Here is a 72,089-nt window from a genome sequence, read left to right on the forward strand (position 1 = left end):
TTAAAACATAATACATTGGTTTCACGGTCTCTCCCAAGATTTTTATAGGGGAGTCGCCAACTGAGCCTGTAACACCTTTTACCGTTTCTTAGAACTTTCGCTATTTTATTCCTTACTTTATTACTCGGAAAATATTGTTAAATTATAAAACAGTAGCTCTCAACCGAAGTTTGTCCAAAGTTAAAATGTAAACTAAAGTTAAACTTCAAATTTTAAACTCTAAAGTTCGGTAAATGTTTATTGTTTTTCGATTTCCATTCCAATTGAAAGCAATTTTCTCTTGAAAAAAAAAATCTGTTCAAAAGTACCCAAGTCATATGCGAGAGGTGTTCAACCTCAAGCATAATAACTTCGCTTTTGTGCTGTACCACCAGCAAGCAGTGCAGCCAAAAATAACAAACAACATTATAGGACATAACGTTGCAGGTTGCCATCACCAAAAAAATACAGTCAAGATAATGGGAACACATTTATTAGAAAAAATAACAATAAACTTGCAATGACCAGGTCTACAGCCTGCGGCAGAAAATACGAACCAAACGGGAACGGACAGTATCCCGGTTCTGAAGTGGTCAGCGGCGACCGGGCAACACCTGGCCCATCCGGCCCATGGCCTACCGGCGCCGGAATGCCCAGACAGCAGCCCGCTCTCCCCTACTGTCCAAATGGTGCCAACATGGTGCACCCGGCGCCGCAGTTGGCCATGATCCAGTACCACCATCACCACCACCACCACCCGGCGTCATGGTTCCACGCGGACGCCTACTCACGGCGCCAGGCAGGCCTGCACTTCGACAACCTCGTGTCCAACCTGGGCGATCCCGTGCCGGATACGAAACATCTCGCGACCAGCCTGGTCCCTGTCGTTCCGGAAAAATCAGAATTGAAAAAGTCCACTCGGCGTGAGTTGACAGTTTGTATTAGCATTGTAATGTGTAATAAGAAAAATACCTTTGGTATTGAATTGCAAAGCCAAAAAGGTCGAGTAGATCGACATCATCGTGGTTAACGACTGAATATGTGCATAGTGAAACCTCTACAATACCCTTTTGGCTTTGCAATTCAAAACCAAAGTTTCACTATTCGCACTTTTAATCGTTAATCAACATGATGTCGATCTATTCGACCTTTTCGGCTTTGCAGTTGAATACCAATGTAAAATTATTTTGATATATAACTCCCCTGTTGTGCTAGTTTGATTTGGAATGGTATATGCATCGATTTCTGGCGTTTCTAGTTGCACCTCACCCCTAAAATAAATTCTGTAATAAACAGGATAAATAAAAACCTATAGCGGGCCACTTTGTAAAACCTTTTCTTCTACTGTTAAACAACTAGGTTTTTAATAACATTTCGACGAGGTTATGTGCATCGTAACCAGTGTTCCCTCTAAGGTTGGCAACTGCGCAATTGCGCAGTCACACCAGACAAACTGCGCAGTAAAATTTGCTTTTGCGCACTTACATCATCCTCAAATTAAAAATCAAATATCTTCAGTTTTGCCAAAACTGTTTGAGCTTTTCGCATTGCCCTTTTTAAGTTGATGTTTGTAGCTAAAAGCAAGTAAACAAATCAAATCCGTATTGACGATTGTGACGTAATAAATTACTTTGTCTAAATCGGTTTTCATCATTAAATGTTTACTCAGGAAAACCAAGCTTACAGAAAAAATGAGTTTAGAAAAGTGCAGAACGCAGCAGTGGAGTGTTTCACCATAATTCGGAATCATAAATCCGAAATGCATTTTTTAGGACAAATTTTTTTAACACAATTGCAGTTTTTACACTATTTCCATACAGATACAGCTGTGGGGTCAATAATGGCCCTCACAAATTGACAAAATCATCTTATTAAATGCAAATGAGCGAATAGTTGGAGATTCTTGATTGTGCGCTAAAGGCATCACGCATCCGATTTTTGAAAATTAGACATTTTGTCAATTGAACCCAAATATTCGTATATTTTTTCACGCAACTGCTTTGTTACCATATTCTTGAACATATTTAACTTGATTGTAGTTGCACATACAAGATTATTGTGAATATTTGTTTCATGACATCACGCTTTGTGGCGTCAACTTTAAAATTTTCACGCCTCGCCCTAATACAAAAAAACGTTTATCTAGCGCGGGCCCTGCCAGCGCAGCCTTAAAATATTTTTGCGCAGTACAAAAAATATTTGCGCAGTAGAAAATTTTCTTACAGGGAACACTGATCGTAACAGCCCAAGTGGTCAAACTTCCCTATTTATAGAAACCGTCCAGTTTACAAGGCAGGATCTTTTTTTAACACAACGGTTAAAAAAGAACACGACTCGATTTGGGAGTCGGTTAGTTTTAAGAAGCCATGTAGACTGTCCAATGTTCATTGTAAAAAAAGGCATAAACGCACAAGAATCGAAGCCTGAGCTGTGACTGTAAAATCTCTGCATTTACTCTGCGTCAAATACAATTGGTTCAACTAGCAGTTTCTTACGTGGAAAAGTTCAACCAGTTCTGTGTATTATACATCACCCATATAGGCGTCGCAAACAAACAAATCTAAAAGCCAAGCGCCAGCACTGTTCGCCTTGCTCATTTTACCGCCTTTTTATGACAGGAAATGGAAGCAGCAGTAGCAGCTCCTGCCGTAAACGCTACTCTGAGAGAAAGGGCCAAGACGAAAAGAAGTTCAAGTGCACCTACGGCAACCAGGATTCGGTCTGCAACAAACGCTTCGCCAAAGAACAGGAGCTGCAGGTTCACATCAACAAGCAGCATCTCAGTAAGGACGCTTTGTCTTTTCAAATTCCTTAACCAAAGTAGGTGACTGGAAAAGTAGGCCACTGGATCTTACAAAAGTGTCAAAAGTCTACCTGAAAAGGTAGTATGTAGACCAGAGGTGGGCAGCCTATATGGCCCGCGGGCCTGAACCAGCTAATTAATTATCCTGCCCGACCTGTCTTACAAACTGGGCACAAGGCCATTTCTCATATATTTTGATTATTTCACCAGGTTAAAGCATTTTTCAAACTTGGCGCATGTAGTTAGATCCCTTTTTAATTGCAAAATACCCCTAGTTTTACCCTGATTAACAGTCGTCGCGGTTGGTATAATTAGATGCGTAAAGTCTACAAGATTTACCGGCCCGCAAAGACCTTTCTGAGTTTGATTTTGTTGCTTTTAATACATAACCGCTCGCCACTGCACAAAATGCCTTTCTGCCTTAAAATATAATTGGTTTAAAAGTAAGTAGGCTATAAGTAAAAATTAAAGGCACGGCATAATGTTCTGGAATGTTTATCGTGTAGTGTCACAAGTACTGAATTACTTCCAGAAAATCACAAAAAAAATACCAGAAAATAGCAAAAATAACTATTTCAGAGAATGAAGCCCAATTCCAGTTTCGGATGTAGACTATATTATGACGTGAAAATTATTGTTAAAAAATATCAAGTAACCATCAAAATTAGTAGAGGAGGCCGCCACTAAACTCGCTTTGGTTAGCTGATTCAAAATTGCATTTCAGCGTTGTACAATCGAAAATTACGTCATACTTAAAAGTCATACAGTCGGAATTTTACATCGTGAATGAGTAGTGGGCCTGTTTTATCTATAAAGCTGTTTGATGTTCATAACTTACTGACTGAGCACATTGCTGGAGTATAAGCATTTCGGGAGTGTCAAAGTCAAGCACTGTAACCGTCTAGTTTATTCTAACACGATAAATAACGAATAATCTTCCCCTCCTAACTGGAATATATAGCATTGATGAAACACTTCGTTTTTATTTTTGTTCATCTTAGAGAAACTCACACCCAGACCCTTAACCAGTTACATAAAACTATATGGGATATATAGTATACGGAAATTCATCCGATCATAGCTTTTACGTTGTGTACAAGAGCTAGTTATAGGAGATCTATAGCAACTTTTCCATTCAAATTAACATGATCCGTGCGACCCTCTACTTGCGCAAATCTCAAACACCTTTGAAAACTAATCGATTCGATCCGATACTGAAGTCAAATGCCTTCATCGCATTTATGGCATATAGCTGCCGGGTCAGCGTCAAAACCTATATATCGCCTACGTTGTCGATTCTTCGCCAGAAATCGTGAAGCCCTACTTCTGCGACGCCGAGTCCTGTGGCAAAAGCTTCAAGCGGCCCGATCAGCTGAAACGTCACCAGAAGATCCACACCGGCGAGAAACCGCACAAGTGCGACTTGTGCGGGCGGCGTTTCGCCAGGACCGACCACTGCAAGACACACAAGAGCAAGCACAGCGGTGAGTAAAGAACGGTTAACATCGGCACTTGCCTACCTAGTTTTTTTGTCGGGGAGCTGCTCAGTGAATCTATATAGAACCTTTTACTATTTCTAAAAAAATTGCCGATTTTCGTCCTTATTTCTTGTTGTTAAGGAAACACTGTCTTTTGCAGACCTGAGAAAAGTACGGCCCATCTGGACCACGATTTATTTTTCTTAAAACACCTTTTTCGGTATTTTATGCGCTAATTTGACAACATATCTGCAAGTGTAAAAACAAGCGCATATTTTTATATGTTTGGTTGTAACATGTATACACCATGCTTTCTAGGGTCAGTAATGGCCCCGCCAGACCGTATTTTATTCCTTATTTAAATACCAAAAGAGAAATCGCCCGAATCTCAAAAAATATATTCCGTCTTCAGTGCATTTTAGCGAACCTTTAAGGTATTTTTGTGCAACCTTACAGCTGTTGGGTCAACGGCACCTAAAACTCCAGTTTGTTTTCCGATGCATGGCCGCTTAAAACTCGTTTAAACCAAACCACTAAAACTGCCAGAATTGGTGAGTGATAGCGACCCCAAAAAGGTTTAAGCGACCCGACATTGGTTGTAGACCACTGACCTGTAGCATACTCTTCTCATAACCGCAACACAACATTAATATAAACCCAATGCGTTTGTTCGATCCTGAGTTGTGTAACCCAGTGCTCTTCAACCTTTTTGGTTTGGTGAACGCTGTGGCGAACTCATCCACCCTGTTTACTTGAAAGATAAAATGGGTAAAAAGTGATATGAAAAATCATTATGCCTATCAATATAATCATGTCAATTAAACCGAGCTGAGCTACCAAAGGTACACACTGTCGGTGAGAGTTCGACTATGGATTGCGAGTAGGCCTACTATTACATGTCTTAAAACAGCATTCAAACAAACTTGAGAAAATAGCAAAGAGACTATTTAATGACTGTTTTGAAATTAAAAATGTCAAATATTAAAAGTTTGTGATGCACCCTTGTATACCTTTCCGTACTTGTGATCCCCATTCATATTTCGGTGCACCCTAGGGGAGCTGCACCGTGCACACCGGTTGAAAACCACTGGTCTAATCAAGAACTCGTGTTTTCCATCAGGTGAAAAGCCGTTCGTGTGTCGGCAAGTTGGCTGCAACCGAAAGTTCGCTAGGAACGACGAACTGCGTCGGCACGAGGCCAGCAAGCACATGCAGCATCATCACCAACAACAGCAGCAACAACAACAACAACAGCATCTAAGCAACAGCGATCTCATTGAGGCCGAGCAGAGGCGAGAAATGTACAAAGGATTTTTCTACATTTGGATATTAACATACTGATATTACTTCTGTTTTTTTTTTCCTGAACCTTAACCGAACCTGAACATTTTTTTGTGAGATTCAAAACCGGAGTATATTTTGAAAGAACCTAAACCTTGACGTCACAACCCATATTTTACAGGGTCAAGTTACGTCATGTTAAAAATATTATGAAAAAAAAAAATATTTATTAAATAAAACAGATATTTTCATAATAAGCTGCTTTGCATTTTGATACGACACGAAGCCTAGATTTAATACCAGTTACAATTATAACTAATATTCTCTACATTTATCGAATCACTTTTTTGAATTTAACGTAACTCTTAACCGAACCGGAACTTTTTCAATTGGTTTCGAATTGCTCCGAATCGAAACCGGAACTGAACCGTATTTCGAAAAAATCCTTGAACCCGAACCGAACCTGAACCGTAAAAGTCAAACGGTTCCACACCCTGCTTTTAAGTCATAGTTTGTAAATGACGTGTCTTGTCAATAAGTCTTTGGGACAAAATACATTGGTTTCACTTAGGCATATGTGGAAAAGTTTGAGTTAGATTTCAGTAATCTATATAAACTGAATTACTCGTACTTGAGTGTTTTTGCTTAACACATGCTTAATAAATTATTTAGTTTATTAATGTACACGTGCAAGAGTTTAATTGCTTTTTCGAGTGATTGTAAAATGCGAACTATTTCTCATCGAAAAGGTGCATCTATTTTAATGGTTTAAAGTTTAAACCTATATATATATATTTATGTCGAGAACTTAATATTTTTAAAGTAACGAAAAACGTAGGAGTAATGGGAGTAATAAAGTATGAGTAAATAAACTGAGAGTAAAATAATCACGTTTACTTCATTTATTCGACACACATCTTTATTTATTCGAGATACACTTACCATTCTTTTTTTAACAGCTTTCATCAAAGTTTTGGCAACCTAGGATTGCAGACACCGCACACTATGCCTATGCCAGGTAATATTTCAGCAAGTACAACGAAAAAAATTTAGTCCTGTCCTACTCGTATTTATGTATGTATATGTTTTGTAATTATCATTATCTATCTTAAAAACAAGCCTTTAGTTGTATGTAAATGATTTGCTTTTTTAATCATTTTTTGGCCAGTTCATAATACGTGGGAATTCACCGAAGCAAGTCGTCTTCCTGGACAATAAAGCAAACAAATTAAGACAAGAAAAAACAGGTAGGTTTGCTTTTTCATCAAAGTTTTTGCAATTGAGCAATGAAATGTTCAGGCATCCACCTATTGTCTCCAACAAACACATTTTTGCCGCCATCAATAATCCCGTACACTTTTCCACTTTTGTAGTTGAATAAAAATGTAGTTGATAACCCGGTATCAATCACAACATTTTCTGCATAAACAAGCAAACATTTCTATTTTGTATTGTGTATAGGCTACATATACAATCATTATTATTACCCAAATTCGTCTATTTAGTTTAAGAATTCTATTAAATTAGCTTGTCTTGTTTCAACTCGGGTCTTGGCGGGGTTTGTTGGCCATTCAGCCTCTCTCTAGTAAAGTATCAAGTTTCATGGAATCGGTGTTTGGCCAGTTTGGGGAAACAATGTAACCATGGTACTGGCTGAAGGCTTATGTAGACACTTAGGCGATGAAAATATTAGGGAAGAAAGCAACGAGCGTTTAGCCCATGTAGTATTCTAAACAATCGTATAAGTTAAGTACAGTGAAAGGCATGAATGCAAAAAGTTAAAGTATAAGGCTAAAATTCTTGAAATTTTGAATAGACCATCAGGCTGTAAATGTTGTACATTAGCCTAAGTCGAATATAAATTTTATCGTGAAATTGAACATAACTTAACGTGTTAAAAATCGGGTATTTAAGGCAAAGTACGAATAAAACAAAGTGTCAAGTATTAATCTTTAGTGATTACCAAGACCCGATTAACATACACATGACGATTGTCCGGATTACAGTTATAGTCAAAATAGTTGACTCCACAGATATTAATTTTTCATCTTCAGGTTTAATGATATTTATCTCCTCCTTCAGTTTTAATTTTATAATTGGTTTAGTAAAAAAAGTTTAGACATGTCTCACAATTTGTTCAGTTTGGTTGTCGTAATACTTTTCAGCCCCAAATATAGCAATTTCTGTATTTTAGAGTAAACCAAATTGAACAAAAAATCTAAAGCAATGTAGTTTTCTGTACTGACAAAATTTTTGCCTGTCTTTAGATCACCGACGACAAAGACGCTCCTTGCAAATAAAATCACAAATTAAGAAACAGAATGCCGAACCTGAACTTCGACTACACCCAGTTCCTGAAGAAGCAAAACGCTCTCTACCTGCTCAAGTACAGAGACGACCCGGTCGAGGTGGAGCGCAACCCTCAGCCAATCAACGGCTACCATGGTCACGTGCCGGCCTACAGGGGCAGCATCCACGAGCAGCGAATGGTCAGGTCACTTGTCAGATGCCTGACCAGTCCAATGAAGCCGACCACCGCCACTGGGTTTAAGAACGCAGTCGATAACTTACCGAAAAGCAGGCCAAAAACAGGGGTACAGACCGAGGCTAAGGCTAAAGCGGGCGAGGAGGCTAGTCGACGGGTGCAGTCGGCGCCACCGGGCACCGTTGGACCCAGGGGCGAATCAAGGAACGGTCGCACACCGTCGGAGATGGCATCACGCCCAAGCCTCTCACGCCTTTCTATGATGTCGGCCGGAAGCGCTGATTTTGTAAGGCAGAAGGTTGCTGAAAAGCTGGCAGCCAGCAACAGAGCTGCCTCGGCACAAAGCAACACCAGTCGCCAGTCAAAAGCCGCTTCTTCAGTACTTTACCGGCCCTTGCCGCGCTCAGCGACCCCAAATCACCCTTCGGGCCCCGCGCAAACCCTGTACGGAGCCAGCTTCTGGTACACTTGGCCTGGTGACAACTCGTTGGCCGGCACCAAGCAGCGTCCCGCCTCCTACGACAAGGACCAGCGCCTGAACCGGCAGCACCAGGTGATCTACCACAAGCACGAGGGTGTCGTACCCAAGTACATGGGCTACGTACCCGGCTACAAGTTCAAGCATGGCTCCACCTACGGAGCGCTAACCGTCAACGCCACTAGTGACGGGACCGTGCACCGACGACTGGTCGCTTAGCGGCGCTGTTACTTTTTCCCCACGCTTTTTTTCATTTAGACACTTTTAGGTCTGAACAACGGTAAGGCATCGCACGAAAGGCTAATCTACTGCGGAAAATCGAACGATATCAGAACGCCTAATTTGGTGTTCTGCTTGGTGACTTTTCTTGTATTGTTCACTTACCTTTTAAAATAAAGTCTTAATATTTATTCACGTTTAAGCGCGACATCTTAGTGTAGCGGACACGAAGCTTAGCAAGGGCTTATTTTTTAGCGGCTTAAATCAGTTTATAATTAGCCATACCATTTCCCTGTTTTGTTTCGCAATGATGACGTTTACAGATCCATAAAGATGCTTTACTTTGTGTGTTGAACTAGTCGAAACTTGGAAACGTCTTCATATTTGCCATAACATAAGATGGTTTGATTAAATTATAATATTTTTAAATATAAGACATTGTGTGTACATTGTGAAAAATAATTTTAAAAAATTCCCTTTTAATTGTGTACATTTTTGTCTTGCAGTGTGATATGTTCCATTTGATTTTATGCCTTTTCGTAAGCTAAGGCAACGTTTCATTAGTCTAATTATGTATCATGTTTGTAAAACTACGACCAACTTTTCGTCGTATTGCGATTTCTCACAATATTTCTTCATTTGTTCCTTGTGTTAGTTGTTAAATACAGCTTTCTGTTTTTGAATAAGGATCGATAGTCTATTATTTTATTATTAGGTATAGGGTGGTTATCGGCATTATTCTTGTATAAGATGACTATGAACATCAATAAAGATAATAGCTCCTAACAAGTATTAACGGAAGACGAAACATTGCCTTCCCGATAAATTGAGTAGAAATAAAATTCCATAACTGGTCAAATAAAGATTTTATTGTGAAAAGAGTTGACTGAAGAATACTTAGCATCAGCATGATTTGGAAGCAGCAATGTAAGGCTCATGGGCAAAATAGAAAAAAAAAGTTTTGCTTTGTCAAATAATGTATTTTTGTCTAATAGTCAACAACAACATGTCGAACAAAGTTTAGCGCAGCGGTTCCAAACTTTTCTAAAAAAATTGCCTGGTTGACCCTTTGCAATAATTTTAATATTTTGTTGCCCTATGAAAATTCAAGGGTCAGTTGATCCATGTTTCTTGTAGAACACTAGTGCTGTCACTATTCGTTCTAACTTAACAACTTTCTAACAAATGCGAAAAATTCGCTGATAGCCGGTAGTAAAGCATAATAGATACTTTATGATGTCACAACAGACACCATAAAAACACGCTTTATTATCGAATAATAAAGCATAACTAAAGACTAAATGGTGACAGATATTGTTTAAAAACATTCGCTAATAATGTTTAACGTAAAGACTAATTCTCATTGCGGACCTTCTGAAACTGCTGCACGGACCCCAGTTGGTCTGCGCACCCCAGTTTGGAAACCGCTGGTTTAGCGCCTTGGGCAGAAATTCAGTATTTACACATCGGTATTTGTTATCACCAGGGCCGGATTTACCAATAGGCTAGGCAGGCTGAAGCCTAGGGCCTCAACGTCCAGGGGCCTCGAAATTCGGTTTCGAGTTGACAAAACTTGACAAGTTTAAGCCCTGCCTAAAGTATATATATAGGTCTATTCAAGAGGAGAAAATTCTATACACAACTGGTTTCAACCACGTTGTAAATCAGGGGTCGGCAACCTACGGCCCACGGGCCGCCGATGTAATTCATTTCGCCGCCACTTTGACAAACTTAGACAAGTCCATTTCACATACTTTTTTACTATTTTTACTTCTTAATTGCGAAAATTTTCATTCTACGTCCGTTTTGTATAATTTTGATGCTGCGTTTTCAACTAGATCACCGCTTTGCGCCGTGGAAGGCTGCCAAGTGCGACGCAAAAAATCGGAAAAATATTAGACATAGTTTTATTACACTTTTCATTAGTAGTATGGATGACGACGTGTGAACTCGAATTTTAAACTAAACAAACGCTTTCTTACGCGCTTTGAGCAACACTTTACTGCCTCTGTAAATGTAATTACACACGTCTTTAAGTGCAAAAAATATCCAAGGCCCGCCTGATTCACAGTTGTTCTAACATTTCAAAAACACAATTCTTAGTTAACATTTTGTGCGGCCAACAGAGACCTTTCTGAGTTTGGTTTTGGTCCGCGACTATAGAAAAAGGTTGCCGACCCCTGTTGTAAAAAGTCATTATTACGTCGTTTGCATCTTAATAAGGGGGGCGCAGTGCTAGGTCGTTTTCATAGGGTTAGAAAAGTTCTTCAGAAATCTGAATCGTTATTACTTGTGCCGAATTGTACAGTTCACTTGTAGGGCTTTCTAAGCGAAATTAGAGATGGGTTTGACGAGTTTGATCAGGAAGCAAAAGCAACCTTGCCGAATATTAACTACAGAGCTGTCACTAGGAGACAAAGAAATGAGCCTGACGCTTTAAGTGAACTTTCTGCAAAGGAAATGTTTAAAATAAATTCCTTTGTCCCTATGCTCGACGCACTTGAAGGCAATTTAAGAAGAAGAGCTAATGTGTACAGTGACATTGCACAAATGTTCCTCTTTCTTGCTAATCTGAAAGCAACTATGGTAGAAATTGTACGAGGCGTAGAACTTATAAAGGAAGCGTATCCGGAAGATGTTGACCCGAAACTTACTAATGAGCTTGTACAATTTCATTTGTACGTGAGACAAACACAAAACCAAGGGCTTACTGGTACAGAAGAGCAATCTATTTGTTTGTCTCATGGCGACAAGGAAAAAAATAAACACTGACTTTTCTAATGTGGAAGCAATATTAAGACTGTTTCTAAGATTAATGGTCATTAACTGCTCAGGAGAGAGATTTTTTTCAAGGCTAAAAAGCATCAAAGATAAACTGAGATCGAAAATGTCTCAAGAAAGGTTGTCTGCACTGAGGATTCTGTGCATTGAAAGTGACAAACTTAAACAGATAAATGTTGATGAACTTTTGCATATGATTTTGCTTTGACGAAAGCTAGAAAAAAATGGTAGCCTAGTCTTACTCTATTTGATGGCTATAAGCCTGTAACTATTTCTCATTGATCCTCATAAATAAACTTTACAAATATTGCAACGGTTGTTTGATCAAAGAAATTAAAATTAAAAGCAAAACTGCCTTAATTAACTAATTTTTTTATTATTTTATTTAAAAATTTGCACCCATGAATGTGGAAAATTAAAAGAACAAAGAGTTTAATCAGGTCATGTTTTTGACATTAAGCAATGACATGTGATGTTGTTTAGAGAGAAATTCTGAGCTCAAAAATAGGGAGCGGCCTCACAAATGGAATAGCCTAGGGCCTCTCATGGTCTTAATCCGGCCCTGGTTATCACGTGTCTTTTTCGTTATAGGATCTGAATATAAAGGCACCGGTATTGTTTACTTTGATAACATTTAAAAATACTCTGCTTTTAAAATTATATGCAACCCATAAGCGACAAATTTATGTTAGTTTACTTAAAAACGCCGACCTGTTTTTACCGAAGTCTTCCAAAAATTACTTTGTTCAAAATGTGTCCGGAAACCTAATTGCATATCAGTATTCTTTTGAAACATAAGTTTAAAATTTATTACTACATATGATCGTTCATAATAGTGCTTTTCAACCTTTACAATTTCCATCCGCACTTTTTTATTTCGCAAAATTTCCATCCGCTCGAAACAAGCACAGTAAGTTTGCAACCTTTAGTTTTATTTGTGAAATAACAATGAAAGGGTTTGTGTATTAAAACCGTGTGCCTGAGCCGATATAAAACAGATGACTAGCTTAAGCTGCAATGAACCTCTGTACGAGACTATATTACTGTACCTATAACCAGTGGTGGGATTCAGCCGGTTCGCACCGGTTCTATAGAACCGTCTCACGAAATGTTATGAGATCAGCGAACCGGTTGGCATTACTGGTTACTGTCAATGGATTTTTGCCTTTTATCTAATAGGTCTCCACCGATTACGCACGTAACAGTCATACATTGTGTTAATTTTTATAACTGTAATACAGTGGTTCCCAAACTGTGGTACGCGTACCACCGGTGGTACGCGAGAGTCTTTCAGGTGGTACGCGACTAACTTCAGCATACGTATCAATTTCGAAAACGTTCAACTTTTAAAACTTTCAGATTGGGTAATTTGCCGTGCTGCGTTTTAGTTACCTTTAACTTGAGGTTTCGAACGTTTATGACGTAACACTTATCTTGTTCAAGATAATAAAACGCTAATTGTTAGCTGGTTTAATATATATGTAGTAATAAACCAATAATGAGAGGTGTAGTATTGTCGTATGTATTGACCAGCTGGTGAAAAAAAAAAAACTATCGCATTGAACCTTGGGTTTTGTTTAATTTATGGCTTCTTTGTCTTCCTGGTATGGCGTTTGGTAAAGTTTAATTCTGCTTACATGCTCATTTTCTTTTGTATAATATGCTAAAATAGTTAAAGTTTGAGATATTCTAGTAAGGTGTAACTTAGGTGGTACATCAACACTGTACAAAAGCTCAAAATGGTACGCGAGAAAAAAAAGTTTGGGAATCACTGCTGTAATAGTTTTCCTTTTGTGATTATTTGTCTGAAAATTGCATTTTTTGCGTCATAAGTGAAAGTCATAAGACGACTGCTGCTTTTTAGTGTGGCTGTAAGCAGTGATAGGATTCAGCCGGTTCGCAACATTTTTAACATGTTGTACAGGCTAATTTTAATGGTGAAAACCAGATAGTTCAATAATTTAGTTTTATTTTACTTAACTTTTTTATATTTGTTATTTCTATCTTTCCCTTGTATGACACAGTGTTAATGTATGCTTGCTTCTCAGTTTATTTGCCAAAATCATTTCTTTTTGTAACAGAACCGGCTGACAAAAAATTTGAATCCCACCACTGCCTATAACGCATAAGTGGGCGCACCAGCTTATTTGATTACTGTATTACACATAATAAAAAGTAATAACATGCACCATTTTCATCCGCACGACGTTAGTCATCTACATTACATTTTTTTTCATCCGCGCAAGTGCGTAGGCCTACCACGGGTTAAAAAGCACTGGTTCATAGTAACAGTTTCTACATCTAAGGGGCCGGCAACCTACAGCCCACGGGCCGGATCCGGTCTGCCAATGTAATTCATCCGGCCCGCCGCCTCTTTGTCAAACTAGGCACGAGTCAATTTCAAATAGTTTTTGAGTATTTTAACTACGTAAGTTTTTTATTTTTTATTTTCGGCAATAAAAAAACGTGCAAGAAATTTAAGAAAAATGCCGGTATCCCCCCAAAAAAAATCGAGCTTGCTTCGCTCGTGTAGCAGCTTGCGCTTCTCCGTATTGTTACCGAGTGGAAACCCGGCTATTCAGATGAAGCAGGCTGGCCGGTTTGATGTCAACCAACGCCTGCCTGTGCGTGTTATACAAACTGCCAGCAGATTGCTGGAAGCGTTTGGTCAATTGTCCAAAATTTCCTGTTTTTCATTATTCGTGTTAAAGCATGTTGTCACAATAAATATTATTTCATTGTGCTTAAAACCCACAAATTGGAGACCCCGACGTGATATTGAACACGCAAAATTCCTTCTGACAAACTATAAATAATTATATTAACCTATTGTGTTGATTTAAATCTATTTTTGACCTACACTTTTGCACCTATTTTTAGTCTTATTTACCGTGTGCTATTCTTAAAATCGTTATGTCGAAGAATAACTTTTCTGTTTTGTTTTCAAAGGTTTCAAGCAAATTTAAAGCTTGCAACGACAAAACTTCAACGCGTATAGCTGCCATGCTATGTAATATAAGGGAAGGTAATGTTTTTCCGAAACCTAAGGGAATTAAATCGAACTTTTCCATTTCTAAGCTACGTCATACGAAAATAGGCTCTCTTTCTAAACCTATTTCTCCTTTCTCTAAAAAGAAATTTACAGAAAATGATGTTCTAATGCCATCGGTTCAAGTTGTTCCACCGATTGCACTGCCATTCTCGTCTACTGATTCAGTTTTGCAACCTGCAGCTGCTTCTTCAGCTGAGCCGCAGATGAACAACGACTTACCGCATTCAACTTTCGAAGCCGCTCCATCGTCGTTTTGCAACACGGCAAAACCTTTAAATGTTCCGGTAAAATCTTTGCAGCCTGTTGCAGCAACGCCCAGCAGCAAACTTTCAACTGTAGACGCGACGCCTCGTCAACAACGCAAGTTTATTCGATCTGCTACACTCGGCACATCTATGACGTCATGCAATTCTACGTCAATTTCTATTCTAAAGGTACTCGAAACCTATCTTTTACACCTCTTGCTTATCTATAATCTTATCAGACAGGATTTCTTGCCGACCATATGATGTTGCTGAGTTTTGCAGTGCTTGGTATCGTCCGCCCGACCTAACAGCTTGCAAGCAAATCGTGCGCATCTGTTGCGACAGAAGCAGCACATTCTTACGACGTTTACACCTGATGATAACCTAGTAAGCTTTCACAACTTTACTTTACCTTATCTATCTACGGCCTCTTACTATCCTAACATTGACTATTTTAACCTTCTCTTCCTCTTAATCACAGCTTTTTGCTAGTTTTCTTGATAGACGTTTGGTTAACGTTTTTGGGTAATTTTTAGCGCCTATAGCTTTAGTTATCGTTAACGCAGGAATGGGCCTTGCATAAATCAAATTGAATTATACCGATAGCCTCATTACGTAGGATGGCAGCTGTAGTTTACTCGTAATTTTTGTGCGCGCTATGCATTGTCAGTTATTGCTATATGCCTTGTTTACAGTTTTACGCACCACGCTTGTTTTTCTCTATAATCCGCCCTTGTAAGTATTTTATCGCTGAATGATGAGCTCGTTTTAATGTTGCTATATCGGTCGTACAATGCAGATTTAAAACCGCCTTTGAGCTAAACTAAATTTACGGCATAGCTGTTCGGTCATTTGCAAAATTACGTCTCTTTGTGTTAAGTTAAAGGTGAAAGTGTCGTACAATGCAGATTTAAAACCGCCTTTGAGCTAAACTAAATTTACGGCATAGCTGTTCGGTCATTTGCAAAATTACGTCTCTTTGTGTTAAGTTAAAGGTGAAACTTTACGCAAGAGAATATTCTTCTCTCGTAAACTATTCTCTACGCCAATAAACAAATGTATTTATCTCTCACACTTACAGAAGTTGCGCCTTTCTGAAGTGCATATCCGTTTGCAGCTAACCTGCAGTCTGGTCCTATATGGTTTACGGTGTTTGATCAGAGATATCACACCTAAAATAACCTGACCGTTTTGTTTGTATTCCGGGCAAAGTTTCCGATGTTTTCAAGGCCACGTGATGCCGTGAAGCTTTTTTTACCTTACTGACGGCTGAGATGCCCGTCACATGTCCATTTGAGTTACAAGCTTGCATAGTGTAACTTTTTAGTTTAACCTTTACGTCAAGGTTAAGATGTCTGTCATTTAGGGATTACTTTTAAAATGGGAAAGGCGTTAGTTTGTTTTCGAGTTTCAGAGTTTAGCACCTTTTGACTTTCATGATTTCGGTATTCTTGAACGATAGGTTCTAGGCATTTGACTGACGGTTTTTGTCTTTCTACATTAAAATTACGATTTTTACGGCTCTATTTCTGCATTGTAGGCTGAACATTTCTTGTATTCGCATGTTGTTAATCGCCGGTGTAGGTATTTTTACATAGATCGTTCAGTTACAATGAACCAGCTCGAGAACGGAGGGATTCTTGAACACCTAAGGGAGCTGTTCAGCCTTTTCTCGATTGAGCTATTCACCTTCAGCTCCTCGTTTGCCAACCCGTTTGTACGAAGTGATCTTTTCATCGCCAGACACAGTCATCTATATCTTGGTTGTCGCCATCGCTTCTGACTTGTGCAACAAAGAGCCGATCGACAAGGAGGACATGATCATCCCATGAACACTGTTTGACTTCCTGGAGGAAGAAGTCCAACATGGAGTTTCTCCGGACCTATTGTTTCAAAGACAAGGGGAGTGCATGTAGCAGCTTGCGCTGCTCCATGTTGTTACCGAGTGGAAACCCGGCTATTCAGATGAAGCAGGCTGGCCGGTTTGATGTCAACCAACGCCTGCCTGTGCGTGTTATACAAACTGCCAGCAGATTGCTGGAAGCGTTTGGTCAATTGTCCAATATTTCCTGATTTTCATTATTCGTGTTGAAGCACGTTGTCACGATATTTGATTACCGCCAGCTGGAATGCTGTATACAAGTGATTTCATTTTATACCGAAAACAGCAGTCCCACTGTTCACTTAGCTGGAGTCAGATCGCGTACGTTATACGGAGGTAATTATTGTACGTATATCGCAAGTACCTGTAAGTACTGTTTGTCGCTTGTTTATTTGCAATAAATATTATTTCATTGTGCTTAAAACCCACACTCGCCAGGCCTGTCCTGCCTTAAAAAAGGTTGACACACACTGAGCTAGATAAACTATTAATGTTATCGCGTTTTCTAAAAAAAAATTGTTACAGTTTTCATTAGTTGTATGGATGACGACGTGTGGACTCGGATTTCAAACCCAACAAACGATCCGTGGTCTGCCTGATTCACAATAGTTCTAAAATTTTATTAACATAATTCTTAGGTTAACATTTTGTGCGGCCCGGAGAGACCTTTCTGAGGTTGGTTTCGGCCCGCGACTAGAAAAAGGTCGCCGAGCCCTGATCTAAAGCTTTTCAACCAAACAGCGTCGGTTCCATTCATTCCAATGTTTTTTTTAGTCAAATAGCAACCATAAAATAGTGACAAAAAATGGCAGATTCCCCGTTTATACTTTAATACATTTCTAATTAATAACTACTAATTCTGATATATGTTAAGCTTTTACGCTTGCATTTTATTAAATTTAGAATGTTAATATTTATCTGGTTGACTGTTGTAGAACGAATGTCTTGGTTGTTTTGTTTTTTTAATTTAAATGACGTGTAAAACAACATGGCAACCAATATGTTACGGTGTTTGCAAATGGGAAGAACAACTGCTGCGTCATTCTTACAACGTTCTTATCTGTTGTTATAAGTGTGTAAACCGTAAGTTTTGCTTAAAAGTATATATTTTCAAATTGTCGAAGGCCAGTGATGTTGTACTTGTTGTTGGTTTGTTTTAGGAATCCTAGTGTGATAGAATTAATTAATTTGAGGTAATACCTAGCTAACAGAACCCGGAAAATGCACTAATCTGTTCAGATATAGGTGGGTGCTTATTAATCTTGGTTTCGGATTCTATAACTTATGCCTGAGCCTACAATTTTTTTGAGTTTGTCTAGTTGGTTTGTAACACTTTACTGTGAATACCAAAGTATGAATAATATGTTACACATATCCACACTGCATAATGCAACAATTAATGGCGCTCTTTCACTATTGTACGTGAAAAGTTATGCAAAAAACAAAACAAAATAATACCGCATACCACAACGCATATTGTTTGGGTTAGGGTGCGGGTTAGCGTTTGGGTGAGGGTGGGTCAAGTAATATTATGTTTATTATTAATAATAACTTGACCAACCTTCAACCAAACGCTAACCCTAACCCAAACAATATCCGTTGTGGTATGCAGCATTTGAAGAAAGTTTTTTTTTATTAATTTTCACGTACATAAGTAAAAGAGCGCCCAATTAATTAACACTTTTAAACCATAATGCAAATAAAAAGGGCTTTTTGAAGCTGACATTCCTTAACTTTTTGCACTTTTATGCTTAAATTACTGTTTTTTAATATATAATATACGCATTAAATATAAAGTTTGTATTTTGATTTTAAACACTTAACCAAAAGACTATTAAAACTAATTAACTGCCAAACAAACAACTTTAAATTGCTAAACAACAACTTATACAATATTTTTGCTAAGGAGTGTTAAGTTGTTCATGAGCAAAACAATTTGCTTAGTATGATAAAAATGCTGTAATTCAACGAAAGGATTATTTGTAATTAAAGAGAGATTCAAATTGATGTTACAATTTTAAGATGGCAACATCAACCGAAAATTACAGGTATTAATGTTTAACCTTCTTCAATAATGATTAAAATTGTATATTTATTTATATTATATATACATTTATTAAATTGTGGTGTTTAGTAAGTGTTATAAAAAAGTAATAAGTATTGCTCTTTTGTTGTGCTAAAAAAAACAAAACAAAAATGTTAATTGAATTTTGTTTACAGTACTTGGGACATTGTGAAAGCAACCCAGTATGGAATACTAAATCGCTGCAAAGAGCTCGTAGAGGGTGGTTATGACGTTCGTACTCCTGACGGAGATAGCATTACACTTCTTCACTGGGCAGCCATAAACAACAGAGTTGACATTGCCAGGTAACACTTGATTATCATTTGATCGTTACTCAGATTGGACACTTTGGATATTGCCCTGAGAAGATGATTTGTCAGCCTAAACTTGCATGGCTGTAACAAAGTTTATGTTAAATTTATAGAGTTGTTATACATAATGTTACTTTTAAAATTCGCACTGCTATAAATGAAGTGGTATACATATTGAAAACCGGTAGCTTGGCAGAAGTTTTGACTTTCCCATCTTAACGCATAGTGTAGCCATTTTACAAAAAAAGGTCGATTATGGCCATGGCTGAGCAGGCAACTGCATGGGGGATTATCCTAACTTTCCAACCTGGTTTGGCTACTTATTAATAAAAAAAAATTCATGAATTAGCTATTCAAATATTGCTACCAACTTTAACAGAACAATGCTGCCCTAAATGTGAAAAAACTTTTATTTATGTTTTAAGGTATTATGTATCAATGGGGGCAATGGTTGATGTGCTTGGAGGCGATTTGATGGCAACACCTCTTCACTGGGCTATACGAGAAGGACATTTGTCTATGGTGGTTTTGTTACTCAAGTCTGGGTAAGATTAATGGTGTTGTAAGGTGTCCATGTATTGTAATTTAATGTAATAAGTATAAGTTTCATTTCACCAACTCTTATTTCTATGTATGGTGGTTTATTTCACTCTAACTTAGTTTTTATGATATTTAATTTCAAGGTGAATGTACTATGTTTATGATTACACTCTTACTCTTGTTGTTAATCACTGGCCGAAACAAACCTCAAGCAGTCTAATTGCAATGTCTCATAAATATAGAAATTGTGGCCAATTAGAGTTTCATTTTGCGATGCTCAATAAAACTCTATGTAGCAATTTATTTTCTCAGGTTTTAACTAGAGCAATTCAGAGAAAACAATATATATAATACATGTTAATGCATACTTAGAAAAATACTGCTATAAAATTATTTCTTAATCTGTATTAAAATCACTTTGTTTTAGAACTAAAAAAGTATTAATTTAATTCTTATTGTTTTGTTCAAGTTACTTTACAAGTTTACCAGAAGTCATTTTTGCATTGTTATATCATAGCCGCACAATTTAAACCGTAACTTTAGACACTTTTTGGCATAAAATCCTAACGTTCTTTTGAAACAATCTGTCTAGAATGCGAACATTTTGTCAAATTGTGTATGATGTAATCCGATTTCTGTGTAAAGCACCAACATTGGGTTCGCATAGTTTTTTTAAAACTGAAAGGGGGGTTGGGATAAAACAAAAGTTAGTAAAAACTGCTTGTTGAATTTGTTATACTAAATGTTTAAACAAATGTTTTCAAGAAACAAAACATAGGCCCCAATAGAAACATATACCATTCAAATTTATTTATTTTTTAAATCAAAGAGTTGTGTACTAAGTTAGACTGAAGCCATATACTACATTTGCATTAAATCAAGTTTTGGGTTTACCAAAATTTGCAACAGTTGTTGAATGTTGCACGAAACCCTTGGGGTTTTGGGATTAGTCTCATGGGATATTTAAGCTTTTCTTTATTGCTGTCAATCAACTTGTCTAACAGCGGAATAGTGATTAGCTTTTGCTTTGGTTAGCTCCTTCTTTCCTTGGATCTATTTTATTAATGGATTGACAATATTAGGGTTAGTTCACCCCGCCTCTTTTTGACATCTACACATTAACATGTAAAAAAAGACTTACCCGGTGCTTTGCTTCACAGCAGTGGTCATGAACCTGTGTAGGTCTTTTGTAACGGCCAATGGCAATTACTGTTTACAAATTAGCCTAAAATTCAATATATATTTGTTTTTTCCTAAGTGAAAAACTAATTCAAAGAGAGGTCACCTAACTGCGGGATAAGTGTAGTTGTCTCAGTAATCCAGTCCACTTTGAAAAAAATTTGGTAATCCCTGCTTTATAGTATTTATAATAAAATTAGTAACAAATTATATTTTTAGTGCTGATGCTGGAGTGCGAGATGCTGAAGGCTGCGCTGCAATCCATGTTGCTGTACAATGCGGGCACACACCTATTGTATCCTACCTTATTGCTAAGGGGACCGATGCAGACCTTTACGACGCAAATGGCAAAACCCCCCTTATGTGGGCCACCTGGAGAACCTATGGGTAACTTTTAGGCATATTTTTTTACATACCACTGTTTCGCTGGGCTGCAAAATGTTATTTTGTAATGGTTTATGTATGCAACATGCTTTCCATTTGTTTGTGTCTTTGGATTAGATAATTAGATTTTCTTACTACCAATATTATATGTATGTCTAAAACTACAGCAACACTTCTGTCGAGGAGTCATTCCCTTCTATATTTTAATTATGATTTATTGTTAATAGTGCTATATTGATTTTTGTGGGCTGGACTTTAAACCGATTTGCAGGACTGAGAAACTCAGGCTTAAAAATGTCTATCTTCATCAGTCGATTTTACAATCCGATAAAATGTAGCATATGTTTTATTCCAAAAGTTAACACCCTTTAATTTTACTTATTCGATTTTGTTGCCTGTTTTCAATGCATTTTCTTCTGGCAGCAATGTAAAAGGCTGTTTAAGCCCTTCTTTGTGTTAATAATTGATGAGAGGCCTTTCTTTGCAACCCATGTTAGATTTAACCATATATATATTGTCTGCTATTAAATTGCTTCTTTATAACAAATATAACCAAACTTTCCCCCCGAATAATTTAATCATTCTGGTCGTTTACACTAGAATGTTTTATGCAAAACCTTAAATGATAGGTATTTTTTGCTCAATTTTTATTGCCAAATTTATTATTTATTTACAAATTAGCAGAACACTGTCACTGTATGCATAAAGATACTGTGTGGCAAAACATCAGTGTCATTTGTTTTAAAGTTAGTAGGACATAATACTTTTTGAAGGGCTGGGGATTGCAAGTTACCTGACACAAAAATTTGTAGCAAAAGTCAATAATAATCCATCAACTTCTTTTGAGTCCTAATCTGCGGTCTATGCTTAAAATGTATTGAATTTACCCAACAAGATTGTTTTCATTTTTTAGTGTGGATCCAACTCGGACCCTGATATCGCTGTATGCGGGGGTAAATATGAAGGACAGAGCCCAGCACAACACTCCTTTACACTGGGCATGTCTGGCTCAAAACACCAACGTTATAACGTTGCTCATTCAAGCTGGTGCTGACCTGGACGCTAAGAACAGCAGAGTAAGCTAAAAAAGTAAAAGTAAAAAAAAATGTATATTTTAATTGGACAGTAGTACATGAAAGCCATCGCTTTGGGTGTACTATTGATACAAAAGCTACATTCGTTGGCAAAAAAGCAGATTCAGAAGGGCTAGATTACAGTTGTTAAACACATAATATCTCTTTCATTCTTTTAATAGGCAATGATAATTAAATTTGCAACTTTTCATTGTTACAATAATAATCTTTCAAGTGCTTCAGAAGGTATTTAAAGAAGTCTGGTTAAATCCTTTTTTTCCTAAAAATACAGCAACACTACTGTCAAGGAGTCATTCCTTTTTATATTTTAATTATGATTTATTGTCATTTGTCAATATTTTCGTATTGATTTTTGTTGACTGGACTTCAAAGTCGTGGCCCAAATTGATATTGATTAAATAACCAGCAGCAGCAGGAGCCTAGCAGAGTAAACCGTGGTGTTAAAAGCCCAAAGGTTGTGTTTAGGGACGACTGCGGAAGATACAACAGACACAAGGGTTTTACGTGCTTTTGTTGTTACAAAGGGTGAGACTGCTCTGGACATCGCCCGCTCCAAGAAGAATGTGTGGATTTCGTCGCGGCTTGAAATGATTCGGAGAGAAAGAGGCCTTGATGCGGGCAACTCTTACCTGCAACGACTGGCTTCCAGCAAAACTGTAAGCACTTCATACTTGTGCAGTTTTACTTCCAAAAGTTTTCAAAATCCTGCAAATGGAATTTTGTCAGTGTTGTGAAGAAGTTTAACTTTGTGACTCTTTTGCCAAAATAACACATTAAGTCTCAGTCCAAATCATCCGTTGCCCAAGTCAAGCTCTAATTGAGTCATTATCAGAGCAAATAAACCTCAAGGAACGTCATTGACATAAAAATAAACGTTGCACCAATAAAATTAGTGAAATTTTAGAATAACACTGCAACATATAACACAAATGTGACATAGAGCTTCAAGCAAATTGTTTTGAATGCAAAAATTAAGTTGAATACCACAATTAAACAAAATGAAAACACTTAACTTAAACCAAAGTTATTTGACACTATGACTTGTTTCTAAGTCAAGTCATTTTCAAAAAAACTTAAGTCATTTTGGTCAGATAAAGTCAATTAAAAAAACAGTGACTCAACTGCACTGTTAGTGTTACAACACCTAATAGAAAGAAAATGCCTTACCATGTGGCAGCAAATACATCCAAATTAAGAAAATACTCCAATCAAGACCTATAACATATTAATTACCAGCTTCAATTTGCTTTGCTGTTACTTGCCAAACCAAGACAAATTAAAAAAATACTTCGGACAAGTGAAATGTTTGTTTTGCTTTCGCCCGGATTACGCGTCTGTTTTGCCAAGAGAACAATCCGCCCACTGGTTTTAAAATGTCAAATACCACACGCTTCGGCTGGGCTATTAATTTCGATACAGCACGGGCGACAATAAAAACCACTTGAATATAGCGTACGAGGTGTGTGGAAATGTATTGTGTCGCTTTTTATTCTTGTGTATCCAACGCAAAAGGTTTGCTTTTTTCGCGATGTATAGTAGTCACGAGTAAGCCTGCAAAAATAAAGCTCCACACTTAATGGGCATGTTCGTTGGTAATATTATTTTATCACACCACTTATACCGACTCTACCTGACGCTGTGCAACAATATTTTAGCACTAGTCGCGTATAAAATATGGCGAGTTAAGCGGTACAGAAACCATAATTTTAATTGTTATGACCAGTGTTTTTTTAAGATGTTTTGGGGGACCGAAACGGTCCCCCAAATTTCTCCAGCGGTTTCCCAAATTTTGGACTTGCAACTTTTTGGTATTTAAATGAAACACTTGCGGTCTCTTAAAACTACTTAGCGGTCACCCAAACCAAACCTTAAAAAAATCCTGGTTATGACCTATGTTCGGTGTAGATGCAACCTATTTAAGTTGCGTTCTTTAGGGTCAATAACGTCGAACGCTCATAGTGCAACTAGTTCAGATGAGCTGTTTTTTGAGTAATATTATGCGTGGTAACAACAGTTTATATTTCATGTTCGTTACTTCGTACTTTATTATTATATAAAACATATATATTTTTGTTTTTCACAATAAAAACAATCTGTTCGGCTGATTGAATCCAATACTAAATGACGTCATTAATATGATCAATATGCAATATTATTAAAGAAAAGTTAAAGCTAGATTTTACACATTAAAAAAAATCACGTTAGAATTAATAAGTTTACTGTAAATAAATTGTTAATCTAACCATGACTGAAATTAATATGCCAGTTTAGTACCGATTTGTCCACGATGTGTCTCAATTAACTACCGCTAAGCATTGGGTATGGGCAATCGGTCCTATACATTTCCTCCAAATCCAACATAAATTTTTCACACCATTCAAACAATTCAACGTCTCAGCTAAAACCGTCTCTAACTCAGCCAACTATTGAGCATCCTAAGTTGTGACCGAATTTTTTTAAATTCTCCAAACGCAAATTGTGCGACGCAGGAAAAGCACCTATATTACCGCAAACATAACCCCCCAGACAAATTTTTACCGACTGCAGCAATATTCTCTCCGTTTTCAAACTACAGCAGCGTACGTAACATTCACCCTACGTTTTTTCTTCTCCACTTTGAGTTGTGACTGACATTTGTTTAAATTCTCCAAACGCAAATTGTGCGACACAGGGAAAAACACATTGGCCGACAGATATCTATATTTTTAACGCTCCACCAAGTTTCCTCGCTTTCAAACCACAGCAGCGTACTTAACATTTACCCTCTTTTTTCCCTTCTCCAGTTCCGCGAGCGAATCACGGTCGCTGTTGCGTTTTTCGTCATGTTTTCTGTCGGCTTCATCTTCGAGATTTCGACGCCCTCGTGGCTCCTCAAGGCAGCGCTCTTCGTCATTTGCTACCTTATCGTCTACGGAGTGTCGGTGTAAGTATTATCGCGTGTCAGTGTAAGCGGCCTTAAATATAATTGGATTGCATTATGTTGCTGCTATTTGAAACCGCTTTTTTGGAAGATGTTAAGTAGAGATAGACCGATATATGGGTTTGTCGATATTTGGCTTCTTCCTATATATCGGTATCGGTAAATGTAGGCCGATACTTTGGCCGATGTTTTAGTACGAAAATATAATATATTTTTTCCTGTACAACAAACAATTTACCCGTTTTTTGATGAAAAAAAATTGGGTTTTAGCACCACGCCAAGTTAATATGCAAAATAATAGTTTAATAATTAATAAAGGTGCATAAACTAAAACGTTATTTGGATTTTATTTTCAATTCATTTTTTAAACATTTTCAGGTATATGAAAAAAAATCGATTTCGGGTATAGGTCCAAAAGAGTGATATCGGTCGATCTTTAATGTTAAGCCTCTGCTTGGTGGACGGTAACCACCTTCTTTTGATTAATATTGATTGCTAATAGTGCTGTCCGGTACTTTACATTTTTTTCAGACACCAATACCCTATATTTTATTAAAAAAAAATATTGCGATCCGGTCCCATACTAAACGACGTTATTAATATGTTTAAATAGGCAATACTGAAGAAATAAACGTTTGAAGGTTATTCTTTCTGGGTTATATTACCACAATTTCTGCTTTGGAGTTAAAAAGTTTAGTTACATTCCGTTGTTAACCTTCCATTTTAAGATATATTTACGTTATAAGGTCGAATTATTGCGTTTGATTGCAAATTCAAGCTGAAATTTCTGCATTAATTTGGTATCGGAGTATAGGACGAGTACCGATACTACCACTTCGAATCGGGAATCGGTTCCGATCTGACATTATCGCACACCCCTAGTATGAGATATTGCTATTGGTTAAAAATTTCGCAACCCGAGTTGTTAAACCACTTAAAACACAAAGTGCCTTATGGCTGTTTCGTCCTTCCCGTTTTAGGTGATATTTGACGTTTATGCGACACCATTATTTGTTTTTACGACGTATGTGGTTGTAAGATTTAATATGTCATTGTACTAGTCATCTTACAGATTTATTGATCCGTTCGACAACAAAAGAATACCAATGATATTTTTTTGGAAAATAATTTTGATTGACTCGCGTTCACGACGGTCGCTATCAATTTTAAAATACTCAATCCCTTCGCACAAATAGTGTGGAGTCGTTTCACCTAAGCAAGAAGTTTGGTGGCTGGGCGTTTATAGTGTAGATTAAGTAAAACTCGTACACTGCTTATAAACCTTTAAAAAAAGTCTGATCATGTGTCACTTGGATTTAAAACTTAATGTTTATATACGCGTCAGCGGAACAGTGCAGAAAAGTAGAAACCTACTGCCAATGGTTATAAATTCCATAAAGATACATCTCGTTTTTAGGGTGTTTACTTCATACATAATTCTGTATCCAGGGACAAACTGAAATTTTGTTTTACTGCCACTTTGCATTGTTTTGTATACGAAAGCAACTAACAGAACAATTTCTTCACGAATATCAAGTTCAGCAAAGTTTTAACGCTTGGCTGTAAGACGGCGCTTTATGATATAGTATAGCAACTTAACGTCAACCGAACCGAAAACATCATTTTTCACGCAAAGTTAAGCACCCACACAATGCCCACTCTACACACGAGGAAGTGCCTTTCGAAATTACGCTTTGTTGCGCACCGTTGTTTATGATGATGCTCATAAGGCTTCGTGCCGGGCGTCGTAGTAGTTGTGCTTACCAATGCAAACATCAATCATTACTGCTGCTTTTGGCTTGGTTTAAGGCCCAAGGATGTCCAATCTTTTATTATAGTGGGCTTCATTGTCAATTGAAATAATTCAAAGGGCCGCAGAACCAAATTACGCTTTGCTCAGTTCAGCGCAGCTGTAGTGCTAACGGGCCTTTATAGTTATATTTATATATTTTTACCAATACTATACTATTGCTGCGCCCCTAAAAGCTGACTGGTACATTTTAATTAGGCTAAGATTCAAAGTTTAAAATACTACTTGAAGTGCTAGCGGGCTTGGATGGCTAGCGGGCCGCAAAAAAATTTCCGACAGCCCGCGGGCCACAGGTTGGACATCCCTGATTTAAGCCTTAGGCGTGTTAGAGTTTATCTCTGGCGCATTTCGTCTACTATACTCGAAAAACTACAAAAATGCACGCGTGGGCGTCCTTTCCAAGAATTTCCAATTGAGAATGGCCTCGGGGGGTTTCGGTGTGTTGTCAGTTGATCTTGACAGAAAACAACCGTGGGCGCGTAAATTAAAGGAATAAATTTGATTTTAAGAGGCTGTTCGGCCGTTATTGCATACAAGTAAATGTTAAATGAAAGCAATTATATAATTTATTCTCAAATCTTTGTTGGGATGTTAAGCTGTCCCAGTTTACGGTTAATATACTCTTGAAAAAAGTACGGTCGTTCGTATACATTTTACTACTTACTCTGCCTGAACTTTAGCAAAAGAGTAGTAAAGCTGAAAATAATGTTCTTTTCGCAAAATAGCACACTTTCACGCATTTTAACGAGATATAGCAAGACCAGACTTTTTGTTGTTGTATTAGTTTTTTGTACCTTACTTATCATTAATTTAGAAGTGATTAATCTTAACCGCAAATCTGCTTATGGATGTTTAGATATATCGTTTGTTATTGCCCATCGAGCTAAGTGATAAGATAAGTAAAAACAAGTAGGGAGTTTACTTCATACTGGACATTTTGTTCCGAAACCGAATTTGTTGTGCAAATTTTTTTTTATCAATTTAGCTTTTTATTTAGCAAATATTTCTGAGTAAGCTGGCAAATAAAATGGCTGAAATTCCTATTTGAATTTGGTATCGGACAAGTATTACCACAACTTGGTATCGTATATCGCAGCCGATTCAGTATTAAAGAAATCCTTACACACTACCCCTTTATTCTCGTATCTACGATTCGACAGTAAACATTTATTTTTCTACTCTCCAGCCCAAGTAGTTTGAAAGGCGCCAAAATCCCCTCAAAACGCTTTATTTACCATTCTCAGGTTCGCCATCACGCACAACGAGATCTCACACATTCTCCCATTGGCAATCTCGCTCGCCACCAAGTTCTGGGTGTACGCCACCTCCTTCTACTACTTCTGGCCTTTCGTCTACTCGCTACTGGGCAAGCTCTTCTTCCTCACTTGCACCCCAGCCATGTGGTACTTCTTCTATAAGGCGCTTAAGTCCGACCCCGGAATCATCGCCGTACAGGAAGACCAGAAGAAACGGGTAAGTGTCGTAATGCTGCCTAAACCGGGCTCGCCACACATTTTTGATTTCAACCAAAAAAAGTGTGCCCAGGGAGTCCTTGAATGGGAAGTTCTGAAAAGTCCCTACGTATTTAAACCAAACTATTAAAACTTGATTCGTTTGAAAGGCGCTGACCTCTATAAACCTAACTATATATGGTTCTTAACGTGCTGGACAACTTTCTAAACAGACGTGTACTTATTGAAGTGCGGTCTGTAGTAATAAAGTGAACAAATTATTAAAAAAACTAATCCCGATTTAGATAATTTAATTTATTGAACCCATTTTTTAACACTTTGATTTTAACCCTAGTGTGTCCAGGGAGTCTTGAATGGAAAGTTATATTTAAACCAAATACTGTATCATAACTTGATCCATTCGAAAGGCACTTACCTCCCATAAACCTCACCATATACTGATTTACTTTTGGTATTGGTTTTGTAGAAGCGACATAAACACATTTAAAAAGCAATTCCCCATGTGAAACGTTTAAAACGGTTTAAAGGTTTTGTTTTAAGAAAATGTTAAGCTTCAGACCTATACATTATTGCAATCTACATGTAAGGCCTGAAGTAAAGTTGTTATCCCGATAAGATGGCGGATTGCATTTTTAAGGTTGCAGAACTTTGTTATGCATATCGAAGCCGAAACAGACATCATGTCAATGGCAAACCCCTTGTTGTCACATTTTGCTTGGTTTGTTTGCGAATTGTGTTTTTGTTAAATTTTGATAATAAGGAATGTTTTTTCTCTCTCAACAATATGTGCTCGAGTCTGCTTTATAATTTCATGTTGACTATAATACTGCGAAAATTTCCCAAACTAATAAAAATAATATCGGAAAATCATTATTAGCAATACTATATGCAAGCTTAAAAGCTCTACCCCTAGTTGGATAACTGATTTACGTTTTTTGAAGCAGTGAACTATTGTTTAAGTATGCAGATTAGTTATTTTTTCCGGCGCTACAAGGACCATCAATTATGAATTGGCTTTCCATATCTTGCTGTTCGCAATAGTTACCCAGTCGTGTACAGCGTTTACATTGTATCAGTCATTGTGTTGCTTGTCACGATTTCTTAGAACTGAAAAGTGTCTCAAGTCATGCTTGACGGTTCAAACGGGAACTGCAATCTTCCATAAGGTGTTTCCCCGCGGATTATTATTCAAGCGAGGTTATATAGCGACACGTACTTTTACCGAATATCAAACGGTTAATGGCATTTAATTTTGCTTTTAGGCTGACACCACTGGTAGATTTTACCTCTATCAAAATAAACGTGATTCGAGTACTGTGCGTTCTAAAACCACCCTAAAAAGCGCATTGTTCTTTCTATCATTGATTGATTTCCCTCCTTTTGTTAGTTTTTACACTCTGGTTTGCTTGGCGTCGACTTTTGCCAAAGGACGCTTCTTTGAAAGCTTTGTAACTTTCATCTAAAACTGTCAGCATACGGTCCGTGCCCTTTTGTAATAAACCTGGACTATGTGTTGTTTGCCTATTAGGGATTAAACACAGTATAAGTAATGTTAGCTGTTGACCGCCATTTTTTGCAGTTGTTTTTATGGTCACAACTCACTAGAACTTTTTTGACTGTTTTTACATTTGAAAACGTTTAGAGATACGCCTATTTTGATTCATTACACTCTTTGACAAAAAAAATACATAATTTTAAAGGTGGTGTAGTCATTTTATTTCGAACCAACATTCTTTCCTTTTAAGGTGATTATCCATCTAGCTGAAACAGAGGGACTCCGGATGGAAAATATCTGCAGTACTTGTATGGTGAGTGAAATAATACCTGTGACATTAGGTAGGACTTGTTCAGTCCCAATACTGCAGTTTAATTGAGAAAATGTGTTCAAGGATAGCACTTCTGAATAGTTAAAATATCAAGTTGCAGATGAGCGGGCGTTTTGCCAACATTCAACGTGTCTCTAATCGTCCAGGGATGCCACAAAGCCTTCGAATCTTTAAAAGTCTTTGAATTTATTTTATTTCCCGATTAAGTTATGTATGTTAAAAATGCCGTGTAAAACAATTGAAAAATGTTTTTAACTTTGTTGACCACGGTTACTGTTTTATTTTCGAATAATTATCAAAAATCGTCGAGCGATCCAATTTTAGATCTTTGAAAACCTACAAATTTTCTTTGAAAAGTCATGACATTTTTTTATGAAACTGTGTGGCAACCATGTCGTAAAATATTAGCAAAAAAGTACCGTTGAAAGGCTTTTTACCTTTATTTTTAGATCGCGAAACCGCTCCGTTCGAAGCACTGCTCCGTGACGAACAAGTGCGTTGCCAAGTTCGACCACTACTGTCCGTGGGTGTTTAACGCTGTGGGCGCCGGCAACCACGTGTACTTCATCTGCTACCTTTGCGCGCTGCTGGGCATGCTATCCTGGAACGTGTACGCCGCTTTCATATGTAAGCAATTCGAATGATTGGTTTGATAAGAAGTCCAGCTAATTCTTGTTTGGGCTTTTGTAGCAGGTTTAATGTTGTTTATGTGGCTTGTCTGGCTAACTTGTCGATATTTCCAACAACTATTTTTAACTAAAATTTTACTGAAGCCTGCTTTTCAGTATGACTTTTAGTCTTGGGTGTTTTGCGTTCTAACGGATAATTCACAGTGGCCTTCATTGCCAAATTGGATAAGGCCTTAAAATAAGCTTAACCAATGAAACAACTGTAAATATTTCCGTATTAACCTCATTATGTTTTGAAAATTTGATTTATTTTGTTGTTAATAACGGTAGAAAAGTAAGCGACTTTGTTTATTAACAAACGAGATGTGGCTGTATTTTCATTCCAGAAAAACAGTCAATATGTTCAATTGTTAAACTTTCGAGCATGATGCCTGGAAGTTTTAGTTACACGTAGAATGAATATCAAAGCCCTATATATCTTTATTGGAAAAGTTTCACAAAATACTTTATTCTTCAACTTTGTTTTTCAAATACTCAGTAATTCAGGCTCATTTAGCAATCTGTAAAGTTCAAAAAATGCTCATTTAGCAATCTGTAAAGTTCAAAATAGTAATCTGTTCATGACGAAAGAGAGCTATTTCATATCTTTTTGCTCGTGCTTTAAAAAATTGTGATTCACGCTTAACAAAATAGAGCAATTGCTTACCTTTTTTGTTATATGGTCGAAAAATCAGTGTCGCACTTTACATACATAGCTCATGTAATGACTGACGCTTTTTACCCACCTCCAATAAGACGTGTTCGTTTTCCCGCCAGATTGGGCTCACGCGTGTCACGTGCCCGATGATCTAATCGGCATCGATCGGACTTGGTTCGTGGTTCGCTTCTCTCCCTGGGTTGTGTGGATCTTCATCAACTGCACTTTTCACCTGCTGTGGGTGTGCGTTCTGCTAACCTGCCAAATGTACCAGGTGAGCTTCTAATATGTGCTGGGCAGTATAATTTTACTATTTGTTGAGGTTTTACAAGCCACTTTATTATCCTAATATAATTTTTAAATTGCTTGTGTGCTCTAATTGTGTCCAGCGACATTTAGTAGTCTCTCAGTTGAAACAAAGAATTTAAATTAAGACCCTTTAGTCGGAACGAGTTGTAAGAGATTTTTACAATCTGAAAAGCATGGGCTATGCTAAAAAATAGAGTTCCAACTAAATAGATTATGAGTAATTAAATGTTTGCGATTTAAACTAAATTGAATATGAATAATTTAATGTATTATAGTTTGAATTCTAATCTAATTTAATAAAACTTTGGCGGGCCACTGAGTTAGCTCGTAATAAGAGTGTAATTTACCGTAATTGATTTTTACAACACTTGCATATTAACAGAAGCTCTAAAGTAAACTTTCCATTTTAGTGTTCCAGACATTCTCTATCGAACATACAAACATCAAAAGAATGTTTCTGCTGCGCCTCGTACAAAATTAACGTGGGATAGAAATATGAACAGGCGTTTTCCAACATTCAACTCTTAAATAAACTTCGATTTTAAAGCGTCTCTTTGCACGATCACATTGAGCTTGAAATTGCGATCTAACAAGCTCTTTAACATGTAAAGTACTCCGATACTATCGAATGGAAGCTCATACCCGTAATCAACAGGGTTGTATTATAAATCTACTGGTAAACTTGACCTGATATATGTGTGGCACCGGTAATAAGACATTTCACACATAGTTTGCAATCCAATGCAGCGTTTTCCCATTAGAAAGATAAATTTGTAGGGTAGTAAAATTGACAACTATAGGTAGCTTAACTGTGTTCGGCCGAGTATCTTATGACTAAATAACCTGGCGAAGCTGGCCATTGCGTGTTTTAACTTCAACATTTTTCCTACTTACTATAATTTCTAACGATTCTACTTGGTCTAAAAATATGGGGTATCAGTGACTGGTGAATACGAGTACGAGGTAGCAGAAGATGGACACACTTAATACCGTGTATTTCCTCAAAAGTACGATGTTATAAAAAGTGAAGACTTGCCGTTCCACTATTAAGCAGGGCTGTGGAGTCGGTTAAAAATAAACCCGAGTTTGTCTCCATCCAATTGAGCGATTTCGTTGAGTCCAGAGTCCAGCTCTGACTCTACACATTCCGGCTATATTCCGCCAATTTACGTAACTAAATACAGTGGATATTCAGCAATCCACTTGTAGGGTGTCATATAATTCATCCACTAACAATACATGGTCGGAAAATATCCACCATATTTTATTCCGCTGCCTGAATTAAGCACGACTAACCTAATTCTGTCGCAGATCGCTTGGCTCGGTGTGACGACCAATGAGCGAATGAACGCAGCGAGGTACCAGCACTTCCACACTTCGCAACATGGACACCTCGAGAAGAGTCCCTTCGAGTAAGTGGCCAGTGCTTCCCCATGCCGCTTTATGTGTTAGAAAAATGTAACATTTAGAAAACTGTAACATCTAGACAACTGTAACATTTAGAAATGCTTCGCGACACACCGGTTGGGAAGCACTGACTTGTCTGAAATCAAACTGGATTCGCTTGTAAACGCTGATTTCAGTTTATGTAAACTGGGGTCGTGTAATAAAAAGGTTGGAGACCACTGCTTTATGTTACAACATTTTTCTTATTACAGCCGAGGCTTCTTCAACAACCTGGCCGACTTTTTCCAGTGCAATTGCCTCGGAATCCTGCGTCCGATCCGCGTCGACTGGAAGACCAGGATGGAGTTCGGGAAGGAGTTCGCCGGATGTCAAGGACACAAGATCCACGAGAACGTCTAACCCCATCATCCTGGGTCCTTCGGAACCTCTCAAGAAAACTCACCAAAAATGTAACTTTACCTGGGGCGCGGGTTGTGAGTTTTTCATAGTGCCGAAAAGAAAATTGCGATTTTGTTAAAGTTGGATTGCCAAAAAAATGGTTGTCAAAGTTTAAAGTTGCCCATTGTAAATGGGCGTTTATTGTGTGGATATATTCCCGCGCACAATCGCCCCGTTTGTTTTCGCCAACCCTCGTGTCAACAAATCTCGTGTCAATGAATCGTGAAAAAGACATTTTTGCTTCTAGTGGTGCGACGCTCGTTTGTTTTGGTTTTAACACATCTCCTAAAACCGTTTTCCTGTTTGAGCCTGACATGAAGCAGTAATTTTTTTTGACAAAAGGCAACCTTTCATATTCTTCTGGAAAACACTGTACGCGGCTTTTCGGCTCCGCTATTTTCCGTCCCCTAAGTTCACCTTTAATCGGTTTGTTTCTGACATAACCTAGATCGGTTTGAGCTCAACTCAAGGCCGCACGTTTTACCTTTATGCTTAAGGGGCAATTGAACATTATAAAATAGCCTTCTTGTAACGTGGCGTTGTGTAATGCGACGAAGGTACTTGGATCTCTGCTTTAGGGTTGCTCGAAAGGTATTTCAATATATTTGAAACCCTATGATCATCAGAAACCGTTCCAGACCTTTTTGTCGAGTCGTACATATCCAAACAATGCTGGGCATATAAGTATGAAACATAACTGACAACTGTGTTTTTTCAAGGTCAGGTTTGGTGACCGCTAAATAATTGAAGATACCTGAACAATTTTATCTAAGTTTGTAGAAATAACCATAGCTGTACGCCGTGTACGGTTACATATAATTTGTAGACTGTTAAAAGAAATTTGTAACACCGTTTAGATTTCTTAAAACCACCCTAAAACACTGCGTAAAAAAGAGGACTTTTCTCGTTCGCGATTTTTACTTGTGTGTATCGCAGTACTTTTTTATTTTTCACTTCAGTGTATAACAAAGTTGAGAAATATAGATCTCGGTAAAACTTTTATTTCGTGCAGTGTTCACCACTAATGTCACACCTTAAAAACTTTTTTCATGTCTTAAAAATGAACGTAGTTTTTAATGTTATATCAGGTCTAGTCGTCGTATAAAGTTCGCAATTGAAAGTCGACTTAACCTAATCCAAATAAAATTAATTTTTAACCTTGAACGATTCAATTGAAAATTGGTTTAAAAAATATCGCTCTTTTTTGTCGCCTATTACCGTTACCTTGTTAAATCATTGCATCGTATCCCTATCACACCTTGATTTATGCGTAGAAATTTTTATCGTAGAAAATATCCCATGTGATTGTCGAATGATTGTTTCTGGCGGTTGTAGGCAATGGTTTGTTCGTCTATGCAGAGCGATTGATCGCAAATCTTGTGGGGAATGAGTTTGTACAGCTCGCGAACAAAGTGCTATATTTACAGTTGGCAGAACAGTGCTTTATACCTTGTGATCACGCAATATTACTGTCTAAAAAATATCTTTTTGACTATTTAGGAGACATCGCATTTAGTGTTCGATTGCTCATGCACTGTTTAAATATCAAAGGGGATTTGACCCTTTCCAATTTTAAGTTCTTTTTTTCCAAATAAACCAATTGTATTATAGAACTTTAAGAAATATGTGTTTATACTTCTTGTATACTAGCTTATGTACTGTTGTTTGTGTGTAGCTGTGTCGTTATTTCGCACTGAATTTTAATCTCTGACGCATGTTTACTATGATCCCGTAATAAACCAACTTCGTAACACCTACTGTGCGTAGCGGTTTACTATCCAGTTAGTTGTATTGTAATGCTAAAGAGAACCTGGCAGTTTAACAATTCCTTATTTTCTATTCCATTGTGTAACAATTTTATGTAAACGTCAAATTTATCAGGCTATTTTTGTTAACAGCCGCAACCATATAAGGATTGTCGTTAAATATACAATTATTTTTTCGTTATTGCAAACTCTCATAAGTAGGGCGATTATTTTTTGACTTGTCAAAATTTACACGTTAGGTCAAAATTTTTTCAAGTCAAAATCGAATAAAATGCTCATAAATTGTTTACAAAAATAAAAAAAAAACTATAGTCAGCTTTTTGAAATTGGTCTTTTAGTTGTTTTCAAATTTATCGTTCAATTTTTATCAAAAAAAAAAGTTTTGATTTATGTTCAAAGTCAATTTCGCCGTATTGTATCTTTATTAGAGCAATATAGGCTACGGTTTAAAAAACGTGTGATTAACGACACCTAGGGTATTTAAATCAATATATTTCTAACAGGTCAAAATAAATTATTTTTAGGTCAAAAAATAATCGCCCTACTCATAAGAGATCATCTCCTAGTTATATTTTTAAGCCATGATTAGGCTTACCTTTACATCGAAGTCCCAAATAAGCTGGTTTTCGAAAGAATGTTATTTAATGATGTCATAAGGACTAAATAAATGGGAACATGAGTTGGACAAAAATTGCACAGAAAGCTACGCCACCATAAGGACTGCCCTTTGTAACGTATGCTAATGAAAATAGGTTTGCTTTTTAATTTTTTTTTGTTCAAAAACCCTTTTGCCAGAATTTTGGGTAATATTAAGTAAAACAATTTTTGGGTAAAATTTGAATAAAACTTGTGTTGACCTTTTTACTATGCTCATGAGAATTTCTTTTTTGTAACTGTTAAACCTACCTAGATTGATTAAGTCCATATTTCAGGGAAATTAAAAGATCTTTCTTGGGCAACTTGTTCTAACCGCCTCGAAAAACTTTGCTCCAGAATTTAAGTTTGACGAAAGTAACCGTTTTCTAAGACCTGGCTAATGTCATTTGGAATTTTTGACAATAGAAGCAGACTTGGACAACTAGATTTATTTTAGCTTTTTAAAATTAGAGCATTTCAGGTTTTCTAAATTAGATTAGAATTCGAATTACCAAACTCTTAAAAAGACGAATTTGAATTAGAATCACATTTGAATGTTCACAATCAATTTCAGTAAATCGAGAAGTATTCTAATAAGAATGTAAATGGTAAATATATGTCTGCTAATTGTGATGCCTTTTAGCATAGCATATGCTTTTCAGACAGTGAAAATGACATTCCAACCAAATAGTTTGAATTCAAATTCTTCGTTTTGAATAAGAGACTAAAAATGTCGTTGGACAAAGAAGCATTTTTCGTAAAATCCGAATTAGATTAGAACTAGAATTAAGGCCCGTTTACACTACAGCTGCACTGAGCTGAGCAAAGCGTAATTTACATTTAAATTCTATTGTGGCGAGCGTTTCAAGCTTTGCTAAACTCAAGCCCCGTGCAGCAGCTTAAAAATACGCTTTGGAGCGATTTTCACGCTTTGCTAAACTCAAGCCCAGTGCCGCTATAGAAACACATTACGTTTGGAGCGATTTTTACGCCCAGCGCAGCTCACTGCAGCTGTAGTGAAAACAATTTCACGCCCAGTGCAGCTCAGTGCAGCTGTAGTGTAAACGGGCCTTAAGAGCACACAAGCAATTCACAAATTAGATTAGAATTAGCCGCATTTTGCTCTAATTTATTGAATTAGAAAACTAGAATTATCTAGTTGTCCAAGTCTGCCAAGAAGGCCTTTGTCTTTGCTTTGGTACAAAATAGTTTGCCTGCTGTCATTAGTAACTAAGAACTAACTGCTTTTTTTTCTTAACGACTTCTTCTAAAGTTCTTTTTGACTTTTGTACAACTAAGATTAAATGAATTAAAGTAAAACGACTACACTGTCACAAAACTGCGGTATTTGTCTCACAGCACAACTCCTCAAAAATGTATTCAACATGAACATTTCGCATAAAATTGAACAAAATAAAAATAAACCAACACAAGTTGCTTAATTTTCAAACAAATCACTTCTTTCTCTTGATTGCAACATCATCGAATATTCCTCAGGCACTAAAAAGAAGAAAAAATATTATTTGTTTTAATTTATTTTGTTTACGTCATTTTTCCGTATTGGCAACACGAGTCAACAAAATGTAGATGGCGAACCACTGACCACAGGATGGCGAACCACGGACCACAGGTTTTCAATGACCCACTTGTGTCTCAAGAAATACCGAAATGTTATCAATCATTTTCGTGAAAAAACAAATATACAAAAAAGCAGTTCTTCGTTTGATAACACTATGATGTTTAAATCAGGGCTGGCAAATCTGTGGGTCGTGCAAAAGTGTTTAAGGGGTGACGAGTATGCATACACTAACTGCACTCAAATTGTTGCAGAAAACCAGACAACTATAAAAGCATTTTGTTTATCGCTGTAAACCGTATCGGGTGGTGATCCTTAAAGGGAAAATATGGGTTCGCGGACTAAAAGTTCTAAAAACCCTGGTTAAACCAATAAACCATGCTGAAAGGCTTTCTGCTGAACTCCTTTATTCCCATAAAAATGATGCAGCATTTGTGAACTATTTAGCTTCTTAATATTTGTGGGAATCCGAATTCGGAAATCACTCAAAAAATTACCAACCCAGACAATAACACTTAAAACGACGCAGCAGAGTTTCGCATAAAATTAGCAAATAATTAAATGTATGACCAACTTGTGGATTTTGTAAGGATTAAAGTCGTGTTTGTGACCAGCGCGATGAAAAGGTTCAGTGATTGGTGAATAGTATTCGTACTGATCTTTGAAACTGAAGTAACGAATGATGACAGCTAAGTGTTTGTGTTTCCCGTGTCCGTACGACACCAGTCGAAATTATTTTATTTTGTTTTTCGACCGAGATGAAATCACCGCTATGGCATTTAAAAAACGATGTGAATTTTCATATTATTACCTCAGGTGTTTATTAGGAGTTAAGCGCATATCTTTTGTCTACTAAAAACAGATTCCTAACTACAATCAGTTGATAATGAGAGACAAAAATGAGAGTGGTATGGATGTACTTGGTTGTGTAGCGTCATAAGTAATAATTAGTGGATAATTTGGAATTTATAGTATTGTGTATTTATCAAATATGTTACGATTTATGATTTGTCACTTTTTTACGCCTTTTACCAAACACTCGCTGTTACACTGAGAACAAAGCATTCAGCTGTTTTACACATGAATAATGTTATATCGTGACACATATTTCCGTTATAGATAAAAGTATTTCACCTGTGTGAACGCGTTATTGTTAAAGTTCCCGGCTGCCAAAAAGGCGCTGGATTATAAATCATTTCCGCTTTTTGGTGTCGCCTTTCCTCTTTTATTCAAACTTTCAACTTATATATGCGAAACCTTATATCAATATATCCAGTCTTGTCTAGTCAATACAGTGAGTGGTTGTGCTTGCCGGCATTAGCCGGTTTGCCCATAATAGCCAACACAAACTGTGTGGAATTGTAATCAGACAACAGCAATACTTATTGAAGTAATAGTGAGGTTGATTGCCGAGGCAAATAAGTTTAATGAGACTTGCAATTAAACCCCGCTTCAGTTGCAACCGCAGAAAAACAAGGGTTATTGGTTAGTCTAAGCACAAACTAGAATTGACTAATTGGTTGTACGACGAACAACCAAGATATCTTACAATTAACTGAAGCTAAGCAAAATATTTTGTTGCAACACTCCAAAATACCAAAGTGTCTGCTTCTAAACCTTTAGTTTAAACAGTGGGTAAACCCCATTGTGTTTTAAATCCCGTCCGCCATGCCATGCCTCAAAATTAAAACAAGCGACTCGATATATACATACGTGGTCCGTAGCTTGCGACCGCCATCTCAGTAAGTCGCCGCACCAACTTGAATCCTTGGTAGAGCACCCCAACGTCTTCGTTGTCCCACACACCTTAAGTCGAAATGAGAGTGAATAACTTAAGCAAGGACGGACACAACTTTGCTACACCAGTAGTGAAACGATGATCGAAGGCAATCAATGACCCGAGTTACTGTAAATTTTTTTTGTGACATGAAATACTTTTAATTTAATTCATTTTAAAACTTCATTTATTTTTTAAACTGTCTTGACTTGGTTACTTATCATTTTTATAACACAAAAATAACTTTAGTGCATTTAAGTAACTGTTTACAAATAACCTAACTTGAGTTAACTATTAAATAATTAAAGTAAAATTATTCAAATTAATTGGTAATTTTGAAAAAACACTTGACTTGGTTCCTGATACTATCCATCAAATAATAAAGATATACCATCACATAAAAAAAGATTTAGGTAGGCACAACGTTTAGAATGTTTTGTATCAATACGAAAGAAACTTGATTTCGTCTAAATTCTAAAGGATTAAAAATCTAATCCCGCTATTTAAACTGTTAGTTTAAGCAGTGGGCCACAGCAGATGACTGCTAACAGCGATTTATGCAAATGTCAGTGTTGTTAACAAGTGATTTGAAGCCACTTAAGTCCCAGTCAAGTAATTTGGAAAACAATTTAAATCCAAGTCAGGTCATTTAAAAAAAGATAAGTCCTAGTTAAGTCGTTTGAAAAAAACTAACATATCAAATCATTATAAGAGTAAGTCATTTTACAAGTCGAGTTCTTGTCCTTAAAATTAAACGTCAAATTAAACCAATAAAGATACACATTGCTGTTAAATAAACGAAAGTGTAAGTCATATAGTTGTTACCTGACAAAGGCAAAGGGCCAGGGTCGGGTATTCCAAGGGTTTGTGCGGCTACAGTGTGCACTCCTTCCAACTCGTCACGCAACGATGAAAGCACGCGTCTTGACATGCTGTCTGCAACGCGCAAATAACGCCGAGTTTAGCCATTTTTCGACATCCCGCGTATAACTTCTAATAGCTTATTTCAACACTGCATTCGCTCGTTTTATTTCATAAAGTAATCCAACATTGATGATTGTGGTTAATCTAGCACAGCGGTTCTCAACCAGTGGGCCATAAGAACATTTGAGGTGGGCCACAGACCAATTTAAACAAAACTAGATTTAGTTTCATTTGTGTCACTATATTTAATTTTACAGGAATAATGGCTTGGGGAGGAATTAAAAAGGAATGTAAATTTATTGTTCAGCGAGTATCTCACTAATGCACGGTTGAATAAATAATTTGTTTTGAAATATGTTCTGCTGTGCTTTGTTCTAAACCTATTTTACAGTTTTTTCTTTCATAAAAAAATATTGGGCCACAGAATTTTTTTGCAACGTAAATGGGCCACGAAAGAAAAAAGGTTGAGAACCACTGATCTAGCATGACAAAAATTGGGTCAAGTGAGGCGTCGTTAAAAATAAAATGATTTACTTTTTTAACTGTTCGTGCAGTTGTTGGCTCATTAAAAACATTAACAAACTGAAGTAATATTTGAAATTCGTTAGAATTAAGTTAAATTTCAAAATAGAAAGACAAACGTAAAATAAACTTAAGGTTTGTTTTTTTATCCGACAAGTAAGTCATGAGTAATGTTTGGCAACTAGGTAACAACGGTTGGGAATCTTAATCTTTTTACGCTTTTGCCAAACTAGATTAACTTCCCATATTCTCTCAATACATAAAATACTGTTTATTTGGTAAAAAAAACTATGAATTTGACCAATATTAACGGAAATGATGGGTCAAAACCTGAAATTTGTTTCCATCCCTTACATCTAAACTAGACTATAAATGAATGCCCATACCCGGCGCTGGCATCTTAGGCAACCAAATGTGTCTTTTATGCGGCAAAACGCGTTAAGTCCTGTATCGACGTTTGCCATAAAGAAGATTAAAACGTATTAAGTAAAGAGAAAAAATAAATAATGGGACACAGCTAAAAAACATAAATTCTGCTACATTACACTATGCAGTATGCATACCACTTTACGCACCTGGTCTGCTGTACAATAGCGATGGCAACAGCGTTTCGGAGAAGTTTTGCGTCCGCATGACGTTGGCCAGCACCGATGCTCGCTGGAAGTCGACGAACTCCTCGCTCGGGAATCGAACCGCGGTACTCAGCTGCGTCTTGATTTCGTACAGCATGTCGCGAAGCGCTCGGATGTCGCTAAGCGACGTGTCGCTGCTGGACGGATCTGCGCGAAAAGCGACATCGTTAGGTATTGAGATGTCCGTGTAGACTGGTGGTTCCTAGCCTGCGGGTCGCGACTACCAAGGGTGTCGTAAGAGGTTGTCTGGGGTAATACAATTTGGCTCGCCGTGTACAATTCGGTAATACAATTTGGTTTGTATATATGTTTGATAAAACAGCTCTACTGAAATAATTATGCCGATTTTTTTTGAAAAAAGTATAAAATGTGGCACCTGTTGACATTGTTGAAGTAGAGGTGTCAAGTTGATATCCTTGCATGGTTTCTGAAATGTATTTTTTGCTATGTTAGCAAGCAGTTAAAAGTACTTTAAAAAGATTGTGTAAGTCATAGCGATAAACACCCAAAAGCATCTTTCTAAATCCGAGGGAAAAGTAATCAAGTTAATACATTACATAACTATTAACTATCCTTCTACAAGTCTCACCAAAAATACCAGAAAACATTTGAATAATTCACGTATACACAAAAACCAGTGTCATCACCTTGGCCACTGTATTCTTCCACCTCTTCATTTGATTCGAATCTTTCTCGTTGAAATGGATAAGGATCAGAAGGATGCGATAAAGGTTCTAAACAAATGCAAAACAATTTTCAAAAACGTGACCACTTTTAATGGTGAAAATAACGGCCCAAATAGACGTTAAAAGCGACATGCTTTATTTTCAAACGTTTCGGCAATTTCTAATGCCATCATCAGTGATATGAAGGCCACATCGGTTGCACCCGTTTATACACACTTTGGTCGCACCAAGAAATGATAAGAATGATAAAAAAGTGCAAAACAAGCGTCGCAAAAAGATGGATAAAAAGGTGCGCAGAAAAAACGAGGAGTGAGGTGTAAGCCACCTGCGAAATACAATACAATAACAAGCAAAGAAACAAAGACACAATAGTAGGACAGTACGTCACATCAGAAATACCCAATAAGTTAATTAAGTATTGAACAGATACAGAGGAATACATACAGAGGAATTAAATGTCGCTTTTAACGTCTATTTGGGCCGTTATTTTCACCATTAAACTTATGAACAGATCCGTATATAGTGTGACCACTTTTATCAATTAAAAGAAAGCAAGAACTCTACTTCACAGGGTGCAACTTTATCGTGGTGGTTTGTCAGATTTAAAACATTTAAAAAAAAACTCTTTAACTAGTTTTTCTGCGTCTTTTAAACTTCAGCTTTGTCCTAGTGAAACTTGACCTTGGCAACTGTATGTACGCAACAAAGACCTACTTGAAAAACTACGAGAATAAAATGTATTGATGTTTATTGTAAGTGAAATTAGCCTTAATACTACAATCCCTGGTGAAAATTATCTAACCAGGTTTGATTCTCAGGAAAATGTTGGAGGTCAAACCACTTGTAAGTGGAGTAATGTCATTAATGGAAAACTTCAGCTTTGTAACTTTGCTGCGAAATGTCGCTTTAGGTTTCACATAAAAATGAGCAAACAGAAAAAACCATTTTCGTATGCGTTTACTCGCGCTTGTGCCTTTTCATGCATTTTAATTGTTTTCATTTAAACTTTGAGCTGATAAAGCACGGTTGTGCGAAAGCTTGTCGAGAATTCAACACAATTTGTCACTATATAGTGCCACCTGATTCATCCACAAAAGAAACAAGTCCGGGCAAAGAGACGGATAAAAAGAAAATATCTTGGCTAAAAATAACCACCTGACTCGAATCCAACGCCTTCCAAAACGCGGCCGCGAGAATCGTCGCGATAACCCTCCTCTCCGTCATCCGGATAAACCTGGCCTTCATACTCTTCCACCAACCCCTCGTCGTCGAAGCCAACACCGCGGCCATCTTGAACAGGCTCGCTAATCAACCGAGTGGAGAGGACTGAAGAAGGCCGCTGCTGCTTATGATTTTCGACGAGTTCTTCTTCGTCCACAACTGTCCCGTCGGACGAGTTACTCTGGGCCTCGCTGTCGGCCGGGCTGCTCGGGTAGGATCGCACGCGGCAGGATATTACAGATGACGCTGATGAGTAGCCATCCAACGCTAAACCTTCCTCGTCCGATGTTAACGCTGGGGGTTGTTGCTTTTTAATGAGGCTGGTGCGAGGTTTCGGAGTCGGGGCTTTGGGTTTTGGAGGGGATCTCTCTTTTTTTGCTGGATCGCTAGGGATATCGGGTTTATGCTCGCGTCTTGATCTGTAGGAATCGCCCTTCTTGTCTTCCTGTACGTCTACAATGGTGTGAGCCTTCCTTTCAGCTCGCTGTTTTTTTGGTGTGTCGTTCGGCGGAAGGCTCCTGTAGTCTTCCGATTGATATTCTAGATAGATCAGGGCTTTAAAAAATGTGGTACTTTAGTGTAAAACGGAGTAGTTTTAGGGGGTATAAGAATGTCACTAAAAATCCTGGTGTTTACCTCAAAATATATGTTCGACCTATACAGCAAATCCAAATGTTTTATGACGTCATCTCTAAAAATATTTTTATGCCGGCCTATGTTTCACTTGCAAACCAAAAATATTTTTAAAGGTCCGTGTTGAAAGAGTTTAAGAACCCCTGGCAAAGAGACACAAAGGATGTGTCTTTCTTGTACTGGGGGCCACAGTGACGTGGTATAACCATAAAACATTTTGTGTTCAATGAGCGTCAAGTTTATTTGAAGTACATATATTTGTTTCATGAAAATTACACATGAACGTCGCGCTGGTTAGCTATTAGTTATATCTTCGGTGGTTGATTTGAAATACAGTGGTCTTTATCATCAACCTTGTAATATGTTAATAATAGGAAACAATTCATTTTACGTCCTAATGCTTAATATTACCAGAAGCGCTGGCGAAATCCCTGTTTCCAGCTGGTTGAGAAGCAACCGATTCAAAAATAGAATTGGCAGGTTCACCCTTGATTGATTGGACACCCTCTAAAAAATAAAACAAGTTTAAAACATTGGAATGTTACCACTCGGCAAGCTGTCGTGGCGTAACCAAAATTATTTTCTACCTGAAGTAGAGATTATGTCTAGCTAGGCTGTAAAATACCTTCAAAAAAGTCTGAATTATTCCTCAAAAATCGATTCCTATATTACCTTACATTCTTCCATCCCACATACTATATAATTTAATAACATATTGCATTTTTAAATATCAAACGACAAAGAATATATCATTGCCGCACTACAAGATATGTAATCTAAAGTCGTTGTACAGTAGTCTACAATATGTTGTGTAAAAGCCGTTGTCTAAATTTTACAGTTTTCTTGCAAAACTTCAATAAGCGAAACTAACTCTAGCCTTGCATACGACAAATCAGTTCTCTGTCTAAGTGTAAAAAACTTGATCATCTTCACTAATTTGAAAAACTCATGTGAGTTTTATGATATCCAGGAGATATTTAAGGAAGCAAAATCAATTTATTTTCGTGTTTTAGTCTTATTATTACCAGAAGCGCTTGCAAATTCTTGGTTCCCAGCTGGATAAGAAGCAACCGATTCGAAAATGGAATTTGCAGGTTCGCCCTTGATTGATTGGACACCCTCTAAAAATAAAACAGACGAATCAAGAAAACATCAATTATTATCTATTATAAAAAGTAACGGGTTAAAATAGCGGTCGGCAACCACCGGTCAGCGAGTAGTTTTTTACCGGTGGTCCGTCGGTCTATACCAGTGGTTCTCAACCTTTTATGCTCCGTGGCCCCCTTTGATAGACTCTTAACTCTCGTGGCCTAATGATTAGGCGAAGGTTATCGGCCAGTAGTTAGTCGCGGGAAAATACGCCAACGCCGCATATATGGCTGCATTTGAAGCTGCAGCACAGTAATTGTTTCGCCACAGAGATAGGCACAGATAGGCTGCGTTAATCCAAATTTTCCGCGATAAAACGAATAAATTATATCGTTTTCAATTACCCGATATAAACGGAAGAACTTTTGTAATACCATGACCTAGGTTGAGAGTTATGCCCTTGGCCCCCCAATCACCGCTCCGTGGTCCCCCAGGGGGGCCGAGGGCCACGGTTGAGAAACGCTGGCGTATACTGTTTTTAGTGTCGGCCGGTCTTTCGCACTTTTCTAATATTTTATGTTTTTCTCTGGCGTTGTTATATTTTGTCTTATTACGTGCTTTTAAAACCTGTTGTGGCGAAACAAGCTCAAGGTTCTCTTTGAATAAAAGTTGCATTAAATTTTATTAAATTTACATGACTGAAGATTTGTTGTTTTTTGGCCGGTCCGGATTAAAATTTTAATTTTAAACGGGTCCGTAGTGCAATAAAAGTTACGGACCCGTGGGTTAAAGCAACATATATCAGTAACTTTATTTGCTTTCACGTAGTAGAAATGCAGAAGCCTATGCACGCAATACAAAAACCTTGTATTCGCCCGAATCTGATAATTGCCTTTGCATAGTTAAATCGACAAAACTTTTTACGCCGTCTTTAACAAGGTAACACAGACACCACACAAAAATATATATACTGTAAGATGCCCGATTATTGGGCCCCCTTCTAGGGTAGTTCTATAAATATAATAAAATCTTTAAATCAAATTACCGGATGCACTTGCAAAGTCCATGTAATTGGTAAAGTGAGAAGCCAGCGATCCGAAAATAGATTCTGGAGCTTCCTCTTTGATGGGAAATTGAGATTCGTCTGTAAAAATGGAAAATAAATAACATAGGGTGTTTAATTAACGATATTTCATTGGGGAGATTAAAGCATCTCGTAACACGGTATATTCTTGGGCCACTAAAAGTATTTACAATCAGAATACCTAAAGTATTCACAATTGGACTTTAAAAGTGTTGTTTACGTGTATTGTACGAACTTTTCAGGTTTACATATTGCAAAGCAAAATGTAACAATTTTTTCGATATTTTTTTCGGTAAAAACACAATCAAATAAATATGCACGGTTGTTGGTTGGAGATTAATGTCCCATAGACGAAATGTCAATGATTGGCAAGATATGCCATACCATCACAGAACGGAAAAATTATATTTTACGGCTACAAAGTTCAAATCGCATTTTATACCTTGTTTTGTGTTGGTTTCTGGCGCTGAATCGAGCGATTCAAAACGCGCTGTTGGACTGTCTGAAAAGTTAGAACAGTGTTTCTCAACATATAGGTCTTCTTAACCAAGAACGGGTTGGCCGACTGTAGTATTGTTCTATATGGTTAGATTTCTTAGATTGGTTCGTAGCATGATTTCTAAAATACTTTACAAAATTACAAGCATTTCAAAGACTTGGTAATATTAATTAAATTACAACTGATTTATGCCAATGTCTGTTTTGTTCGCTTACAAAAATCTCAGTGCAGAAAATTGGGTCGTTTCATCCTACAAAACTTCTAAAACAAATTTTGGCCACACCTGGCCTATATAGTCAATTTTGCAAAAAAATACGGTTTTAAATTGATGTTTGAACAAACGGTTTTAAATTGATATTTGAACAAACGGTTTAAAATTGATATTTGAACAAAAAAGTCGGAAAACAGCCAAACCCACACTATCAAAAGCGCAAACCGTACTTACCTCGATAAGAAGCGGTCACAGGTATCGGAGTGTCAGACATTACTCCCTTTCTAGGCGCGGACCTTCGCTTGGAAGTTGCCTTGTCCGACAGTTTTTTCGGCTTCTTGGTGCGCTGCTTTATATTGGTGTAGAAAGTGGGCAGGAGCGTTTTGCTGTCCAGGCTCACGCTGTCTACGTCCGAAGTGCGTGAAGTCGACGAATTTGTGGGTGTGTAATCGTAGCCGCGTAGAAACGAGCTCGAAGTGGATCCGGTGTTTGCTTCTGAAGAAGCCTCGCTCCCCTTGCTCCATTTTTCGGCCGTTCGATTGCTGGTGATGTCGGGGCGGAATTGCACGGTTGGAGCTTTTTTTTGGTCACTCGTGTCGGCCTCGGTGGTTGATAAAAATTCGCTGGTTATAGATGGGGCGGGTGGAGGCACGGCCTTTTTCAGGAAACCGCCAAATTTGAAACCGAGCAGCTTTCGCTTAATAGACGGAGGGCTTTGTAGCTTGTTATCTCGTTGGCTGAAATCTGAAGATTCGCTTGTCGTGGAGAGACCGTAGCGCTTGTTATCTCGTTCGTTGAAATCCGAAGATTCGCTTGTCGTGGAGAGACCGTAGCGGGCGTCTTCTACTTTAGCTTTCTTGGGGGCAATATCCTCACTCAATTTTCGGGTCTTGTTTTCACGCAAAGAATCTTGCTCGCTGCTATCGTACGAATCCAAAGACAAGTCCAGCATTTTGGCAATGTCTTCCGGCTGTGCAGACAAGACCGAAGAGTCTGGGGTGAACTCGCGCCCACACAAACCATCGGCCGTCATTTTTTTGCCGCTCGCTTTCGCGTGCCTGCATTTTCCCGTCTGTCGCTCAACGCACTCCATACCGTCAAAGTACTTTTCCTTGCCGATTTCGACCGGCTTTGAAGCGTTGAGCGCTTCGCTTTCGTCCTTTCGAATCTCCTCCTGTTTTTTGCTGAACTTTTTCGGAACGGCCTTGAGAAAGCCGAACATCTTGAGCTTAACGGCGGGCGCCGTCTTTTCCACGTTCTTGTAGTAGGCAGGCAGCAGTTTATAGCTGTCCACGCTGACGCTGTCGGCCTCGGAACTGCGCGATGTCGTGGAACTGGATGGGGTGTAGTCGAGCCCGTGCAACAAGGAACTGGAAGTGGTCAGGTCGGTAGATCCTCCGTGACGCGCCTTTTTGTGTTTCTGCATATGTGACGATCCGGTAGAAGTGTCAGAGTCTTCATTGCGCGGTTTGGTTAGCATTCTAATCTCAAGCGAACTGGACAAATCGCTTTCAGTCCCGTCGTATTTCGCGCCGCGCTTATAAGCATCGCTTGAACCACCGTCTGCGGTCCTGAGACCTTGCCAGTTGGAAGAGGCAACTGTCTCGTAGCCGCCTGGCACCGAACCGACTGATGTAAGCTCATCATCTGCAGTTCTTACACCGGAACGCTCGTCTAAAAAGTCCCGTGCGTGGTAGTACACGTCACTGGCGACGGCGGCCGCGGTAACCTCTTCAACTGGCGACCCAAAGCGTTGCGTCACAGCAGTTGCGGCAGCCGTTCCTAGTCGAAACAGGTAACCTGCTACGTCACACGACTGGGCGTTTGCAACTGAGGAAGTCTGTTCGCTTCCTGCTCCAAATGTCGGCGGACTTGATGTTCCAGCAACAGCGCCGGCATCTTGACCTAGAGATCTCGGACTCTGGCGCTCTCCGGAGGTCTGCATCCCGGATTCAGGATAGCCTCTTGATCCTGGATGCTGGAGCGGAGCCGCTGAAACCTCTCCACCATCCTTGGTTAAGATTTGCTGATCGCCTCGGAGTAGACTAGAGGGTAAAGCAATTTGGTTATCACCTTGAACACCAGGGCCTACCGTAACATCGCGACTGAACGGAATAGCGTTTTCCTGTGTTCCTGTATTTGCTGGATAAGCGAGCTGGTTCCCGGTGAGCCAGGCATGAACCAGAGCATCAGACTTTACGTTTTCGGTATTCGACGCTGTGACCGAAACTTCAGGGTGCTCTTGCGACATTTCGCGAGGGCCTTTGCCTTTTTGCAGCGGCGCTGGATTATCGCCGTTGAATAAACTGTCGCCAGCTTGGATCTTTCCCACTTTTGCAAGGTGCTTCTTCATAAAGTCGACCGCGCTGGACGACACTTCACTCTGGCTGCTTTCCTCTAAAGCCGACTCCCTTCTGGATTGCTGCAGTCGCCTCAGAAAACTGGATTTCGGCGACGAAGGACAGCTCAGGCTACTGCTTTCACGATGACGCGGATCTAGGAGGTGGCTTTTGACGTTGCTTATCCTTCTCCTAGTTTCGTCCAGTGATTGATCCGCCGCCGTTTGCACAGCGACCGAAACAGCGGGACGCGTTTTTTTCGATCCGGCCTCCTTGCGAGCGAGACGCAGGAGCATTTCCGTCCTGGACCTGATTCTGTCCTCTTCTGCTTCTGGACCGTCCACGTCCAACATCCCTGCCTCTGTTGCTTTGATCAGCGCGCAATTGGCTTTGTACGTTTTCATTAAATCGGAAGCCTGAAAAAAAATAGAGGTAACAGCGCGTTTAAGAAAATTGCGAACAAGGCGTTAAGATATTATTTGCGGCTATTGGTTAAATGTATTACAGGGTTTCTAAATCAGGGGGAGAGAGAGTTGTTTCAAGGTGTGCGCGGATTTTGAATTGCACACAGAAAACGTATTACTGTGATTTATTTCTTTGTTCAGTTAAATTTAAAACTAACTCACATTTTTGGTGTTGTGTTACTGTGTTATCAGTTACTTGTATAAGGTAAAATTACAACAGTTTTGTTTTTTATGCAATTCTAGAAAGGGTTGCGAGAATAGGTTGGTGATTTACAGCAAGGAAAAAAGTTAGGAGCTACTGTGTTAATATGGTTGTATCTGGATCTATAACTGTTCCGACAAGATCATTTGTTGACATTTTCAACATCACAAGATCAAAAATGAAACTACCGACGTTTAAAAAGATCTAAATAGCGATATTTAATTGAATACTGCAGTATGCCATGCAGAACAATACCACTTCTGCTAAAACGGTGAAAAAATACAATAACGAATTAATTGAGTTTTATTTATAAATATATATATTGTTTATATATATCCTTTTGATAAATATTACTAAGCCTGGTAGCAACAGTTTATACATAGATTGCTTGTTGGAATTTAATGATAACGTCATATACTGTAATATCCTGTTAATAAAAACAGCTGTTTTTTTAACCTTTTGTCTCTTTTTTCAATATTTAGAACTTCGGCAATAGTACTAATCCAAAGAGTGTCAGAGTAAAAATGTTACAAGACAAGAAAAACTGATAACCTACCAGAAATTGTAATTATGGTAAAAGATAAACGAAACTGTACAAGAGTGTACAATGTACATATACCGCCACGCTGACAATACACCGCTAAAACGCAATTGCTCATCACCACATAACAATATTCTAAAGCTGTCGACCAAGTTACCTCATGTTGCAGGTTGATTTCGGGTGTTATCAATCCAAGTTGTTTCATGGCTAGGATACACAGAGCTTCGAGCAAGTAACCCAAAGTGGACATGACGATTGCTGTCTGTAGTGCAACGTCAACCAGAAATCTGACACGGAAAAGTATTACATGTTTTACTTCAGGAAAGTACCTCACTGGAGATGTCAAAAATATTGTGGTAATAACCTACTTCTAACCGTGCTATGCTATTTTTATGTAGGGTTTTAACTGTTTCTTTCTCTCAAAAAAATTAGCAACATCGATCTAGGTCTGTGATGTGCTACACATTGAGTATACTATACTTGTACGTAGGGTTATAAACTTTTAAAACTAAAGGTACGGTGCATAAGGCAAAAGGTCTACGATTTTATCAATCATTCTTCGATCTATATACCAGTACTTTGTAACCCTTGGGTCCTAGTTTGGTTGGATACCCGAGCGCAGTATAGCTTACATCAGCGTGGTCAAAGTTGGCCCGCGAGGTCAGCTTTTTTGGCCCGCGAACTGATAGTCAGCTTTGGTTCAATCTGGCAATATCACTTCAATCTTTGTATTTTAATTTTTGGTGTTGAAATTATTTCATAACTACCGTAACTGAACAAAGGTATACATTCCATAAAGTTAGTATATATGCCATAGACTATGTATAATTTGCCAGCAATAAGCCTAAGAATCGCAAAATGAACTTCTCATCGAGAAAAAAAAATAACACACAAAAACAATCCAACAAGCACGCGTGCACTTACACAGCTTCGGATCCGGTCCGATTGGCAGCCACCAGATAGTGACTGGCGTACAACATGACGCCCGACAGAAGGACAAGACACGCGGTGAGTGCTGCAGCTGGTGTAAGTGCAAGCGATGGTTGAAGACTGCTCTGTGGTAGAAGGTTGTCCGGGTGCGGGTAGATTGTACGTCTACCGCTTGCAAGGGTGGTCATCGATTGTCCGTCCACCTAGAATATCGCTGTTTAATTATCTATATATGCTGAATATACTGCTGCAGCCAGGCATTGCATCAATTGTAAAACTTCACCGGAAGAACAGTTTCACAATTGATATCTCTTACAGTGTGCAGTATTTTGCCTCGCGCGCATGTGCCCCAACATTTTTCCGCGAGCTAGAAGAAAACTCACTCGGACACTTTTTTGGTCGTACGTAGATCGAATAAAACTAATTTTGGGTACTTTGCAAAAAAACTTTCATAACAAAAAAAAAATTTAAAGTGCCCAAAAATGATAAAAAAATTTAAACTCAAGCTAATTTTAGGTTATAAAAGTGACATTCGTCGTGGTGTAGTAAAGCAGTGTTTATAAACGCTAATACTTAGCCACATCCCGCGGCAAATTATAAACTCCGAGGACGTGCAACAATAATGTAAGGACTTGGTAAAAAAAATTATTAACAGAAAAAAAAATCTGAATATCTGAATATTAAACTTTGTGGAGCCCAAAGTTGTAATAAGGTAAAAATAAATGCAATGGTAAAATTATTCTTCGAAATTCAGCGCAAGAAAAAAACTAAATTAGTTAATTGAAAAGTTGACAATATCTTTTTTTCCCCAAAAGGGTTTGGCTCGCCCTTGCCCAAAGCGAACGTTGAATTAAAAAAACAAGGTCGGTTGGTTAAAACTAGGTGTTAAAAACAAAATCTCAATCATATTGGCGTTTAAACCCAACTTACGTCCATGTTAGTCCCCAGCATTCCGGTGTTCGCGTCTCCACCTCCCCCATAACCTGCCAGCATCTCTCTAGCCCTGGCCCCTTTCTCCACAACGGTTACAACAGAGGCGCCCGAACCTTCATCGCGTGAATTTAAGCTAACGTCGGCCCCTGATAGCAGCAACGTACTATCTGAGCTCGTATCGTAGGGGCTCAGAAACGAGCTGCCGTCGATACTTGGCGCTTGCTTCTTTAAAAACGCGGGCAAGTCGCTACTGCTGCTAGTCGTAAAGTCATCGCTTTTTTGGTGCTTGAGGATGCCCTTTGTCGGGCCTGCGAGTATATCCGAGCTGAGGTCTGTTGTGGTGCTGGTCAAGCTAGCCTCCCATGAAGGCTGGTTCTCAAAGTCGGACGCGCTACGTTCAGTCACCAAACTACTGAAATTGGAGTGAATTGACTTGAGTGTGCCCAGTTTGCGACTTTTCCTCGAGAAACGGTTTCCGGCGGCCGGTTTTGGATGTTCTGTGTCCATTTCCGCGACTGTTTGTCCATTTTGGTCGAGGTTTTGTTTCTTGGTCTTGTCCCCGGCCGAGGGATTTAGCATGAGAGGAGCGCTAGTGCTGTAAGGCATCTTTCTGTCCGCGTTTTTTCGCTCTCTCATCCAACCGATCTGTGAACGTTTTTAAAGTATTGTTATTATTGTATATTTTGTTATATATGCACCAGTCGTTTACGTTTTGTCCATGTCATATAAAATTCAAATGGAATCAACTAGCTTTGAGACTGATAGAACAATTCTGGGCGTAGGCTAACTACAATGGTTGGTGTTTTTTAATATAGTTGTTCTACATTTGTTTGCGGTTCCTTTTGAATCTTATCCAATAAGCGGTTCGCTTTAATCTGCGAACGTATGTGTATTTATGCAGAATTGGCTTTTTTTAGCTGCATGCCATTTAGCTGAGTCTTAATGTGCGATGTTTACTCAAACAAGAGGTAAGTTTATTTCCAGTAGTAATAAATTATGGTTAAGTTGCACATAAAACAAAATCAAAGACTATTAGAGTTTTAAAGATTCGATAACTTTGTGACTATCCTGAGTTAACATTAAAACACATGTTAGTCAAACACGGAATATATAGAATGCCAACTAATCCCAACGTTTTTTGTATTCTCCAGTCTAGTGTAAGATGGTTTTGTCGCGCGTTGTAGAGCGATGAACGTTAACTGCGTTTTAAGATTAGTTTTAAAATAGTTTCGAAAGATGTAAATGTGAAAGAATAAGCAAAAGAAACCTCATTAAAAAAAATATTTTTGAACTTAATCATACAAAATTAACGAAATCCTACCAGCATTGACCGAGTTGGCAACGCAACCTTTTTGCTTTCTTCGTCTGAGAAATCATTGTCTCCGTCTGCTTTTAAACACACACTGTAACCACTTTGTTTAAATTGTCCATTTTCAAATAGCATTACCTATTCCTAGCATAACAACGCAACTTTAAGCTGTTGTTAATAAGATTTTTTTTCAGGAAATATATAAAGTATGTTTTTTGGAAGTCTTCTAATCTCGGAAGAAATTATTCGAATCTAAAATAAAACAATAGCTGGCTTAAATAGTTGGCCCAAATGCCTGGTAACCTAATATGCCTACCATTTTCTCAAATGCTGAGAAATTGCTTCGCAAATTTTAAATGAAATTCATACAAAACAAAAAACTAGGATTAATTAAGAGAAATATATTCTCTGATATACCTTTCCCGCCGGTTATGGAAAATCCCGATAAGCTCTTCTGAATCATTGCTGAACCCGCCATGACCAAATTAAATAGAGGAACTCCAGGGAGCTTGATCACAGTGGTTCGTTCCTATATTTAACAAATAATTAAAAATAAAAAAACGCCCACTAAATGTTGGTTTAACATAGTTTATTATAACCAAAAAAAACACTATTTAAATATGGCATTATTTCTTCTGGGATAAAATAACCAAAACTTTTATCTTAAATCTTATAATATCTTTTTCGGACCACATGACCAACAAATGTTCGTGTAAATAAACTAGATTTTAAACAATATCTCTCTAATATTAGTTCTAGGGTTGAATTAAAAATAAACCTCTTTTGGCTTTCACATCTCGTTTTGCTTTTAAATACATTGCAACCAGTAGTCATGACATTACCTTTCCCATGTTTGCGAGTTTTCTGTCGTTCTGGGCCATTGCGATGTACGAAACATGAAGCAGCAGGGAAGCGACCAAACTGATGACAACGGCAACCGACAAGCAGGACATACTATGCTGGGAAAGCAGCAATGAACTAAAAAAAGAAATTTAACTAAACACACAAACCAATTGAAAATTTTGTTTTAATTTGCGTTATGTCGAGGAGCTTTTCCAATCATAATTTTTCACTTAAAAATAATAACAATTTATTATTTCTCCAAAAAATCTACGATTGCCAACGCACCGACTTGGACAACTAGATTTATTTTAGCTTATTAAATTTGAATAAAATTTAAATTGGAGCATTTCAGTTTTTCTAAATTAAATTAGAATTCGATCAAATTAGTTTTTTTTTAAAGTTACATCAGAACTAGAATTACAGTATCTTTTGAAAAACGGAATATGAACTAGACATAAATTTAATCATTCACAATCAATTTAGTTTAGAAATTTATTCTCATAAGAATGTGAATGGCAACTATTCCTGGGCTACTTTTTATGCCTTTTAGCATAGCCTGTGGTTTTCATACTGTAAAAATCATCTACAAGACGTTACGACCAAATAGTATTAATTCAAGTACTTTGTTCTGATTGAGAGCAAAAATGCAGTTGGACAAAGTGGCATTTTGGGCAAAATTTGAATCAGATTAGAACTACAATTAGAGCACATGAGCAAGACATAAATTAGAATAGAATGGGAATAAGCCGCCTTTTGCTCTAATTTATTGAATAGAGAACTAAAATTATCTAGTTTCACAAGGCTGCCAGAACATACCTGTTTTCGTAAAGGACTTCAGTCCGACCACCCAAAACGCCAGACATATCGGTGAATAGGTGAAAGACGACCGCCAGTAAGATAGATGTACAAAGCGAAGTCAGGACAATTACCAACCGCTGTACCATGCTCACAAGCTGAATAGGCACTGCAATAGGTATCAGGGTCTTTGTACTTTTCGACTAGTTTGTAAATTATTGCATAAATAATATTATATAAATAAAAGTCAGTCAGTGATTATTAGATACAATAAAGGGTATAGCCTACTGTAAAACTTTCAATTTACCCAAACCCTAATCAATTCAAAATTATTATTGGTTAAAAAATATATTGGAGAGATATATTTCGTACTGTGGTCATGCCACAAAACGAAATCATTTAAACATAAATACAAAAATAATTCAATTTACTAAAATTTATTCAAGTTGGAGAAATAAGTTAAAACATTTCGAAAGCTTATACCTGTCTTCAAAGAAACACTACACATATTAACGACAATTAGGGACACAAGAAAAAAAATCAGTTACAATTACTTCATTTGCACATTACTGACCTTGTTTTACCATGAATTATTATTTTGAAAATGATTAACCTTAACAATCTTAACATATCTTGCTATATATTGTGTTATAAGATATATAATCTGAATACAAATACTCACTGAGATTCGATGCAGGGAAAAGAAAAGTTGGAAGGTAAGATTGAACGAAAATACTCAAGACCTTCATCTAAAAAACACACACAAAAAAAAAAAAAATTTTGTAAAAACTGGAAAACTATTGGAGGTATGAAAGGGCATTAAAGTGGAGAAAATGATACACAAACGTATTTTCATTTTCAAAACTTTAAGGCCTCTTTCGGAATGGATCGCAAAATAGGACATTTATCTGTACTTATAATAATTTAAGAAATACAGAATTGGAAAAGGCGTTGAACATCATCACTGAACAAGAATCTAACCACTTTGTTAGGCGAAGGGTCGGAAGGGTAGAATGTCAAACAAGTTCTTTGCTTTGGGACCAGAACCACTTTATCTTCTTCTTGATCACTTTTCCATTTTGCTCCAGCGAACAACAAATCAACTCGATCCAATATCCTACAGTGACAAAAATAACCTATTCTTAAAGTGCTTTGTGACCTAAAATATACGCTCGACTTTAATTTCACTTTTTTAATAAAGACTATTTGTTTCCTAACCAAGCACCTCTTGGTTTGATCCAAGGACCAATTTTTTTTAACTTGATTGTTATTCATCGAATAAAGATGAATAAAAACAAAAAAATATAGTAAACTTTATAAAGTTGTGAATACGTTTACAATTTTATCAAAATTTAGTTTGTATTAATATGCCACAGCCAAAAGAATTAGCTCAGTGTCATAGTTTGGTCTATAATATTGTAGCTCAGTTTTGCTCATCAAATATATAATAAAAAACATCAAATCTTAAATTAAAAAGTGCAAGTTTGCCACTGTTTTTTACTTTCAACGCTGAGTATCAGGCCGAAAAAGCGAGAAAATTTAATTGAAAGATTTTAAAACTTAGAGCTAAACTTGCTCGTAATCTTAAAATGAGAATACCAAGTGATAACGACTGGCAGCAAAAACTGTTACTCGAAAACCCCAAAGTATTGTCCTTGTTTTTTTTATTGGAGGACTTTTAACACGAAACCCATAGTTAACAAGTTGTTACCATTTGGATCGCTTCTTTTTGGTCACTACGTAATCGTCTTGCGTTTCATGGCTGTCATCGTCAAATCCAATGCTCACTTCGACGACTTTCGATTTCGGTTTCTCGATAAAGACGCCGATGAGCTGCTCCGTTTTGTATCTTGCCGTCGGAGTTTTGAACCAAGCGATGTGACAGCCTTCGATGTCGCCTTCGGGATGAACAAGTAGAAACGCGTTTCGTGATTTCCTGTAAAAAAATAATTTGTCAAAGAACACGAAACATGGTCAGATACCAAAAAAATAAAAATAAAAGTGCGATGGTATGTTGGGATTGCTGACATGTTTTCACTTTAGCGAAAAATATTGTTTGTAATGGTTTAACTATTGACATTGTTAAAAGATTCAAGGAAATGCCTTGCTAAACATAAAAAAAAAACTAAAAAATCTTTAAATTTTGCTTCAAAATTTTTACTGATTTTCAAAAGAATTTCCATCGGTAGGTGACTTGCTATAAATATTATAAATAAGATAACTGATTGCGCTACTAACGCTCGCTTGACGAGCCGCTATTTATGAGAAAATATTGTTTAGTTTTAAAAGTGCACGCCGTACAGTACAATAGGGCGTTGCCGTGTTGCATGTAGTCTCAAGACCACTCAGATAACGAAGGGACATTAAAAAAAAACTATCTTGGTAATCACTTTGCTTGCGACTTTTTTTTGCAATGGCCGTGCGTTTTAAAAAAAAAAATTATTTAAAAAATTAAAAAAAAAAAAATCTTTATTTAAAAAATTTTTTTTTCATAGTTCAGTTTTACGAGAAACAAAGATTTGATTCTCAGCGCTTGAACACCCCAAGGTATACGGTTGCAAATTGCATATTTTTCATTAAAAAATGGAAAAATACATACTTTGTTGATTTATTTGTCGCAATTCTAACAATGCATGGAAGGCCGTCGCGAACGTTGCCGAACCATTGGACGACAGACCTCTAGAAATGAAAATACTAAGTAATATAACAATAAAAAAAAAAGTGTTGTATGCTGAAATAATTATCCCCCTTAAACAAATTGAGGTTGTACGAGTGATTTTATTAAATCCATATTTCTGATATTTATTTAGTCTATATCTCAGTAAGTCAACATATCTCAGTCAAAAGAGCGATTTTCGTGAATCGACTGAGATCATTTTGATGTGGGTAAATACGATATAAAAAAGGATGTCCAGGAGTTGTTAATTGGATAATAACAAAATGAAGTATTTGTAAAATCATTTTAAACGGTAATATAGATACTGCCATTGTCGTAATTCTTTGATCATTTTAAGATATATAAATTTGGTTTTGTGAGTCGGTTAAAGCCATAGAGTGTGGCACATACTGACCTTTATGTTCATGTAATCAACAACTGAAAGAACCAACCAGTAAATGCCAAACAAGATGCTGATGGCGATCAACATCTCAGTTAAAGGATCTACTGATACAACCTGAAAAGATAAACAGGGCACCTCAAATTTATGTTTTACAACATTGAAAAACTTTCGAATTAGACCAGTATTTTTCAATTAAAAATTATTTGAAAACCTATGATGAGGGTACGTATAGTAAAGTGTTAGTCGAAAATTTGAGGGAAGTTGAGGAGCATCTGTTTTACCGAAATTGTATGTTTGCTAACGTTTCAACATGGCAAACAATTTGATGGTTACTTTAGTCTTTAACCAAACAAAGTATATTAAAACATTTTAACCTTATCTACCGTGACTGGAATGCAGTAGTAGATACTTGATATTTTATTCCAATACCCATAACCGATATTTTGAACTAAAACGATCGCGTTTCGGTCCGATACCAAATGATGTCATAACGATGCCCAAAAAAGTGAAATGCATCCAAAGGATCGATACAAACCTCAACGCAAATAATTCAAAAAGTGTATTTAACGTTCACTTACAGTAACCCACTTAGCGGGGGCAGCGTGCATGCTTAGCTCCCTCACAGTGGGTGGATATTTGAAACGGAACCGGATCATGGTTGCCGGCAAAACTCCAAAGTCGAAGAGTGTGATAACTTCGCCGTACTGCGTGCTCTTCACTGAGATCGACATTTCTGGGTTGGACTTTAGCTGTGAAATAAACAATAAAGACGTTTCCACGAGGAAGAGACAATTTCGTGGATTACAGAATATACGCAACCTTAGGTTCAGAAAAGGCATGATTCAAGTCAAATACAAAAATTAGCGTGATTTTGTATCAAGAAGTGCCGATAAAGTTGGAATAGATTGATTTAGCGACAAAAAGGGTGCGTTTAATTTCTCGGATTACAGAGTATAAGCAGCGATGGGATTTCGGAAAAGGCGTCAGTTAAGGTAAATACATGAAAAGATGTAAAGTGATTTGTATCAAAAATTACCAACAAAGTTATAATAGATAATTATGGCGGTAAAAATGGTGGTTCAAACTTCACCGAATATGTATCAAAAGAATAAGTTGCACAAGTTTAATTGAACTCTCGAAATATTTCATGGAACCCCTATTAGGTTCTTTGCGATTTGCCGTTCTGTGGTATGTTATCTAATTTATGACTTTTGGCATCAAGGGCAAATGGCATACTTTTATTTTATTGACGTTAAACAGAAAATACACGCAAAAATCTACCAATTTAACAAATTCCCGCGATGACGTAACGTTTGGTTTTGTAGTTTTACCAATAAAATAATATGTCAAAAGGTACTTCTAATTTACTTTAATCTTTTCTGATTTTCGAGCCATACACAGCAGTTTCCGAATTCAGCTAAAACTTTGAAAAGACTTGTATTACAATCAGTTGTTCCTCTAAGTAAAATTTCATACTGAGCTAATGTTGGTTTGGGTGAGAATGAAAATTTAACAACTGAGTTAGCAAAATCCTGGTTATAAGTAGGCCTAGAACTTAACCAGAAACAAATAATCCATTGAATTTCTACAAAACTGCATACCAGAGGGTCTATGTCCTTGAATTTTCTCCCTCCCCTTAACTGGGATAAGAAGGTCACGTCGAATTTGACTTTGTCGTCCATCATTAACATTACTTGGTCCACGTAGTGGACCTTTCCAAGATGGAGCTCAAACTGTAAAATGCAAAAAAATTAAAACAGAAATTTTAAGTTTATTTCTTGACTACCTTGAAACCAATTTCCACAGAAATATTTTAAGTGACTAACGAATACAATGTAAGAGGACTTAAATATAGTCCAAGTCTCTAAAAACAAAATTTAGGACAATGAAAAGGAGGACACGTTTGACATACGACATTGACAATCGTTCAAGTTGGTGATTCAATTTTAATAAATGTTTATACGCCGAAAAATTCACAAAAAATCAAGTACTTAGTAGTCCTAAGATATTATGCAAAGCAAAGCTCTGTGTACGAGACACTTCGGACTGAGTGGGATAGAATTGTTGTAAACAAGTCACTTTGAAGTCATTTGGAAAATAACCATCAGTCAAGTCATCAAATGTCCCAGTCAAGTCATTATTTCAGCAAGTCAATTTCAAGTCAAGTCATTGGCAAACAAATAAAACGATACTATTAAAAACTATTAAAAACGGTAAACTCCTCATCGTATGAACACCTTAAAATGAACAAAAATATAATATATAGGAAACAAATTGTTTTACGTTCTAAATATAAAAACTTAACAATAAATAACCCAATTTTAATCTTTTAATCGTAAAAAAATAATAAAAAGCAACCCAAGTTACTCTACACAATGACAAACGTGCAAGTTAAAGTAATTTTGCCCAAAAGACTCCGGTCGAGTCAAGTAATTTTCAAACAATGACTTAAATCAAGTAATTTTAAAACAATGACTTAAGTCAAGTAATTTTAAAACAATGGCTTAAGTCAAGTCATTACAACACCATTAGATAGTAACGTAGAAATACCTGCCAGGTCACTGCGTGTTCCATGGGCGTCCATGCAGTGAAGGGGTCGCCGTCGATCAAAGCAGTTTCGTTGTGCGAAATGTACCTTTTGCTGGAGTAGTTTGGAAATCGGCCAATAAGCCTGCCTCTCTTTACCGATTTCGCTGGAACGTAAAACGCGTTGTAAGGCAAAAACTTTGAATCCAAACTTTTAAATACTATTTAACACAGTGTTTCTTAACTAGTGGACTGTGAACGTTTTACCGGCAATTTAAATATTGTTGTCTTGTATAACGAGGCGAGTTAGTTAGTGTCGGAAATTCACAATTTTTAGATAACACGTAAAACATGAAAAAAACGAAAATATCGAAAATACATAAAAAAATTATATCACTCATGAGTCATGACAACAGTCAACAGAAACTTCAATCAATCCATTGTCGACTTGGCTGAAAAAAAAAGACGTCAATACCATTCTCTGACGATACACTTTTCAGCGTTTCGGCGCGGCCCGAAACCGTCGTGTTCCTCAGCAGCTCGGCGCTCTTCAGCAACACGTCACCACGCAACGTGACGTCATCACTTGACACCTCGCGGCACGCCGACGCCAAGCTTACGTCGTCATCGAAGGCCGTACAGTTGATCTCCTTTTTCACGATATCCCCCATAAAGCTGCGAAAGTGCGCTCTATAGCGGGGATCCGCGATGGCCTCGCTTAATTCGGACGATTCCAAGGTCACGTGAAGGTCACCGTCTGCCTGTATGGCCACGCGGTCGATCCACTGGCCCACTTCGCTGCCGTCACCAGGACCGTTGATCACCATCTTGCTGTTGCGGCTTAGCCACATGAAAGGCGAGCTGGCTACGAGCAGAGACTCTTCCTGGATAATTAAATGTCCGTCGATTTTGTTGGTTATCCTTTCAACTAAATTTAAAACCAACAAAAAAAAAAAAAACTAATAAACCTTGGAACCTAATGTGTTATTCATTAGTTGAAAAACGGTAACCACTTGATAATGAATTGTAAAGTCAAAAACGTCGAGTTTTTGACACTAATCAAGCCTTGCGACGAGCAATAGCTCGTTTTGGACAGTGAGATTAAGTCCGGTTCATTTTATTTTTTAACTTTCACATGCACAAATAACCAAGTTTTACTAAACTATAAATTATTTAAACATCCAACCAATTAATTGATCATAAAGCTAAAAAGACAAAAAAAAGCTGTACTTTCACTTCTGACGACCTATAAATGATGGAAATGCTAAAATAAGTGTTTCTGGTCAGTGGTATTTAAGAAAGGCTTCATAAAAAGTTATAATTTATTCATAACAAACGCAATATTATTACAAAACGTTAATTTTCCAATAAAGTTCAGCATATTGTAAACAATGCGCTTTGTTACCTAACATAGAAATCAACAACAATCAAGGATAAACCAAACAAATTGGTTAACAAAAAAGGTTCAATGCTGTTTTATGATACGAAAATATTTAACATTATACCATTTCCAGTCAGTGTAAAAAATACATATTTTGTTATTTCGCAGGTCAACAACATTAACAAAAAAAATATATATATATATATCAAACGATTACAAATTTGCATTTTCAATTTTATTTGGCAAAAAAGAAAAACAATTGGTATGAAAAATTCCCAATATTATGTCATAAATAGTAATGCGTCACCTAGCAACTGTATGACAGCAAATGTACAAAAAAAACGGAAATTCAGTTTAGTTTAACGGGTGCAACTGATGTAACAAGTACAGTAGCAGGAGAATATTTTTGCAATTTCTGTGGAGTTTTTAGCCAAATGATATTTTGAGTTGCTGCTCAAGTATTATTAGTGTGCATTGTCAGAATTGATGGAAAATGATTTCACTTTGCAAAGAATATTCCAAGGATTACACAAGCCCAAGGATATTGATATGTGGATATAGAACTGTTTTCCGTTTTTAAATCTGACTGATGTGAAACAAAAAAGTTGAAATTTTTAGTGTCAAAGGAGGTCATGTTTCAAGTTGGGTATTCTGCTTGGTGAGTAACATTAAATATACAAGTATAAGGACACGTAATGGTTTTTGTTCGGAACAAATTACAACGTTAACAAAGGGATCAGTTTCGGCAACAATAACCTTGAAAAACATAGTCGCATTTTTCCTATTGATCAAATATATATCCCTATGAATGATTTTGGTGGCGTTTGTTCTCTTACTATCACTTTTTTTCTTTCTACGCAAGCAAGGTGCACTCAATGCCAGTCAGTCGTTCAGCTTTCAGCAAGCATTGTGTCTGTGACGTCACTGTTGGGCATTGTCGAAGCTGTTTTTGTGGGTTCTATAGTAATAATATTGAGCTCTTGTTGGTAACTAAACTGTCTTGTTTAGAATTCTTGCAACAGCTATATATTCTCTCACAATAGTATTCAATAATATTTAGCAGCAATAATATATCAAAATGGGATTATCCTGTTAGTTAGTCGAATGCAGGTTTTAACTATTTATATAATACCTCAATGAGATATGCTTCTTTTGTGACTTAAATGATGGTTAAGGTTCCTATTTGAAAGAAAGTTGAAATAATGATCCAGATATATTTTTAACTAGTAACTAAAAACAGTAAAAACAGTTCTTGTTGACTGAAAGCAAGTGTCAATTGTTGGTTAGGAGAAAATTTAAACTAGCGATAAAAAGATCCTGAAGATTTCTTTGTTAAAATCGAACTACAAGGAATAATATCGTTAAAAACGCCCAAGAAAGCAGTTTTTTGGACATTGTCTTTGTTTACTAAAAAAGGTTTCCAAAAGCGTAATCCAATGGCGGTGGACAAATTCCAACAGTTTTGGAAGACAAATTATCGTGTCGACAAAGAAACAGACCCGTAATGGCAGATAACAGCTTGGCGAGCCAGATATTACAACAGTTTCTTAACTGGTGAAAGACTTTAAAAAGGACATGAGTGATGGATATAATACCAGAAAAAAAGTTTGATCTGAGGATGTGATTTTTAAACAAGACGAGATTGATGATTTACAAAAAGCTTCACTTTAAAACAGACATGGCATAATATAAAAATAAGTTGCAATAGAGTTTTAAAGTCTCCCGTCGAGAATTTTGTGTGAACAAATTCAATACGACCAATTCAATATGATGAGCTTGAAACAGGATTACACAAAATCTCGCAAAACGAATCAACTCATTGAAAATGAATTGCACAAAGTCAAAATGCGAAACAACAAAATCAACTACCAGATGTATTGTTTACAAATGTCAGATGTTTACAATAGGATGCCATTTTTGACTCAACTAAAAACAAGGTACGCTTTTTTATGATGGCGTTATGATTACCAAAAGAATAAAAAGTTTGAGAAGAACGAACCTTTGGAAGACGTTTTGGTGGAGGTTTAAGGCTTGTGTAGATGTGGCCATCGGCAGTGCTGATGCATTTGGTCTTGTTAAAGTCGTTGTCCCAGATACCACCGGTCAGACAAGTGCTGGTTATTTGAATCATCGGCCTCAATGCCCACATGTCGATGAAGTCGTCTTCCGTTTCAACAGACGTGGCGATCCAGTACACCGGGTCACATTTAAGAATAAGCCTGCAAAAACATGATTTGCGACCTTTATAGTTGACAATCAGTAAAGAGGGTAGTCAGGTGCTACTATATAAAGACAAATTGTATTGAATTCTCGAACAGCTTTTGCACAACCTTGTTTCTTTAGGTCAAAGTGGAAATGAAAGCAATTAAAAAAAACTTGACGTATAAGACATCCTCCCTAACGAACATGTTTCCTCATCTCTTTATGTTTTATAAATAAATTGTATGTTGCCTATATGTGTAACAGGACAAGGCAAGATTACTTACTTTGAAGCACAATGGCTTAAGGTTGTATTTAGAGGTAGAACGAATAACAAAGCCCATACAGAAGTATAGGTAGCATATTTTGAACATTTCGAATAATTCTTTAATGATTTTAAACAGCAAAAAAATAAATGCTGAAACCTAATAAAAAAATATTAGAAAAGTTCAAATTATGCTTCCTCCTTTGTATGGGCTTTGCTATTCATTCTACGTATTACTTACTTTGTTCCAACTAAAAGATTCTTGGTTATCATGGTGGCGAACATTTTTCTCTCCGGTTTCAGGCATGTCACCAGGCTACAACCCTCTTCTTTTAAAGGCGGTTCCCACTCGGCAGAGTTATTGCACTTTGAGGAAAACTGATAAATTCCACGTTCGAACCAGAATCCCTGCACAATTTGAAAAAAATACTTAAAATAAAAGCAAGATTAAATACTCAAGAAAGCTGTATTTTCATGGGCGGTTTCTAACTTAGGGAGTAAGTTATTGCAGGACATTTTTCAACGTTTAGTAGTTCGGTTTTCAATTACCTTCAAGCAGGAGACCCTAACACTTTCCATATGAGGGTAATTGGGTCCGTTCACCTTTGAGATGAAATTACCGTTTCGAATTGAGCCGGTGTGGAAGCACAGTATAGGTGTGCACTGAAACAAAAAACAAGAAAGAAACCTTCCTTTAATGGTGAAACGTCGACAAATAAGCTATGTTGAAAATGAATAGAGTTATTCGAAACGTTCAAAATAATACCTGTATAGGCTTTGATATTCTCATTACGTCAACAAACAAACTTCCGGCCCTTTATTTAACAAGTTTGATGACTCGTGGTTCTAACTGATAGAACAGGAACCGGCCGAATAACTGTTAGAAAAAACTAAAAAAAAGTTTTAAATTGATTTCGACAACATTTTAACTGTTTCTCATGTTCAGTAGGGAAATGTGCCGCGGGCCAAATTAATTGACTCAGTGGGCCGGATCTGGCCCTTGGGCCGTAGTTTGGTGACCCCTGTCTTTTACCAACCTTTTTCGAAAATGAATAGAGTTATTCGAAACGTTCAAAATAATACCTTCTTCTGTATGGGCTTTGATATTCTTATTACGTCAACAAACAAACTTCGTCTATCTTACCTCATACTCCTGCAAGTCGTGAGACCACGTTGCATCTTCCAGACATGTAGCTTCGACAGCTACGTTCCCGACCGACACAACGTAACCAACGTCGCAGTACAGTTTCAACGTGGAGTTAAAAGTTTCAGAACCAACGATCTGGTGCATTAAAAAAAGAAGAAACAGACTGGTTTTAGAAGAAAATGTTAATCCAGTTTAATCATAGTCAAACAGAAGTCAGAATCTGTTATAATTACGTAAACTTATACTACCGTTACATATTACAACTTAATTCGACAGAAATAACAACAATGTATATTGTATAATATAATATAAGTATATATAGGCAAATAAGATGTAACACTAATAAACTATACTGTAGTAGAAGGATGGAGGTCTTCAGTTTCATCATAAAACCAAACAGAAGGCAGTGTCTGTTACAAATTATAATTACGTAAACTTATCTCACCGTTACATTTTGCAACTTAATTCGAATGAAATAAAACAACGTATATATTAGTATTTTGCAACTAAGATGTAACACTAATAAACTATACTGTAGTAAAAGTACAGAGGTCCTTGCCGATTGAGGTACAAACACAAAGTGAAGAAAAAACCAAGATCATAAATTACAAGAGCAAAACACAAGAATAAATCATACGGGAGGTATAGGAAAGCGTAGAACACTTCAGCAATTTAGACAACCTAACAGAAAAACTTAGAAAACAACAACATTGCATCATCTATATTTAAAGACACTGAACAAAGAGATAACTAATTTCTACAACGCTATAGTGCAGTCTTCTGAACTTGTATCTAACGACTTGGGTTGTTCGGCTATTATCACGAAAAATTTTTATTTTCAATAATTTATTAAAATTTGAGCTTGTGAAAAATACAATAATAATAAACCTGTGAATTGGGTGGAGTGTTCTGTGGGAATGTGCAGGTGACAGGCATGCATGCGACACTTGTATGGTCGGGGTTCCAAGTGCCGGTAGACTGACAAACCAAGTAGTTAGACGGAGATGTCATGTAATAACCTGAAAAAGATCAGCCAAGCAGTCAAGTCAAACTAACATGGTGCAAAACATATTTAAAGTATTTTATAATCATGAGAAAATAACTTCTGTAAATTCAAATTAATAATTTGGTAATAAATTGCCAAACGATCAAATCGATCAACGTCATCTTGATCAAGACGTTTCGATACGAGCTTGTATCATCTTTAGTTAACGTGACTAAGAAGTAACTGAAGATGATACAAGATCATATCGAAACGTCTTAATCAATATGATGTCGGTCTAATCGGCCCTTTTGGCTTTGCAATTTATTAACAAGCTACATTACAGATCCGTACATAGTGTACCAATAAGAATCTTGTTGCAACAGTGTACTGAATGCCGTGTGCTTTTTTGGAATTGCTTGTTATTTTCGGCAAAATACAGAACGCATTTTCCAGTCGTATGTACCTGGGTTACATTTAAAGGAAATGCTGCTTGTTGCTGGATAATCAACTTCGCCGTTTGCTTCTGGTGGTTTCGTCACGTTATGCTCTGAGTTTTCGATATTAGGTGGTGGACAACGTATAGGAACACACTGAGGAAAATGGAAAAATTGAAAAAAAAATGAACATCGTGGTTGCAAGTGGAACCAGAACGTCAAGCCGAATACCAGCGCATTTTATGTATGTTTTTGTATATTTACGAAAAGAAATATTTATACAATCTAAGACTTTCGGTCTACTCTTCCTACAATTTAACGAATCAAAAATTAGGACTGAAACAAACACTTAAACCTGGTAACGCACTGTTTTCTGGTAATTTTGCGCAATTTAGTTGCATTTCTACAGTAATTTATCAATCGTGTAATAATTTGTGCTTTATAATTTGATAGTCACTTACTTTATTGTTATTTATTACAGTAATACTTTAAAAGAGCTCAGCTTGTTGGCTAGAGAGACAGGTTTATTGCAGTATGGTTTCAGTATACAGTAAGGATGTTTTAGCAACTTTGTTTTGGATGGTCCTATTATGTTTAACTAAAATATCAATACTATTCGCAATAAAGTGAATACAAGGTTTATATCTCTATATATCTAGCCCTCGGCAGCCAGTCCTTAAACTAAAAATAGAAAATCCTTTATTAAAAAATGTTTGGTAACGCTTGTTCTAAACCAGGGGTTCTTAAAACTTTTTTTTACCGTAGACCCCTACATTTGTTTTTCTACGTGTGGACCACGGTAGGCAAGTAATTAAAAATGGCGTCCTAAATTGACGTCACAATACAAATGGAATTCAGAAATCTGCTGATTTCGGTTCAAAAATGCAAGTATATCAAATAAGTCAGCGCAAAACCGTTTTATTTTTATTTAAACTCTTTTCTTAAAAAAATTACTTGAAATAAACACTAATATTTTAATTTGGCCTTTGTGGTCCCTTAAAGCTAGTTCACGGACCCCCAAGGGGCTCATGGACCCCAGTTTAAGAATCACTTTTCTAAACCAACCTTTTTCTCGGGTGCCCATCTTCCATCTTCACTACAGAAAAGCGAGAGCGAAAACAAGCCTTCGCCGAGCCAGTAAGTGGGAAGACAAGAGACCTGAATAGCAGACGAAAATAGCAAAAAAATAAACACAAGTTTAATGAATCTTTGTATATGGGCGCATTTGTCTAATTATAACTAGAGGAATCAGATGGCTCTGTATAAAGGAGTGGTCGCGGCACACTAAAAAAATGTTAACTATTTCGCGGCATACTTTTATCAGAACAACCAACAATAAAGTAATTTTACAATCGCCCTTAACACACGACAAACTATATGTAAATTCTAATGCCGATAAGCTATCGCGCGCTTTTACACCAATGAGCGTCGGTGCGATTAAAAAATCGCACAAAATTTTAATCGCACAAATTATTATTGTCGTTTATAAGGAATCTGTTTTGCACGATACGTCAGTATCCCGATGAAGGCGTTCTGTATAGCACGTCGAAACGTCAATCTATTATATATACTGCTGGAAGAGCAACACTCCGTTATATATGTAAATGTCTCAAAATTATTAATTTGTATTGAATAGTGCGTATTTAGGTATAAAATGCTTGCGTGCATGCCTATTGGGAATACAAATACTCTCTTTTCCGAAATTACAAAAAGTTTCGAGGCACACTTGACAATCTTTCGAGGCACACAGTTTGGTAATAACTGGTGTAAGGACAAATTTGTATTGAATTCTCGTCAAGCTTTTCGGTTTTACGTAATAAGAATATCAAAGCCCACACAGAAGTAGGTATCATTTTGGACGTTTCGAATAACTCTTTATTCATTTTCAACATTTCATTTTGATGTTGAAAATGAACAAAGAGTTATTCGAAACGTTCAAAAATCTATCTACTTCTGTATGGGCTTTGATATTCTTATTACGTCTTACTACAACCTCCAACCATTATGCTCCAAAGTTTTTCGGTTTAAATTTCAACGATTTACACTATGACACGGTTGTGCGAAAGCTTGTCGAGAATTCAATACAAATTGTCTTTATACAGTGCCAGCTCATTTCCCAAGTTAAATGAAAAATTCTCTTGCTATTTTAACGAACCTGCGAATCCGACCCGATGGTGAATCCCCCGCTGTGCGACCAGATGGCGTTTGAATCGTTGTACCGGTGAGGACAGAAGGTCGGCACGCAATCAAGTTCCTTCACCTCCACACTCCATCTTCCATCGTGCTGGCATCTGAACATATTTAACTGTCATTGACCTAGTACGTGTCTGCAAAAAACCTCGTTAAAGCTTGCTATGCTATGACATGGTTTTGATAACTTTTATTCTTTCAAACGATTTCTTTGACAACCCAGCTCGTGTGAATTATTTATCAATCAATAAAATAAAAACATGTGTGATGATATTTCCTCGAATCAGTATAGTGACAAGAACAATTCAGATTACAGAGGCCATGACACAGATTTAAAATTATTTAGGGGAGTTAGTGATGTTCCTAAGGGTGGCGTTTGGGGCTAGGTAAAGTGTTGTTTAGGCCTGATTCTGACCATATAGGTATTATTCCGAAGGGTTTAGGATTTATTCAGATTTATACGGTAATACGACTATTAAGTATTATAGTCCTATTTTGGTATTATTCCGAACTGTGTTTTCTTCCGACGTTCATGGTGTTCTTATCTCGGTCTTATGGCTGTAGTCCAAACCAACCTTGCGGTGAGTTTGCGTCTCCTGTGTGCCGCCAAGAACTTTCCAGAAGGACAGCCGTAGCTGACAGTCGAGCCGTAGACCGGGTTGAACTCGTGGTGTGACCTTGTGACGTTGACCTCAAGGTCACCGTCGTCGGGAGGCGAGGGCAGTACGTCACACGTGACCGTGACGCAGAAGATTGTGTATTTCGGTACTGGATCCCACTTACCGCTGACGCAATTCAAGGTTTTCGAGTAAGTCTGAAAGGCAAAGAAAGAGTATTAAACTTTGGTATTAAACAAATAATTTTTCGTAAAAACAAGTTTAAAATGAAAAGGCCGTGTCTTGCTTTTAACAAATTTAAAGTGAATAATATTAGGATAACAATGTCCTCTACGGAATGTTTTTGTGTTTTACACTATGCAACATTTAGGCATCATATATAACTTTGATTGAACCGTAGAATTTGTGGAACCTCACAAAGTGCAACTTTTGAATTTTTAAAAAATATATTCAAGTATAGTTTCCAGATTACTGTAATAACTAAAACAGTAAAGAAAATTATGAGAAATAATATGGCAAGTTCATCGTGTTTAAGAAAATTTTTATTTCTAAGACTTACAGGTGGACCGTTTAAGTTTAAGCATAATTCGAAAGGAAAACAGTAGTTGTGCCATGGTCAACACAATAACATATTGTTAAAAAATTGCAAATGGACTGCGGCAAGAACATCACAGATGAGCGGGTTTAAAAAGAGGGCCTGGTCTTCTGAGAAATGGTCACAAAATGTCAAAGGTTTGTCAGACACGCTGTTGATAACTGTAAGCATTCGCTTATGACGTCACAAAAGATAATTAGGTTTCAATAGACTGACGCAATAATTGCGTCACAAGGGGTTTTAATGACCGAATAAACAAGTGTTTTCGAGCGAGAAGGCTTTCATGTTCCTAAAAAAAAAAAAAAAAAGAGGGTAAACAACCCAAACTATTGTAACACCAATCAATTCGAAGACTTTACAACAGAGGTTCCCAACGTGGGCGGTACCGCCTCCTTGTGGGCGTTGGCGAGTTACAAGGCGGCGTTTTGGGTCTGTTTCTAATTTGGGGGGCGCTGAATGCACATAAGGGGGCGTTACATAAAAGTACTTATAGGCTAAATTTTATAAAAAGTTCACATAAAAATAGTAACAAACAGGACTGTAGGTAACTTTTAACCTTAAATGGCAACTTTTGTACTGCGAACTTGTAGTAGTTTTCCGACCATCCGACCATTGTTACGTAATAATTGACTTTCTTATGTAAAGTTGTTGGTTGTTGTTGCGTTTCACAGTTTTTTACGCGGCAAAATGTTTGTATATTTAAAGCAGGGGTCGCCAACTTACGGCCCGCCACCTCTTTGACAACTTGACACGAGTCCATTTTAAATACTTTTTGACGATTTTAACTTAGTACGGCACAAAAAATTTTCGCGCTTCGCGCCAATGATCTTTCTACGTCCAGTTTGTTTACGTTTGAATGCTGTCTTTGGAATAGATAAGCGCTTTTTTACGGTTGCGGACAAAAGGAAAACATATTCAAAAGTATTAGACATATATTTTTTAACATTTTTTTTATTTTTTTCGGCAATTTAATAAATACTAGCACGAAATTTAAAATAAATGTTGGTATACCCCAAAAATATTGCGCTCGCTTCGCTCGCCAGGTGCCCAGGAGTTAAAGAGCTTAACAAACACTGAATTACACTATCTATAAACACTAAGGTTATCGCGTTTCCTCAAACTAGCTTTATTACACTTTCCATTAGTAGTATGGATGAAAAAAATCCGAGGTCCGCCTGATTCACAGTTGTTCTAACATTCCAATAACACAATTCTTAGTTAACATTTTGTGCGGCCCACAGAGACCTTTCTGAGTTTGATTGGTGCCCGTGACAAGAAAAGGTTGCCGACCCCTGATAGTATTGGTGCAGAAAGT

General features: G+C 37.3%; 2 protein-coding genes across 2 annotated transcripts; both read left to right on the forward strand.

Moving 5' to 3' along the window:
• The first annotated feature begins 7,683 nt into the window (after positions 1–7,683).
• On the forward strand, positions 7,684–9,396 carry LOC146169811 (uncharacterized). Its single transcript, XM_083389278.1, has one exon. It carries the CDS (start codon positions 7,863–7,865, stop codon positions 8,721–8,723), a length of 861 nt encoding a protein of 286 aa, XP_083245404.1. The 5' UTR covers positions 7,684–7,862; the 3' UTR covers positions 8,724–9,396.
• Positions 9,397–18,903: 9,507 nt separating this feature from the next.
• Positions 18,904–35,517, forward strand: LOC146169812 (palmitoyltransferase ZDHHC17-like). Its single transcript, XM_083380685.1, has 12 exons — positions 18,904–19,053; positions 19,485–19,604; positions 20,998–21,165; positions 22,076–22,238; positions 22,781–22,912; positions 25,040–25,179; positions 28,231–28,459; positions 30,204–30,266; positions 30,734–30,911; positions 31,730–31,884; positions 33,231–33,331; positions 33,578–35,517. The coding sequence occupies exons 2-12, from the start codon at positions 19,498–19,500 to the stop codon at positions 33,723–33,725; spliced, it is 1,584 nt and encodes a 527-aa protein (XP_083236811.1). The 5' UTR covers positions 18,904–19,053; positions 19,485–19,497; the 3' UTR covers positions 33,726–35,517.
• The last annotated feature ends 36,572 nt before the right edge of the window (positions 35,518–72,089 follow it).

Source organism: Ascidiella aspersa, chromosome 1 (genome assembly GCF_963924565.1).
Source record: "Ascidiella aspersa chromosome 1, kaAscAspe10.2, whole genome shotgun sequence".
NCBI lineage: Eukaryota > Metazoa > Chordata > Ascidiacea > Phlebobranchia > Ascidiidae > Ascidiella > Ascidiella aspersa.

What these genes read in the sequence shown, in the direction of transcription:
- LOC146169812 (XM_083380685.1), top strand. Translation starts at nt 19,498, where the DNA reads ATGGGGGCAATGGTTGATGTGCTTGGAGGCGATTTGATGGCAACACCT. An exon ending in ATCGTCTACGGAGTGTCGGT is followed by an intron (nt 25,180 to 28,230) that starts GTAAGTATTATC and finishes TACCATTCTCAG; the next exon opens with GTTCGCCATCACGCACAACG. An exon ending in TAACCTGCCAAATGTACCAG is followed by an intron (nt 31,885 to 33,230) that starts GTGAGCTTCTAA and finishes ATTCTGTCGCAG; the next exon opens with ATCGCTTGGCTCGGTGTGAC.
- LOC146169811 (XM_083389278.1), top strand. Translation starts at nt 7,863, where the DNA reads ATGCCGAACCTGAACTTCGACTACACCCAGTTCCTGAAGAAGCAAAAC.